This window comes from Papio anubis, chromosome 17 (genome assembly GCF_008728515.1).
Source record: "Papio anubis isolate 15944 chromosome 17, Panubis1.0, whole genome shotgun sequence".
In the NCBI taxonomy this organism is placed as follows: Eukaryota; Metazoa; Chordata; class Mammalia; order Primates; family Cercopithecidae; genus Papio; species Papio anubis.
In genome coordinates this window covers 52733287-52803462 of record NC_044992.1, presented here as the reverse complement: position 1 = coordinate 52803462, position 70176 = coordinate 52733287, and the positions used below count along the sequence as shown (strand labels likewise).

At 51.9% G+C, this 70176-nt stretch overlaps 2 protein-coding genes across 10 annotated transcripts in view; one reads left to right on the top strand and one right to left on the bottom strand.

Annotated features, from left to right (window-relative positions):
• NSF (N-ethylmaleimide sensitive factor, vesicle fusing ATPase) overlaps positions 1 to 6584 on the top strand; it is a 160206-nt gene extending 153622 nt beyond the window's left edge. For 3 of the 8 annotated variants that reach the window (XM_021928361.2, XM_021928363.2, XM_021928365.2), the window contains 4 exons: positions 712 to 825; positions 4440 to 4495; positions 4625 to 4723; positions 4918 to 6584. In XM_021928361.2, the coding sequence (XP_021784053.1) occupies positions 712 to 825; positions 4440 to 4495; positions 4625 to 4721 (267 nt within the window). In that variant the 3' untranslated portion in view covers positions 4722 to 4723; positions 4918 to 6584. The remainder of the gene's footprint in view (positions 1 to 711; positions 826 to 4439; positions 4496 to 4624; positions 4724 to 4917) is intronic. The other 5 variants (XR_002517891.2, XM_021928364.2, XR_002517890.2 and 2 more) reach the window with 3 other exon arrangements.
• A 6199-nt stretch (positions 6585 to 12783) lies between these two features.
• WNT3 (Wnt family member 3) lies at positions 12784 to 67499 on the bottom strand. Of its 2 annotated transcripts, XM_021928378.2 has the most exons (6): positions 67262 to 67499; positions 23978 to 24219; positions 20081 to 20346; positions 19322 to 19483; positions 18647 to 19134; positions 12784 to 14896 (listed from the first exon to the last, which is right to left on the bottom strand). In XM_021928378.2, the coding sequence occupies exons 1-5, from the start codon at positions 67339 to 67341 to the stop codon at positions 18655 to 18657; spliced, it is 1230 nt and encodes a 409-aa protein (XP_021784070.1). In that variant the 5' UTR covers positions 67342 to 67499; the 3' UTR covers positions 12784 to 14896; positions 18647 to 18654. The 2 variants fall into 2 exon arrangements, with proteins under 2 accessions (XP_021784070.1, XP_003913271.1); XM_003913222.4 differs by lacking the exon at positions 19322 to 19483.
• Positions 67500 to 70176: the final 2677 nt, after the last annotated feature.

The following is a 70176-nucleotide window of genomic DNA, read 5'->3' as shown; positions in this document are numbered from 1 at the left end:
ATAATGGCTTTTAGCACATTTCCTTGCATTTAATAAATTGGAACGATGATTAAAGCCTTAGAAGTGTCAAAAACTACAGAAGTAAAAGGAACTTTATTAACAAGTTTAGAAATAGAAATGTTTTCTTAATTTTTTGAAAATGACAAAGTCATTTTTAAAGAATGTTCTTCATTTAACTTTTAATATCAATATTCACAAGTGACTTGGTGAGCTCTATTGGAAAATGTTACCTACTGAGTTGTTCAGCAGTGGTAGAGTCAGTAAAGCTTCTTAAAGTCCTCAAGGCCCCCAACAAAATAGAAAAGTATCTATATGATAAATGTTTCAGGTTACCCATGTAGGCAGGTTTTGTGCAGGAACTGGGTAAGAGAATTAAAGGTAGTTTGCTTTGACACATACAGATTGTTCCTAGAAAAGAATGTTAAAATTTTTAATTTATATTTATTATGGATTGGAGCTATTTTTTTCCCCAGCAAATACAAGTTATATGGAGGTCCATAAGAAAATGGGGTTTAGGATACCAGTTTTCACTTTCATGATTGCACCTAATGGGTTTAGGAAGGTCAGACTGGATTTTAAAGTAGAAGACAATTCTATCAACCTGAACAGTTAGGTAGTTCTTATCACTCTTCTTTTAAAGGTAAATAGAATTAACCAATGTTGATGTGTTCACTGTAAAAGTGCTTTGATTATTGTTTATTGTTTTTGTAGCTTTTGGGCAACTTCAAGGATAAGGAACGCACCACAATTTCTCAGCAAGTCAAAGGGAAGAAGGTCTGGATAGGAATCAAGAAGTTACTCATGTTGATCGAGATGTCCCTACAGGTAAGGGACTTCCTTCTCCATATGACTCAGACAGAACAAAGCTTCAGGACACACCAAGAGGGTTCAGTATTTCCTTTGCCAAGGGTTTTAATTAAAGTTTTGATTTTCTTATATTATTTCCAAACTTAATTTGGTAGCCTGCTTCTGAGATTGACCACTTACCAATACTTTTCAACTTCTTAAAATTCAAAAATGGAAGGAAAGATTATAAAGTTAGTTTTAATTTAGGGAGCCACTCGATCTTAGAACTAGAAAAGACTTCAAAGAGCAATTGTTCTGCTGCCCCCTCATTTTGGAGAGGAGGATACTGTGTGTGCCACAGGCTGTCAGTGAATTATCCAAGATCACTTCGCCAGGTTATTGATGGAGAAGGGATGGTGTTGCACCTCAAGTCAGTAGGTGACCACACATATACCAAATGGTGTCTGGGAGACTGTTTTAAGGGACAAGTTAATTAAGTTGTGCAGTCTAGACCTGGGATCTGTATATTTGTCCCTGGCTGGGCTCCTAGAAATTTCATGCAAACTACTGTAGAGTTGAAGCATCCAGAATCATGAAGAAAACTAAGCCCCAGGCTGCTGCCTGCGCAAAGACAGATGAAACTTCTTTGGGACTTTCTCATATCTCCTGGCAACTTACCTTTCCTCTTTTTAGAACTCCACCCTTCCATATTCCCATCCTGTGTCTTCTTGTCCTTATCTGACATACTAGTTAGCTGATAAATATCTCCCTATCAAGCCCTATGAATTCAGAGACCTTGGCTCTTACTGTTGAGTCCAAAGTCCCTGGAACAGAGCTAACACATATGAGGGTGCTTAGTAAACTTTTATTACTATTATTATTATTATTATTATTATTATTATTCTAAGACAGTGTCTCGCTCTGTCTCCCAGGCTGGAATGCAGTGCCATGATCATGGCTTACTGCAGTTTTGACCTCCCAGGCTCAAGCGATCCTCCTATCTCAGCCTCCCCAGCTGGGACTACCAGCATGTGCTACCGTACTCAACTAATTTTTGTATTTTTTGTAGAGACATGGTTCACTATGTTGCCCATGCTGGTCTTGAACTCCTGAGCTCAAGTGATCTATCTGCCTCAGCCTCCCAGAGTGCTGGGATTACAGGCATGCACCACCATGCCTGGCCCTCAGTAACTTCTTTTTTTTTTTTTTCTTTTGAGACAGTCTCATTCTGTTGCCCAGGCTTGAGTGCAGTGGCATGATCTCGGCTCACTGCAACTTCCACCTCCCAGGTTCAAGGGATTCTCCTGCCTCAGCCTCCTGAGTAGCAGGGATTACAGGCGCCCATCCATCACGCCCGGCTAATTTTTTTTATTTTTAGTAGAGATGGGGTTTCACCATGTTGGCCAAGCTGGTCTTGATCTCCTGACCTCAGGTGATCCGCCCACCTCGGCTTCCCAAAGTGCTGGGATCACAGGCGTGAGCCACTGCACCCGGCCAGTAAACTTTTGTTGGATGAATAACTATAAATTCATTCTGGTCCTAGGTGGACAGAGTGATTGTATTCTAGGCATCATGTGTTACTTACTGATGGTCCTGCCATTCTGCTAGTATGGGCAGTGAGTGGCAGAGGTGAAGTTTCTGTTTCAGTTACATCTGAAATAGGCTCTTGGACCAATAACACATTGGAAACATGAAGTGAATGCTTTTTAATCTTTTCTGGTAAATTTATCTGAAAATAAAATTTTTGTGGCTTTCAGAAATCTAATTTAATCTACTAAGCTTTCAGATGGACTATTTTTAAGTCAATTAATTTATTTTCCATTATGAGCCATAAATTAAAGTTACAGACTAACCACTTTGTTTAGACTTATTCTTGGTAAAGGTGCAAATACAGGTGTATTGGCTCTTTCCTTGAAAAAAAGATAAATCTGTCAGATTGTCAGCTCTTTTTTTTTTTTTTAAGTTTCAGTTTAATTTTTTTTTTCAATAATTGCATAGAAGAAACTATGTGGATTTTTTTCCCCAACCCTCATCCCTTTCCCTTCCTTTGATGCCTGCAGGTCAGTGATCAAGTTAATGCTTCTTATGCATGTGGGGTAGAGAGTGAGAGTGGGGCACTCAGGCCTAATCTGCAGCGACTGACATTTCATAGGCCTCTGAGTTTGAACCCCTTCATGTCAAATGGATTTCGTGCAGCTGAGTGAATTCTCTTTAGATCTGCCTTAGAGAGGCTGAGCCTAAGTGAAGAGGCATGTAGTTTTGCAGAATATAAGTCATGTTACCTCTCTGTTCACTACACGCGATTCTGTTAAAACTTGCACAGAGCTGAGGATCTGCTCTGACTGGATGTCACCTGAGGGAATAAAGTCATTTATCTAGATTACTTTTTTCCTCCCTTTCTCCTGACTTTTAATTCCATAGCTACAGGCAAGTCAGTAAGTTGTTGCTCACATATATTAAATATATTTAATGGGCAAAGAACTACAAGTACCAACTACAACTATGCTTCAGCCAGTTCCTTTTTTTTTTTTTTTTTAAGAACTTGACAATTGATTCATATGTAATTCTATTCCCAAAGAGGAAAAATGTTTCTTTTGTTAGCTGTTCACACTTTTTCTTAGTCCTTTGTAGTCTGACCTCTTACCTTTGATACATTTGAAACTTCTGTTCAGTGTTTTTCTGAGATAGAAGAAATCTTAAAAAAAAAAAAAAAAAGGAAAAAAACTCCGTGGTTGGAGGGGAGTCCGATTGCACATCTACCCACAGCTGCACTGAGCATTTGAAAGTTACTCCTGGAGGGCAGGGAGTTCCCTCTTGGGAAACAGACTCCTGCTCTGAAACATATTTTAAAAGTTAGGTGTGTTTCTTACAATAAAAATTCATCTTCAGGAATTAAAGATGTTTTTAATGATTGTTTTCTAGATAACTTCGTATCTCCTGTGGGCCTACGAGAATAAAGTATATTTAGCAAGTTAGTATAAATATGAATAGAAAATGAAAACCAGTCTAGATAGTTAGTAATAACCACCTGAACCAAGCACCTGAAACAAAAGTTGTACCATTTTTTCTTAGACTCATGACAGGAGACCCAGATTCATCTAGAGATTATTTCAGGAATCAGCAGTACTCTTCATTTTTTTAGTTTTAGCACAACTTTGTTACTACAAAGAAGAAACTATATGACGGATGCTGAAGCTAAGAAAAGCTATATTGTTGATTATGTAGAATTAAGCTATTTTTTAGTTGTTGAATTAACCTCAACTTGGTATCTTCTACTTTGCTGGGACTTTAGTAGACTTTTATACCTTCAACAGATGAATTGGGTGTCATTTGAACCCTGATGAATGGCCCTGTCCAGTCTCACAGCGATGCTTCACAGGTACCAGCACAGGGCACGCCTGGCCCAAGTGCCTATGATGGCCAGTGGGCTTGGGTCTTTTGGAACCCAGTGTACATGGTTCTGGAAAACCCCATTCACTTCCTCCAAATGATGTGATCTGCTTTGTGTGAGAATGCTGGTCAAGGAGCAGGTAATTCAGTGACCTAGCGGAGCATTGATGAAGTGTGAAACCGAACATTGCCTTGGCATGAAGCAAGTGCAGAGTTGTTATAAGGTACCATTAACCCATCTTCATTTCTTCTGATGTATTTAGATGGATCCTGAATACCGTGTGAGAAAATTCTTAGCCCTCTTAAGAGAAGAAGGAGCGTAAGTACACACAACATTTAATGACCATCAACCAAACTTACCACCCTGTTAAATCCCTGTGCCTATTCTAAGAGTTGCTTTCCTAGATAAGTTTGTTTCCATTTATTTGAATTCTTCGCTGTGTTGTAGGTCCGAGAGACCAAGCAAGGAAGTTGGTTGTACTGTTGGTTTGCTCTCCCTGTCCTGCTTCGCAAAACTTCCTTGTCACAATGCAGGAAAAACTTAATGGTACATATTTATCGGAACCTGCTTTTACATGCATGGAGATGTGACCATTTTCTTTTGTGAAGTGCTCATCTAATAGCAAATGCATAGTGGGAAATGTAGGATAACCATTAAGAAGCTTTTAGTGACTTTTTTTTTTTTAATAGTTTTTTACAGACCCTCATCTGGTTTTTTGTGTTTTGGTATTTCTTTTGCAGTAGCCCCCTTGATTTTGATTGAAAATGAACTATTTGAAACCCACAGTGACCAAGGGAAGTGACCAAGGTGAAGATGGCCTGGGATCTTCACTGTCTTACTCAAGATACCGGACTAAGTGGAACGTTCTCTACCTTCAACACGTGCTCACTCTGCATGATTAGTGCAATAAAACCCCCTTCCTTATGCGTACTGAGATAGCTTAGTGTCTTGTGGAAGGTGTAAATTTGGTTTAGAATGCTGCGCTTACCTTCCCATGCAGGCTAAAGTGATTCCTTCTTGCTCAGTCCCTCTGTGTGGGAACCATCCAGTACTTGTGGACACTACACGTTTCAGGCTCTCTACTAGCACATCACCCCTGAAAACTCTCAGTCAGTGTAATGAATGTTGCATGACAACAGTTAGCCAATTAGAAGGCAGACTTTCTACATCCAAACCTGGCTTAGTAAATCGAGGCGTGGGCCAGAGATCCTCTGACAGCTGTCCTGAGCTAACACTAAAGGTCACTGGGTATTTGGTTAAAGGTCTCCCACAAGACTGGTTATTCTCTTTGCCTGAAGAAACAAGGCATTGAATGTCTAAAATGCTGTTCTCAATCATTGTCAGAGATGTTTTCAAGTTGCAGTCAGAAGATCTTTCTTAATAGAAAGTCAGATGACTACCGTGTTGGTTGTGACTTCCCCTTAGTATAACTAATTTGCTCTGTGGTAAGAGATACGCTAATTATTACCACTTAGTAGATGTTGTTAAAAACATGTGAAAGATAGGTATGGAAAAAGCATACACCCCCAAACAGAAAGGAGTTATTAAAGTAATTTACAAACCTCTCGGCACTAATTAGTGTCCAACTCCAAGTGGGTCAATTCCTTAGTATAATATTAAGGCTTATTAGTATCACTGCTTTTTCCTTAGCTTAATGACTTACTTAGAATTTATCCTTTATTTTAATTCATCTGTACTATCTAGTGTCTAAATAAAACACTATTCTCCAGAAAAATCGTTTTCTAGCCCTCTCTCTCAGTGCTTTATTGTCCATTCCAATACATTGAACACATTTCCTTTACCCTCCACACACTTCTTCCAAAAGGAAGCACCCATTGAGTCCTTTTGAGGGCAATCTGTCTTATAACTGACTGACTTAGCAGGAATTTAATTAGGTCATATTTGGTGATGAGACTTATGGAGCGTGCCTCTCTCTCCCCATTGCTGCTTAAAATGCAAGGACAAGCAATTAGAAGCCATCCTAAGGTGCTTACACCACACGCCACCCATGAGGCTTGTGGCCACAGTGGCACTTGGGTGTGGCTCTTCTGTCATTTGTCCCCATGTGAGAAAGCAAATCATCTCCAAATCTTGCTATTTGTATACTTTTCTTGGAGACTTGTATGTTATATCTTCTTTGTTTTGGGTTTTCTTCCCTAGCTTATTTTGTGGCTTTTAAAGAAGTAGATTGTATTGTGAGCTCCTGTGATTCCTGGTGGCCAGTATCCTGGATTCCTCTAAGAGCTTGCCTCTTGCCTCCTCATGAAAGCAGCACACATTGTGTTAACTTATGTCTCTTGTTAAATGAGCTTAATGTCTTTGTGTTTTGTCCAAAACTATATTGAAAAATATAAATATTGTTTAATGCAAATGAAGGAATGCAATAAAGAGTAAATATACTTGAAAATGTTCTGTAGACCAGTGTTTTCATATAGAACCACATGGACAGCTGACAGGAATGGAGGAAGAAGGAGGGGGCTCAGGAAAGAGACCTCTCCTTGTTTTGTTACAAGTAGCATAATGTGAGGGATGATTTTTATGTTAAAAATCTCTTAATTATTTAGAAAGTATAGTTATTTAAAAACAGATCATTACAGTATCAGAAAAAGTTAATATATGACAATCTTTATACTTTATACTTATTTTAACTTACTAAAAAAAAAATGTGGGAGGCTGAGGCAGGAGAATGGCGTAAACCCGGGAGGCCGAGCTTGCAGTGAGCCAAGGTGGCGCCACTGCACTCCAGGCTGGGTGACAGAGCGAGACTCCGTCTCAAAAAAAAAAAAAAAAAAAAAAAATGTCTGGCACGGTGGCTCATACCTGTAATCCAAGAACTTTGGGAGGCTGAGGCGGGCGGATCACTTGAGGTCGGGAGTTCAAGACCAGCCTGGCCAACATGGTGAAACCCCATCTCTACTAAAAATGCAAAAAATAGTCGGGTGTGGTGGCACATGCCTGTAATCCCAGCTACTCAGGAGGCTGAGGCAGGAGAATCACTTGAACCTGGAGGCAGAACCAGAGTAGCTGGGATTACAGGCATGTGCCACCACACTCGGCTGTTTTTTGCATTTTTAGTAGAGACGGGTTTTCACCATGTTGGCCAGACTGGTCTTGAACTCCTGACCTCAAGTGATCCGCCCACCTCAGCCTCCCTGTTCTTGGATTACAGGCATGAGCCACCGTGCCAGGCATTTTTTTTTTTTTTTTAAGTAAGATAAAATAAGTATAAAGCATAAAGATGGTTATATATTAACTTTTTCTGATACTGTAGGTTGCAGTGAGCCGAGATCACGCCACTTGCACTCAGCCTGGGCAACAGAGCAATACTTTGTCTCAGAAAAAAGAAAAAACTCAGGTACCTAAGCCACAAACAAGGTTAGTAATAAGAGTTGTCGCTCAATTAGAACTACTCCTTTCTATGAAATGTACAAACCAAGGAACTTAAAGGCTCTCAGTAAGATTGCTTCACATGGTTCATTTTTGTATCCTCCATAGTTTTTTACATTTTTCTGAGCTATCAGATCTCTTAGCCTCCTAAACCTTGATCCTTAGCATTGGCTCAGGTTAGGACAGGAGGCAGCTCAGAAAATCCACAAGGCCCTGTGGGGAAGAGGCCAGCTTCAAGAACTTCCACAATGGGAGTTCCTGGGAGGAGGACCCTGAGGCCGACCTGGTCCCTGCATAGCCTTGAGAAGGCGGGTTCTTGAAGCTGCCCAAATATTCTTCAAAGCCAATGCTGTACAGCAGAGTGTATGAAATTACAGAATGGCCTGTGAAGAAGCAAAGGAGACTCCAGCTAGCTGCTGCCTTAGGTTTCTTCATCTATGGGCGAATTGTTAACTGGCTTTTTTTTTTTGTCAGAAGATGTTTTTGAGATCAAAACCTCAAAAGAGGAGGTTATTTTATCCTTTCTAAATTTGTACATCTTCACTGGGACATTTTTTTTTTCATGTCACACAGAAAAATTGCATAATTGTGGTTAAAGTCGGAAATGTGTTTTTACTTTCAGGCTGTCTTTTTATATCCTAAAAATTGCAGCCTCCCCTTTAAAAGTTTCAGCAACAAGTCATAAAATCATGGAGTAGAGTGAAGTGTGTACAATAATCAAATCCTGATCAACAGACTTGTTAAAACAGTGAGTCAGCCGGGCGCGGTGGCTCAAGCCTGTAATCCCAGCACTTTGGGAGGCCGAGACGGGCGGATCACAAGGTCAGGAGATCGAGACCATCCTGGCTAACATGGTGAAACCCCGTCTCTACTAAAAATACAAAAAACTAGCCGGGCGAGGTGGCGGGCGCCTGTAGTCCCAGCTACTCGGGAGGCTGAGGCAGGAGAATGGCGTAAACCCGGGAGGCGGAGCTTGCAGTGAGCTGAGATCCGGCCACTGCACTCTAGCCTGGGCAACAGAGCGAGACTCCGTCTCAAAAAAAAAAAAAAAAAACAAAACAGTGAGTCAGCTGTAAACAACCACCCCAGCCCAAACACAGAAGGTGAAAGCAGGATTTCATTTTCCTTGCCTGACAACTTGGTCCATAGCCTCTTTAAAGAAGTGACTGGGGGCAGCCGGGCGCGGTGTCTCACACCTGTAATCCCAGCGCTTTGGGAGGCCGAGGCAGGCAGATGACCTGAGGTCAGGAGTTCAATGCCAGCCTGACCAACATGGTGAAACTCCATCTCTATTAAAAATACACAATTAGCCAGGCGTGGTGGCTCATGCCTGTAATCTCAGCTACTTTGGAGGCTGAGGCAGGAGAACTGCTTGAACCTGGGAGGTAGAGGTTGCAGTGAGCCAAGCTCACACCACTGCACTCCAGCCTGGGCAACAAGAGCAAAACTGTCTAAGTGACTGGGGAAGGGTGTGTATGAGAGTTCAAGAAAGCATGTAAATTGCAGAATTTATTACAAAACGATCTAGAGTTTCTCATCAGCTGGCAAGCCGTACTGAGACTGGGTCCTGGAGATGAGCCCACAAGGGTGTGTGCTGGACGGGCACCATGGCATTAAGATGCAGCAGATAACGCCTGTGATGGGCAAGCATCCCAAGTGGGTGAAGACAAAATATCCAAGGAAGGATCATGTTTGAAATTTTCCCAGCATATACTCCACACAACTTCTGTCTTACTATTTTGGGAGTAATAGTGGCAGTGTAGCAGCAATGCTTAGCTGCACTGACTTCACTTGAGTGTGCAGACCAGCCACACACACGAGAACATGTCCCTATGTCCAGAGCCACCACAGGAGACAGCATTAGGTAACACCGAGAATCATCTCGCCATCATGTTTCCTTCTCTGCTTTTTCCCTACCTTCTTTCCTTCGACCTTTCTTTGTACTTCATTCCCTCATCCTTGAACTGTCTCACATGCTTTCCTTCTCTTCTTTCTTCATAAAGTAATATTGCTTTGAAAGATATCTTCTCATTATGTTGTCTCAGATTTTTAAGCAACGTCCTCTTGTGTTTAGATGTTTATAAGTATTTATACGTAGGGGAAAACTACAGGTTCAAGCACAGCTATAAACTGTATTCTCCTTAACCATCAAATAAGATTGGGCGGGGCGTGGTGGCTCACCCAGTAATCCCAACACTTTGGGAGGCTGAGGTGGGAGGACCCCCTGAACCCAGGAGTTTGAGACCAGTGGGCAACACAGCAAGACCCCATCTCTACAAAAGATTTGAATTACCGTGGTGGAGTGCGCCTGAGTCCTAGTTACTTGGGAGGCCGAGGAGGATCATTTGAGCCCAGGGGTCAAGGCTGTTAAGCCATGATCATGCCACTGTACTCCTGAGTGACATAGACACTTGTCTCTTAAAAATGAAAAACTATGGCCGGGCGCGGTGGCTCAAGCCTGTAATCCCAGCACTTTGGGAGGCCGAGACAGGCGGATCATGAGGTCAGGAGATCGAGACCATCCTGGCTAACACAGTGAAACCCCGTCTCTACTAAAAAATACAAAAATACTAGCCGGGCGAGGTGGCGGGCGCCTGTAGTCCCAGCTACTCGGGAGGCTGAGGCAGGACAATGGCGTAAACCCAGGAGGCGGAGCTTGCAGTGAGCTGAGATCGCGCCACTGCACTCCAGCCTGGGCGGCAGAGTGAGACTCCGTCTCAAAAATTAAAAAAAAAAATTTAAAAACATAAAATAAAATAAAAACTATGATTAATTATAGGATTACAAATGGTCTTCATTAGTATGAATACGGGCCATTTAAATATTTGGCAATCTTCATTGATTGAAAAAGGACTGGCCAGACGGGGTGGCTCATGCCTGTAATCCCAACAGTTTGAGAGGCCGAGGTAGGAGGATCACTTGAGGCTAGGAGTTCAAGACCAGCCTGAGCAACATAGCAAGACCTCGTCTCTAAAAAAAAAATTTAAAAATTAGCTGGGCATGGTGACACATGGCCTATGGTCCCAGCTACATGGGAGCCTGAGGTAGGAGGTCACTTGAGCCCAGGAGGTTGAGGCTGCAGTGAGCCATGATCACACCACTGCACTCCAGTCTGGGCAACAGAGCAAGATCCTATCTCAAAAAAAAAAAAAAAAAAAAGGAAAAAGTACCCAGAATGCTGGGATAGATAAGTTCAGGTTGAGCATCCCTAATCTAAAAATCCAAAATCTGAAGTGCTGTAAAATCTAAAACTTTTCAGCACCGACAGGATGCCACAAGTGAAAAATTCCACACCTGACCTTGTGTGACAGGTAGCAATCAAAATTCAAAATGCAGTCAAAACTGATTCATGCACAACATTATTAAAAATATTTTATAAAATTACCTTCAGGCTAGGTGTGTAAGGTGCATATGAAACAAACGAATTTCGTGTTTAGACTTGGGTCCCATCCTCAAGATATCTCATTGTATATATGCAAATCTTCCAAAGTCTGAAACATTTCTGGTCCCAAGCATTTCAGAAAAGGTGTAGTCAACCTTCATTAGCTTTATGCAAAAGTAAAATAAAAAGTCAAAATGAAATAAAAATGACCAGACTGTAAGATGTAGAGGGGATCTGTATCCTGTACGTGTCCAATTCGTTGTACAGCTGAAGCGTAACAGTTTTTGTGGTTTCAGCTTTTCAGGGGCTAAAGACACATCATGGGCAAAACAGAGTGCATGAACAGAGTGCATGAGCAGAGTGCGTGAACAAGTGCGTGGGTAGAGTGCGTGAACAGAGTGCGTGAACAGGTGCGTGAACAGGGAATGCGTGAACGGGAGTGCGTGAACAGAGTGCGTGAACGGAGTGTGAACAGAGTGCGTGAGCAGAGTGCGTGAACAGAGTGCGTGAACAGGTGCGTGAACGGGAGTGCGTGAACAGGTCGTGTGAACAGAGTCGTGTGAACAGGTCGCGTGAACAGGTGCATGGTGGCTCTTCCCTAACCTTGGGTTGGGAGTCAGATGCAGCACAGAGCAGCCCGCCTCCACCACAGGTGGCTCATGGCTTGATTTTCCTGGTTTTTTTTGAGATGGAGTCTCGCCTTGTTGCCCAGGCTGGAGTAGAGTGGTGCGATCTCAGCTCATTGCAACCTCCGCCTCCCAGGTTCAAGTGATTCTCCTGCTTCAGCCTCCCGAGTAGCTGGGATATAGGCATGGACCACCACGCCCAGCTGCTAGTTTTTGTATTTTTAGTAAAAACGGGCTTTCACCATGTTGGCCAGGCTGGTCTCGAACTCCTGACCTCAAGTGATTCCCCCCCCACACACACAACCTCGGCCTCCCAAAGTGCTGGGATTACAGGCATGAGCCACCCCACCCAGCCTGTTCTCATTATTTCTCTTTGTAGTGAGGTAAGATTTGTTCCTAATTGAGGTAGATCAGGAGAAAGAGAAAGAAAAAATATTTTTGTCATTCTCTGAAATAATGTGCCAAATAAACCAAAGGTGACATTTTATGGGTAGGTCTGAAAACTAAAGGAGTGTCTGTTGTCATAAAACCAACTTGTGGTATCTCATTGTTGAGAAGGCATAACCTGTGAGCTTCCACTGGGTCCTGTGAAGCGGCGGTCTGAGAGGGTGCCCGTCCCCAGAGCATGCCTACTGGCAGGCCCTTTCTACCTAAACCCAAACCAACTTCAAATGACACTTGCTCCAGACAGCCCACAGCCCAGGGCACACCCTTTCTTCTTATCGACCAACCTACCTCTTCTACGGCTTAGCTCTCACAGTGGAGCTAGCAGGGGACAGACCATTTTCAGTCAAGTTTCATTTTCAATAGAGAAAATCCTATTTTCCCATTAAATGGAGTTGAAAACATGGTGAGGAGGGGATTAAGGCAGTGGCCACCCCTGCGGTCTGCTGGCCTTGGGCCACATCTTTTAGGAGTGCCTGTGACATTAATTTGTACATGGAATATACTTGAGTCTGTGAAATGAATTAGTACCCACATTGTTGTTTTCTAAAACTGGAAATTCATTGTTAGAAGTTAACTTAGAACAAAAGAAGCCTTTAAGAATGTCCTATGGTATATCAGACCCACTGTCCAGGACATGTCTGACGATCTTGCTTAGAGAAAAGAGGAAATGACCTTCACTTGGTCATTTAATTAGCTGAGGCCACTATGTTCAGAATCTCATATCCTTGACCTCCTGAGCATTAATCTGGAAACTCCACACAGTGTACAATGTATCCATTTTAGGTTTGTTTACCTTCTCTTTAATGACTTAACAGAAAAAAACTGCATGATGAAATATATTTTCTCCAAATATATATATATTTATATAATATATAATCTTAGTTAACTCAAAGGTATATACATTGTATAATAAATAATATTTATAAAAAGAGACTTTTTGAATATAAAATCAAAAAGATCAACAACTTCTACAACTTTTTACAAAACTTTGGATACAGCAGGTTGGTAGGAAATTTCGGTTGGATACTATTACCTGACTACGGCGAGAATCATTACAATGCACTCATGTACTATTATTAAATAATTACTTGTCAGCTACTTGAATACGCCCCAGAAACATGACTTTATCACTTTTAATATAGAATACATAGATATGAAAAGATTGTTTTGAAAATTCGTATCCATTCTGCTGAAGTATTCTCACATAAAGCAAGCATTATCCAGTTGACATGATTTAAAACTTTTCAGTCTAAGGTGAGATGGGGAGGGGCATTTCAGACTCGGCGGAGGGGGGAGATGTGTATCTTTAGCAGGGCTTGTGGCCAGCAGATTTAGGAGTGAAGGCGGGCTCCTGGACGGCCGCCTTGGCAAGCCCGCCTGCACCAGCTGGGAGATCGCTGACCTGGTATTTTAGGTCAGGCTCAGGTAGACCCCAGAGGGAAGCGGGAGAAAGAAAAACCTTTGTTCTGCTCATTCCCCTGCTGCATCTGTTCTTTCTGATTCTCCCTAAGACAGTTGTTGAACTGATTCGTACTGTGAAATCCATGTGCCTCCCTTTTGCTAGCTTTCTCTAGGACCCTCGGCTGGACCAATATGCCTCAGGGAGAACTCAGCCGTGAAATGCTTCACCAGAGGGAGTACGTGACTGCTGGTTCCCCTTTGAACTTCTAATCCAGATCCTTGGGAACTGCATGGGTGGAAGCTATCTCAGCATGCAGGTGAGGGAGGAGGAGCTGGGGGAAAGAACTCTGTCCGTGTTTACTCACATTGGCCCCAGAGAGGAAAGCACACAGTAAGATGGGTCCGTACTGGAGAGGAAGCAAAGGGATGGTTTTCATCCTTCCCATCTGCTAGTCACGAAGTTGGAATTTCAGGAATCCATTGCTACTCCCTCATGGATTCTTTGTCTAACTTACACTAAGGTGACCTGGAGTCCAGCTGCTCTACCTGGAGTATCTGTACACAGAATCTGCAGGTGAGCACGGCTGGGAAGGACTGAATGGCCCCTTCCGAAGATACTGCTTCTTTATTTAGGAAGCCATTTGAGCTGGAGAAGACTTGCCCCCTTACATAACCTATTTACAATGTCCACTACCACAAAAAAAAAAAAAAAAAAAAAAACCTGCATTGACGGTGGAAACTGCAGAATGGTAGAAAAAGATTTTGAGATCTGACTGCCTCTCGTGCAGAACAGGGTTATAGAGAAAATGAGACAGAAGAACACACAGCTGCTTTTCAAATGGCTGACCAGGCCACCCTGAGCTGCCAGTTCTTCCAAACTCCAAATCCTACTCTAATAACTGACGCGGACCTCCCTACCACTTCATCCTAGCTAAACCTATGGCTTTTATCAGAATGAGAAATTAGCTCAAATTTGAATGGGAGTAGACCAAGAAAAGGAGACTGCAGGGGTGCACCCTACTTCCTGACTCCCACCTCACAGGCGTCTTGGAATGTCACCAGAAGCAGCAGTTTGGAAACAGAACCTTGCCCATGCTGATATCTTGACTGCCAGGCCGAGAGCTCACATTAGCCCAGCCTGTTCTGTTGGAGTCGAATTTTTTTTTCATTTTTATTTTCTTTAACATGTGCAAAGATAAGCCTCAGGTCTGTTCCTATCAGACCCTAGAGAACTAAAAAGAAAGCCCCCTTCTTTAAAAACCACACACCATCCAGAGTAGGGTGAGAAATGTAAGATGAGAGAGAGGGAGAGCCTCCCCGTCCACAGGCGAGTTGGGTCTGGGTCATTTACCACGCGTGCGGCTGGTGACAGTTCCTTGCTGTCTGACGCTGAGGGCTGCGCCCGGCTCTAGGTCCTGCTTCCCATGAGACTTCGCTGAATCTGCCCAGCCACACACTTCACCCCTTCCCAGCGCCCTTGGGGAAAATAAAGAGGAAGAATTAGAAACATAATTCTGTTCCCAGAGACCACCCATTGGGGTTCAAAGATCAAAGGCTGCTGATGAAGCTGAACATGTCCCTGGTGCTCAGAGGCGATGAGGAGTTGGGTGGCTTCTCCAAGCTGTCCTCTGTGCTTTGGGCCTACTGTTGAGGGAGGTTGTACGATTCACAGGAGAAGCAGGGCTTTTGAGTTCACAGAATGGGATCGAAATTCTACCTCCCCCACCTCTAGCTGAGGGCCTTGGACAACAGGAAGCCCAGGAGCAGGTCACTCAGGACGGGAGAAACAGTGCCCGGCCGAGGGCCCAGTCCCCAACTCCGAGTCAGCTGCTGTGCTGGGCTCCCGCCAGGCATGCACTGTGTTTTTGTACCGCACCAAATAGCTTGATAATGAGCTGTCCAAATGGGAGAAAGCCTACTTAATTACGAACAATTCCTTCCCATTGGAGCAGCAGTGTGCTCATTTTATTCATTTGCATAGTCATATCTCACAAAGGGTTTGAAACATTCCCAGTCAACACCCAGCTCCTCTGGGGGCTGACGAGGCCAAGGTAAGACTACTTTACAGAGGCAGAAACAGGCTCAGCCAGATTGAAGGGACACATCCAAGGTCTCTCAGCAAGGCAGTAACAGATCCAGGACTGGGCGCAGCCAGGCCACTTGACTCTTGCCGGAACCTTTCCAGCTCACCATGCTCACAACAGCAGAGTGATGAGGAATAAATCTGGCACTTGTAAGGCACCAAATCAATGGTTAGCCAGAGACACTGGGTAAAAGCTACAAAAAGCTACAGAAAAGGTGTTTTCCCCACAAAGGAAGGATACAAGCCATTTGACAGGGGCTCTCTCCTCGCCGTGTGGAGGGGCCGGGGCCTGCTCTGGGACTCGCTTCTCTCTCCTGCCTGCACTGCCAAGACTGTCCGGGAAGCCAAGAGAACAGCTAAAGACTCTGTTCCCTGCCATCCCTGCCAGTGCATCCCGCAGGCTCCCATCTTGCCTACAGCGTCGGCAGGGAGTAGCAGAGTCTCGGCCGGCCTGGGCCCATTGCTCTAGAGCAGGCAGCTCGCCTGCAGAGGTGGCTCTGGGAGGTCAGCTCTGCTTGGCCCAGGAGCCTCTGTGGTTATCCTCTGAGCACCTGGGCCCCGGGCCAGGCCCTTCATGTGCCAGGTCTCCAGTCTACAGGACAACCCTACACAGAATACAGTTCTCATCCCCAGTTCACAAATGAAGAAGCCAGGGTTCAGTGAGGCGGAAGAGCTGGCCTGGGAGTGTTCATCAGAAGGGCACCATGTCGGAAGAGTGTCCTCCACTGGTCACAGAGTGAGGCCTCCAGAGCTTCCACAGAGAAGGCATTCAGGGTAGGAACCACTTGGACCACAGCATCTTGAAACCATATCTATGTAGCATTTTACATAAGATTGAGGGAAAAAAAACCATTCATTGTCCATTTCAGAAATGAGGAGAAAGAGGGCTGATGAAGAGTACTGATTCTGGCTGGGCGCGGTGGCTCACGCCTGTAATCCCAGCACTTTGGGCGGCCAAGACGGGTGGATCACGTGAGGTCAGGAGTTCAAGACCAGCCTGGCCAGCATGGCGAAACCCGTCTCTACTAAAAATACAAAAATTAGCCAATCATGGTGGCGGGCGCCTATAATAATCCCAGCTACTTGGGAGGCTGAGGCAGGAGAATCGCTTGAACCCAGGTGGCGGAGGTCACAGTGAGCCGAGATCGCACACTTCACTCCAGCCTGGGTGACAAAGCGAGACTCAGTCTCAAAAAAAAAAAAAAAAAAAAAAAAATTCTGCTGGGCTGCCATTGTCACCACCACTGAACTGAGGAGGAAACTGGCACTGGCACTCGCAGGCCAGACAGCTGAGCAGACGAGGGGAGCCACTGGACTCACCTTCGTCCTCTCCCACTCCCCACACTGCTTTTGTTCAGACACCAAGAAAGGCAGTGCCACCTGCGGCCTTTCCGAACTGTCCCCACCAGGACAGAATTTGAGCTGCACCGAGGGGCTTCCTAGAGGGGCTGAGTGAGTCGCCCCTCAGCCAGAGCTCTTCTCCATGATGTCAGGTACCTCCCATATCTCAAGAGAGGCCCGTCCACTTCCTTCCCCTACTCCCTATGGCACAGACATGTGCCAGTAGCTCAGAGGCGCCCTGCAGAACTGCATCACCAAGGGGGGACTCTACCTTTTCACAGTCTGCTGTCCCCCAGCACCACCCCAGCCAACAATGACCCAGCAGGGAAGTGCTTCCCAATTAACTAAGCCCTGTCCCCAGGGTCCTTTCATTTGTCCCTCACAGCACCTCTGGGGAGCACGACAGATGAGGAACCAGGTCTATGAAGAATTTCTTGCTTGGGTCACACGGTTGGCAAGTGGTAGGAGCTGGAGCAGGGCAGGGCCTAATTCCAACACCCATGCTCATGCCTCGACATAGTAGGCTCCTCAGGGGAGAGAAAAGGAGGAAAGGGCACCCCAGCCTTAAAAACCTTCCACCCCTGGGGTCCAGGACCAATCCTCATCCATGCTGACCTATCCCGGGGTGCTGTGAAACCCAGGGCCACTGCATAGCGCCTCCCAGGCGGACCAGTGCATAGCGCCTCCCAGGCAGGCCACCTCTGGGAAGCTTGGGAACAAAATCCACCAGCCTTTGATCCTTTGATTACTCATCCCAGCCACTCTGAACTTGAATCCCTCCTGCTCCCCGTCATCATCCATAAACTTGGTGAGAGTGCTCCCCACTCCACCCAAGCTTCAGATCTGTCAGGATATGGGTTTATATGCCGCTTCCCCCCACCCACCTCCCTGAGGTCAGTAAGATTGATGCTTGTGCAAGAACTTGCCCTCTAAGTTCAAGGTGGACGCACACTGACTCTGCCTCAGGGGTAGAGGAGACATTTCGGCTCTCCGCTTGAGGTATTTAAACTGCCCCCACCCCCCAACACCATCACCACTTTATAGTAAGAAAGCTGAGGCCCAGAAAAGTGAAAGAACAGGAAGTTACTGACAAAGTTAGGACCAGACGTCAGGTCTCCCAGCTTCCAACCCCACAGCTCCACAGAATGCTCAAGAATGACAGCTAGTGGCTATGCAAAAATTTGATCTGGCTCATAACTTACTAACTTGTGTCAAAATGTTAATCAATTGCTGGTAGCTAATGTGCACACACTGGATTTTGTTTTGTTGTTGTTGTTGTTTTGTTTTTTTGTTTTTTGAGATAGAGTCTCATTCTGTCGCCCAGGCTGGAGTCCGGTGGTGCAATCTCAGTTCATTGCAACCTCCGTCGCCCAGGTTCAAGCACTCCTCCTGCCTCAGCCTCCCGAGTAGCTGGGATTACAGGCACCTGCCACGACACCTGGCTAATTTTTGTATTTTTAGTAGAGACAGGGTTGCATCATATTGGCCAGGCTGGTCTCAAACTCCTGACCTCAGGTGATCCATCCACCTCAGCCTCCCAAAGTGCTGGGATGACAGGCGTGAGTCACTGCACCCAGCCAACACTGGGTTTTTATCTGTGCTTTGTGCAATCCACCAAGTCTCTGCCCAAGGACCATTCTCATGGAAGCTTGAAAAATCCTGGCTTCCTATTTTGACTGTGGGAACTTGTGTGTCTTGGATAGCTCAGAAACAGAAGGGGGTCGTCAAGAAGAAGAGATGGGCAAACAACCCCATTCCCTGCACCCAGGCTCCCAGCCTCCCCCACCTTCCCAGAGCCCTACCTGGTGCCCTACTTGCAGGTGTGCACATCGTAGATGCGAATACACTCCTGGCAGCTGACGTAGCAGCACCAGTGGAAGATGCAGTGGCATTTTTCCTTCCGCTTCTCCGTCCTCGTGTTGTGGCCACGGCCACAGCAGAGCAGATCGCAGCCATCAATGCCATGGGAGGTGACATTGCAAGTCCGGTCCCTTGTGCCAAAAGAACCCGTCTCTGGGTTGGGCTCACAAAAGTTGGGGGAGTTCTCGTAGTAGACCAGGTCCCTCTCAGTGGGCGGCTTGAAGAGCGAGTACTTGGCCCGGAGGGTCTCCACCCAGCCTCGGGACTCACGGTGCTTCTCTACTACCATCTCCGAGGCGCTGTCATACTTGTCCTTGAGGAAGTCGCCAATGGCACGGAAGTCAGGCTGCGCCCACCAGCAGGTCTTCACCTCACAGCTGCCCGACAGCCCGTGACACTTGCATTTGAGGTGCATGTGGTCCAGGATAGTCTGGGGGAGAGGAGTGGCAGCTGGCCCCCAGACTGACCTCATGAGGGGGCACATCCGGGCCTTCCCTCTCTGCCCCTGCCCACCCCCTTCCCTCCAGCCTTCTCTACTCCTCTGTGCCAGGAAGAGAACTGATGGGGACGGAGGCAAGACCTAAAGAATAGGACCATGTTTCCCTCCCCCTTCACACCCCAAGCATGGGCAGACAGCACGTCCACTTCTCACAGCATATGAAATAGGAGTTGTTGCCTGGGCGCGGTGGTAATCCCAGCACTTTGGGAGGCTGAGGCGGGAGGATCACCTGAGGTCGGGAGTTCAAGACCAGCCTGGCCAACATGGCGAAACCCCGTCTCTATCAAAAATACAAAAATTAGCTGGTGTGATGGCGGAGAATCGTTTGAACTCGGGAGGTGGAGGTCGCAGGGAGCTAAGATCGAGCCACTGCACTCCAGCCTGAGCGACAGAGCGAGACTCCGTCTCAAAAAATAAAAATAAAAAAGAAATAGGAGTTATCTCCATTTAACACATGGGGAAACTGGGGCTGGGAACTTAATGTGACTCACCCTAGATCATACAAGCACAGTAAGGGAGTGGAGGCTGAATTCAGAGCCAGGTTCCCAGGACTTGACAGCCCTACACCGCGTGACAAGGTGCACAGGATGGGTGGGTGGTACCTGATCCCACGGGGTGGCCATGCTCCCAGGCCGACTCACCCGGGTGGGGTGGAGTCCAGGAACTGCCCGAGGAGGAAGGAGGGTGGACAGACGAAGTGGCTGTGGGGTGGGGAGGGGGCCAAGCCTGGCCAAGGGGAAAAGGAGTCCACAACCCACAGGGCTGCCAGAAGGGGTGGGGTGGGGGGGGCCAGGCCAGCTCCAGAGGGGAAGGGCGGGGGGGGGGGTGGAGGAGAGGGGGGCTCCCTGCAGGGCTGGGGGAGGGCAGCCTGGCTCACCGTGCGGCCCGCCTCGTTGTTGTGCTTGTTCATGGCCGAGCGTGCGTCCGGCCTGTTCTCACGCGCGTCCGCGAACTCCCTGGACACTAACACCCCGAAGTCAGCGTCTTCGCTGCAGCCGCCCCACTTCCAGCCTTCGCCAGGCGGCCCTTTATGATGCGAGTCACAGCCGCAAATGGTGGAGGTGCCCTCGGCGCAGGAGCGGGTGACGGCGAAGGCCACGCCGGCCGAGGCGATGGCGTGCACGAAGGCCGACTCGCGGGTGGCTGCAGGGAGGCCGTGGGGAGGCAGCACTCAGGACCCGGCCTGGGAGCACCTGCCCTGCCTCCACCTCCCAGGCCAGGACGTTAGGAGAACGAGACCAGGAAGAGTTGAAGAGCTCACCAGCCCTGAGGCAAGACGGAGGCAGCTTCGCCACCCTCTTTGGCTGGTTTAGACCCAGTTGGGTATCCCCACTTCACAGATGAGCAAACTGAGGCCCCAGGCTGCTAACTGATTAGCCCAGGGCCTCAAATGCCACAGGGCAGAGCAGTGCCTGTTAGAAACAGGGGCCAACACCAAAGCTCTGGCAGGCTGCTGCCGAGATAAGGCAGCAATCTTAACAGAAGCCACTTCTGAGCTGGGCACACACCCCCTGCCCTCCACCTTCCCAAAGTCCAGAGACCACCCAGCACAGGCCTGAGCCCTCCCACGCCTGAGTGAGCTCCAGGTCTGTGAGGAGGGAGGCCTGGGAATCTACAGCCTAAACCTGCCCAGGCCCACCCCTTCCGCACCCGGATGCATAGGGGCGACCCCTCTCATTTTCTCGGTCTCTGTCGCCCTTTTTGTAAAATGGACATAGCTTCCCTCCGCCCCTAGAGCCTCTCACCAGGAGGGTAATGGCCCGTGCCTCAGTCTCCCCATCCCCATTCTCCTGCCCTCACGCCCAGACACGGCCAAGCCCCGCCCAGAAGGGTAGAGACACGGGGCAATTCCTCTGGTTCTATCCCAGGGTCCAGCGCAGGGCAAGGGGAGACTGTCAGGGGTGTGCTCCACCCTCCTCACAACGGTCATCATCTCTGCATGTGCTTCATTCACATAGAAAGTTTTACTCATCTTATAGATCTGGACATTGACGATCAGGGAGGCCAAGGCCTGCAAGACCTGCAGCCCAACCATCCCTCTCCTCACGGCAGGACCCCGGAGCCGGAGGTGACCCGCCACCTGGCACAGGCTGCGAAACACCGGGCCGGCCTAGTTGGCAAAATTGGTCATAAATGTGACCAAATTTATTTAGAAGCCAGGCGCCCTCCTCCTCTCCTGGGCTGTGGGCCGAGTGCTGCAAGAAGGAAACCCGGGACCCCTCGTGGCTCCCGCGGCCGCTCTCCGCGGCCCCCACGCCCTCCTGCGCCACCTACAGAGGTGCCCGTCCCAGTTCCACCGACGGGAGGGCGGAGAGTGCGGAGCCGGTGCCGCCCGGGCCCCGCGCCTGCGCTGCCAAGGCCGACCTAGGGCTGCAGCAACGGGGCCCGAGGTCCCGAGTCCAGTTGTGCTGCCGGCCCCGGGGTCCCCGCCGCGCCGCTCACTCGCCCCAATCAGCCGCCCCAGCCCTCGGGGCGCCCCGGGGAAGAGGGGCCGAGGGCATGCGCCCCTCGTTTCCGGTCGGCCCGCGGCGGCAGCGGCGCCCGGGCCCCGGGCCGCGCTGGGTTCCCAGCCCCGGGAACGCGGGGGCAGCGGGGGCGGGGCGGGGATTAGCCTGGGAGCGGCGCTGACAGCCCCGCTGTGCCTTCCCCGTCCGGCGGGGCCCGCTGGGCCGCTCAATCCGCCTTTGTTCGCGCGGTGTCACACCGCATTACCCGCATAATGCGGCCGCCGGGCCCGGGCCGCCGGGCCGGCCGCCACCGCGTAGCAACGGGCGGCTCCCGCGGCCGGGCCGCGCCCCCGGCCCCGGCGCCGGGCCGCGAAATCCCCATTGAAGCGGCGCCCCCCGCCCCCGCGCCGCGCCGAATGGCCAGAGGGCGTGTGAATGGCGCGGCGACCGCAGCGGGCGCGGGGCCCGGGCCGCGCGGTGGGGGGCGGCGCTCGGGCGCTTTTCAGGCCGCCCCGGCCCCTCCGGCGCCCGCCCCCGCCCCTGCCCCGCCCCCCCCCGCCCCGCCCCGCCCGGGGAAGCGCCTAGGGCCAGCCGCGCCGCCGCCGCGCCTCGCCTCTTCCGGCCGCCGACCCCGCCGCCCCCAGACTCGCGGAAGACGCGCGCCCCGGGCTGCCAGAGCACCTGCTCCCCGGGTCTCAAAGCGGGGGGCAGAGATTAACCCTTGGCCGTCCACGCGGCTGGGGTGTACGGACTCGCTGGGGGCGGGGTGCAAACATGGAGCCGGAGCTGGGCGCGAACCTGGGTTCAAGGCCCGGGCTCTGGGCACCGACTGGGGCGCGTATGCGCTTGCGGCGTCTTCCGGGATGCTCTCCTCGCCGCCGCCAGCCAATTCCCAAACTCTCGGGCACACATCGCCCCTCCCGCCGCAACGCAAACCTGTCCTCGGGCCCTCTAGGGACCGGGGCATGTGCCAGAACCTACGGCGGTGACTTAAAACGTTCAACGCGGAGTGAATGGGCAGCGCACCCACACCCGCTTCCCCCTGGCTTTTGGCCGGAGACTGGAAGAGCGATCAGAGGTGACTCGCTTTTGGGGAGCGCGTCTAGACGCAAGGCTGTTTGATTCAGCGCTACCTGAACCGAGGAGGGGCACCGGAAAGCGCTGAGACCAACACACCGACAAGATCGAGTTTGAAATGCAAACCGCCGCCACTTGGCCCCAATTAAGAGGCCAAATCTTTTATGTCAACACGGAATAATTAGTTTTGGTAATAGAAGCGTAAACAGAATCATCATCCATTGATTTGCTAATTACCCTCCTGTCCCATGACAATAGCCCGGACTTTGCCTGTAGGTGGGACAGACCCTGTGCACCTGAGGCACCGGTAAAAGGGAACTGCACTCTAAAATGGGGGTGGTCAGTTTCCCACCACCCCACCCAGCACCCTACCCCTTCACCCGAACGTCAGATCCCTTTTCTTTCTGGCTGTACAGGCAGCTCCCATTCATTCCCTAGCTTCTAATAGGAGGGAGGGCTAGGCTCAGCAGTTTGGGTGGCAGAGCAACTCTGGCGGTGGCCAGCCCAGCCGGGATCGTTAAATTCCTGGACACTGCCGTTCCACAAAGAGCTGCCCATCTTCCACCCAGTCCGTGAGCCCCCAAGTCCCCTTCTTGGGAGCAGTTGTCCCACTTAGCCTCCCTCCCAGGGCCTCCAGGTTCAAAGTCAAATCACGTGGTTCCCCGTCCACTTGAGGTACAGCCAGTTAGGCTCCCAGGCGGCAAGATGGCTGGAAAGTTACCCAGAGGCCAGTGCACCCTCTAGCCCCACCATGATTCCTGGCCTATCCAGCTGACAGTGCATGAGGATGAACAGAAAGAGGGGCTCTTGGGGGCAACGCAATGCTATGACAGCACCAGGCAGCTTCCTCGGCTCCTGAGGACTTTCTAGATGGGAGGGACCTGGGGGTGGCAATGCTCTCAGTCCCACCCCAAAGCGGTATTTGCATAGCACTTAACACAGCACTGGGAAAATGTCACAAATGTCCACAGCAGGAGCCTGAGGCTCCCACTGTGCAAAAGCCAGCAAGGAAGTCTGTGGCCTTCTTGGTGTCAGCCCTCAAACCTCAGGATCCTGGAGCATCTCAAGGCGGCCCAGCCCCCAGCAGCGCCTGGGAAGGTGTGGCAGTTATGCAACCAAATTTATCACCCTCCCAGAGGGACCCTGGCTTCAGAGAAGAGGCACCCTTACTGGGGTGGAAGGGCATACAGTCCTGATCCCTCCCCCAACCCACCCCCTTACCCCCCTGTCCCTCAGCCCTGAGGCAGTACCTTTGTCGAGGACGGGCCCAAAGATGGCCAGGCTGTCATCTATGGTGGTGCAGTTCCAGCGGCGGCCCCGGAACTGGTGCTGGCACTCCTGGATGCCCAGCTTCACGCCCTCGGCCACGCTGGGCATGATCTCGATGTAATTGCGGCAGAAGCGCAGTTGCTTGGGGACCAGGCCTGGGATGGAGCCGCAGAGCAGGGGCTGTGAGCCCAGAGATGTGTACTGCTGGCCCAGGGCCAGGGACCTGCAGGCAGACAGAGGGTAGTGACACTGCGGGCACAAAGCACAGAGCCCATCCTGGGCTCCATGGGCGCTTTGTGAACCCCCCGGCGTAGGTGGAGAGGCAGAGGGCCTGTGCCCTGGCACCTGAATGTGCTACCTTTGACCTCAGGAGCGTGCCACCCCTCAAAGTGCAGAGCTCTGACCCAGGCAAGTCAGCCCTCTGGCTGTATCCAGCTTGCAGGGGATGGGACCAGCAGAAACCGCTTGTGGGGGCCCTTGGGGGCAATGCAAAGCCATGAAAAGAGGTTTGGACTAGAAAGATGGTATTTGGGGCCCAGATCCAGTCCTTTCCAGGTTCTGGGTCCAGCTTTGCTTATGGGCATTGAAGAGATCAGGCTGGGCAATTTCCAAGGTAGTCCAGGATACTGGGGCCACATGGACACTTCCAGTGACTCATGGGACACGCACGTGTGCGTGAGCGCGCACACACACACACACACACACACCCCACCCTTGGCAATACCCTCAGCCTCTTTCCCACGATGCTGCCAGCCCAGCCCAGAGCCTCCCAGTGTCTGCCCAAGGAATCGCTGGCTTGCACCAAGCCCTTTGTCTACCAGGGCCTCCATGACCATCTTTCCAGTTCCCTAAAAGTTTCTAGAGCTCCACCTCTTTTCTCATGAGAGACTGGAGCTTGGCTTTGTTTCAAAACAAGTTTAGCACCGAGTCAGAAGGGAGATCTCAGATCTCACTGCCCACACCCAACACCAGGTGACTGGTCAATTCACTCCATTCCTCTGCCCCTCAATTTTCAATCAATATTCCATCAACTCTCTCAGGTTTTATAAAGAGTCAGCGACAGAAAGAATGACCTTATGGGGTGGGGTAGAAGAGTTTAAAATACTAGAAAACCAAGGTTGGAATTGATACTTTTCTGTTCCCTCCCTTCAGCACAGGAACAGCAGAAATGACATTTTGTGGGAGAACCTGAGAAAATGACCCGTGAGTGTCAGTGGCCTTTAAGGACAATTGCAATCTGCTGTATGACCAGGGGCAGTGTGAGCTGGAAGAAGGAGCCCATCTCCTCTCCCAGTGTGTCCAGCACTGACCAAGGCTTTGGTCCAGCATTGGCCTAAGTCAAGTTTCCCACAAAAAGTGATGAGCAAAAGCCTCGGAAAGAGGGGCCGGGAGAAGACCCCATGGAGCAGGGTCCAGCTTTTCTGTGTACTTTTAAGTACACAAAAGCTTGTGGTCTAGAGGCAGGGCCGAGTCAAACATCTGCCATTTAGCAACTGTTACTGGTTGCCAGGCACTTTATATGCAACATTTCTGATCAATTCCCGAACGTGAAGAGCATCACTATCTCCTGGATGAGGAAACTGAGGTTTAGAGAGTACATTTGCTTGCTTAAGACTTTTTGGTACCCTGCCCTGTCTGCAGGGCTGCACATGTCCCCGTTGAGCCTCCCTCCGGGCTCAGGCTGCCCCTCCTGTCCTCTTGAGCAGCACGTCCAGCCCAGCCCTGCTGTGCCAGCTGCCCCCACAGCCCTGCAATCACTGGAGGGGAAACTGAGGGAGGGTTCAGTGCAGGCAACTCAGCCTTGCACCATCCTAGATGGGCGGCTCAGGAGCAAGATACAGGGAAGAAGCCCGGACTGTCCCCGCTCCTTCCTCTGGTGTTTGGGACCCAAAGCCCTGTGCAGGACCGCTGCAGCGAGGAGCTGAGGCAGGAGTGAGAGGCACTCAGAGACCCTTCCTCTGCCCTCCTCCTCCCCTTCCCGTTGCCTTTCTGCCTCCTCCTTCCTCCCCCTCTCCCAGCCCTTGCTTTATACCTTCTGCAGGCCTGGGCACCCTCAAGCTAAACTGGAAGCTGAGCCCTGGTCCAAAAGCGGAACCCACAGGAGGAGCCCTAAGGGAGCACTAAGCCCATCATACAGATGAAAAACAGAGGCCGACCAGGCCAGGTGGCTCACGCCTGTAATCCCAGCTACCCAGGAGGCTGAGGCAGGAGAATCACTTGAACCTGGGAGGTGGAGGTTTCCGTGAGCCAAGATCACGCCACTGCACTCCAGCTTGGGTGACAGAGGAGACTTCATCTCAAAAAAAAAAAAAAGAAATAAAGAAAAAGAAAGCCGGGCGCGGTGGCTCACGCCTGTAATCCCAGCACTTTGGGAGGCGGAGGCGGGTGGATCACCTGAGGTCGGGAGTTCGAGACCAGCCTGACCAACATGGAGAAACCCCGTCTCTACTAAAAATACAAAATTGGCCGGGCGTGGTGGTACATGCCTATAATCCCAGCTACTAGGGAGGCTGAGGCAGGAGAATTGCTTGAACCTGGGAGAAGTGGAGGCTGCGGTGAGCTGTGATCGTGCCATTGCACTCCAGCCTGGGCAAACAAGAGTGAAACTCCATCTAAAAAAAAAAAAAAAGAAAAAAGAAAAAGCACAGAACACAGACCGTCAAAGAGGAGCAACTTGTGCAAGGCCACACAGCCATATCCACAGAGCCAGGCTGGCTGGCTCAGGGGACTGAGGAGTCGGGGGGCCCACGCTGGCAAGGCGGCTCCTCACCCACCTCTCCAAGGGCCTCCCTGCTTCCTCCCAGGTGGGTCTTCACAGCCCAGCAGAGCACCTGAGCTCTGGCACACTGCCTGGCATGGCTTGATTGGCCGCAAAGGCCAGAGTGCTCCCCAGACATCTCCAGGAAGGAGACGCCACTGAGCCCTTCCTGCTGTGCAGACGCAGTCTCTCCTCTGCCCCACGGGGATTTCCTTCTGTCCCCGCAGTTACATGGACACTGGCAATACTAGTGACAACTATTTATGTAGTACCTGCTCTGTGCCAACCCTTCAAATACATGATCTCACTGAATCCTCACAGCAACTCTGAGAGGTCAGCATTGTCATCCCCGTTTTACAGATGAGGAAACAGGCATGGAGAAGTTGGGTGACTTATGCAAGGAAGTGGCTGAGCCAGAATTCAAGCCCTGGGTTTGTCTGACTCCCAGTGTGATGTCCTCTGAGAACAATTCCTGAGCCTCAGACATGATGAGCTGTTTTCCCTCTTTCCACCAAACCCTGTCTCCTTCCTGTTGCCCAGGTCCCACCAACTGTGGACCTGGGAGCCATGGTGCCAGGGTCCCATCCAGTTCTACCACTTCCTAGCTGCTGATCTCAGCAATTTTCTTAACTTCTCTATACCTCAGTTTCTTTATCAGTAAAATAGACACGACAGGAGGAATAAGTGACACAATCCAGTGTGTGGCAAGTGGGGAGCCCTTGCTAGATGGTGGTTGCTATGGTTACAGTGTGTTTGGAGCTGTCCCCAGCACTTTGTTCCCTGCCTTGTCACCAACCTCATTTCTTCCATCTTTGCATCCCTGACTTGGTAGAACACATGAGAAATCTCAGCCCCTTCCCATCCAACACTGAGAAGGATGCCTGGATCAGACCTCAGTCCTCACAGGGGTGGCAGAACAAAGACAGTTGTGATCTGGCTGAGGGTTCAAGGTCACTCAAAGAGTGCAGGCAAAAGGACATTTTCAGGATGCTCCATTCAAAGGCTTCAGTTCAGATGGGGACATCCTGCGAGTAATTAGCAAGGCCTCTGGCAATGGGGCTTAGCTCCTGGGCCGGTGTGGGAGACTAATGAGGCAGTGGCCATGGGATTGATTTCTGCAGGATGGCTGCCCTCCCCCGAACATGCCCGGCCACCCCCACCCTGAGCCGCCTGCCCCCACACTGCTGAAATTCCACCATTGCAAACACATTACTTTAACTCGCCACTCCTATTCCCCATTATTGAAGTACACGTTCCACTGAGGGAGGCGGCACAGTGAGTCTCATGCTCCTGGATTCTTTGTGCCAAAGTGCGCGTGGCTTTGACGGATTTGCCTAGCCAGCTGAACAACTCCAGCGGGGCTGTTTCACACTTCCACACCTTTGCACACGCTGAGCCCTCGGCTCAGAGCACCTCTCTGCTGCCAGGCCCCCAGGAAATATCCTGCCCTTCCTTCGAAACCTGATTCCTAGGTCGCCACCATTCTAAAGGCTTCTGTGAGCTCCCAGACAGAAGTCACCTCTCCTCCGCCTGAGTCTTTCCTATACCTAATTCAAACCGTCTTATCCCAAAGTGCTGAACTGATTTGTTTCCAATTCCATCTGGCTGTGCTGGTCTCCATGTTCAAGAAGAGAGGTAGTATGTTCTCCAGTTATTCCCCAATCCCTCCCCCATCACACACACACACACACACACACACACACACACACACACACCCCAGCCCACTCCGCCTTCCAAAGGGCCGGGCACATGCTAGGTATTCGCTGATTCTGGAGGAAAGGAATGAAGAACTCTTCCAAAGGACCAGCCTGATGCCCCTCACTCGCCAGACCTCCCGGCATCCGGAGCTTCCGCCTACACACAGGACAAGACTCCTTGGTTCCGCTGAGGAAGTTCCTACGTTTAGGATCTGAGATGATGGCCAGGCTCCCAAGGGGGATAGAGACCTGCCTGGCACTGGCAGCTGGTGAGGGGGAGGGCGGAGGACCCTGCCAGGCCTTCGCAGCTGGGTCAGGGGCTATTTATACCCAACTGCTGGCCTGGTCCTTCCCTTCCCTAGGGCCCTGCCACCCTCCTCCTGAAGCTGGCTCATCCTCCACCCTGACCACCCACTGCCCAGCTGGGCTGAGGACAGACACAGGCAGCCAGGCGGATGGGCTGGGGTGCACTGCACAACAGGCTGCTTGTGGAAACTTTGGTACTGACCCCTTGGAGTGAAATATTCCTCTCCAAATAAGCCATACCTAAACCTCGTGCGTGGCCTCATCTAACTCCCACCCCCTACCCCAGTTCTGTGCCTCTACCCTGATGATGCCTGCTGTGGCCAGAGGGCTGCAGGGGGCCTGCATGGTGAGCACAAGGCAGAGAGGACATTTTTTTTTCTATTTTTGAGACAGAGTCTTGCTCTGTTGCCCAGGCTGGAGTGCAAAAGCATGATCTAGGCTCACTGCAACCTCCACCTCCTGAGTTCAAGTGATTCTCCTGCCTCAGCCTCTCAAGTAGCTGGGATAAGAGGCATGTGCCACCACGCCTGGCTAATTTTTGTAGTTTCAATAGATTTTTGCAATATTGGCCAGGCTGGTCTCAAACTCCTGACCAAGTGATCCACCTGCCTCTGCCTCCCAAAGTGCTGGGATTACAGGTGTGAGCCACTGTGCCCAGCCATAGAGAGCATTTCTAATCAGTGAATTCAGGTCAGCCTGGATTCTGCATCGACTTACGCACCTAACATGTGGTGAGACACCTAAAGGCACCCTGTGCAGGGCATCCCACCTGGTCTGACACTGGGATTGCTGGCCTCAGATGCTGCCATCCACCCAGTGACGGCCAATCCCCTGCTGATGGGGGTCCGGCTGCTGCCAGGGACCCCCACTCTGCTGCCAGCGCCCACTCCCCTGAGTGATCCATTAGGGTATGCAGCCCTGCACCCACCCAGGTGGCCTCCCAGATGGAATCACACACAATCTCCCTCCTTTACCATACATACAGAACATATGAAAAGAGAGCCCTGTCCTTCAAAAAGTGAAACAGAGAATCACCCTATCATCCGGCAATGCCATACCTGGTATATGCCAGAAAAGAGTTGAAAATGAGGACTCCAACAGACACCTGTACACCAGTGTTCATGGCAGTGCTACTCACAGCAGCCAAAAGGTAGAAACAATCCAAGAGTCCTCAGCAGACGAATGGATAAACAACAGGTGGGCCATCCATACAACGGGACCTTATTCAGCCAGAAAAAGGAAGGAAGCGGGTGTGGTAGTGGTAATCCCAGCACTCTGGGAGGTCGAGGTGGGTGGATCACCTGAGGTCAGGAGTTCAAGACCAGCCTGGACAACATGATGAAACCCCATCTCTACTAAAAATACAAAAATTAGCTGGGCCTGGTGGCACATGCCTGTAATCCCAGCTACTCAGGAGGCTGAGACAGAATTGCTAGAACCTGGGAGGCAGAGGTTACAGTGAGCCAATTGCGCCACTGCTCTCTAGCCTGGGCAACAGAGCAAGACTCTGTCCCCCCGCCCCAAAAAAAAGGAATGAAATTCTGATGCTTCTGATGCAAGCTGCAATGTAGAGGAAACTTGAAAACAAGCTAAGTGACAGCAGCCACACACAGAAGGACAAATGCTGTATGATTTCACTTACATGAGGTTCTAGGTAAAGACACTCCAGCTTGGGCAACAGAGTAAGACTCTGTCTCAAAAAAAAAAAAAAAAAAAAAGGAATGAAATTCTGATGCAAGCTACAACGTAGAAGAATCTTGAAAACAAGCTAAGCGACAGCAGCCAGACACAGATGGACAAACACTGTATTATTCCACTTACATGAGGTGTCTAGGTAAATTCATAGGGACAGAAAGTAAAACAGAGGTTGCCAGGGGCTCTGGAAGGGAGAGAGTGGGAAGTTACTGCTTAATAAGTACAGTGTTAGGGGTGATGAAAACAGACGGTGATGGCCGCACAGCATTGGAATGTACTTAATGCCACTGAATAGTACACTTTAAAATAGTTAAATAGCAAAATGTAAAAAAATAAAAGGAGGGGAGGTGTTTGCATCCCCAACCTCCAACTCCCCACCTAGAGCCCCTCTGCCGGACGAAATTCCAGAGCCCCAGGTCTAGTCTAATTCCCTCTTCCTCTGTATGGGAAGATTGAGACCCAGAGAGGGTTTGTCATTTTCCGGGGTCACACAGCTGGCTGCCCGGGAGATGGGAGGAGAATCCAGGGCTCACGATTCTTTTACCCACCAGGCTCCTAACCTGGGGGTGATGAATGCACATTCTCAGAGGCTTCTCTGGGGCTGGGCACAAAAGGGACCCACCTGGCTCCACATGGGTGGGGCTGTAGAAGGTGGACCCAGGGGCTGCGGCCCAGGGAAAGGCTCCCCTCCTCCCTCTGGTCTCAGGATGCCCTCCAGGGCCAAGCCTCCCCTAGTCATGCCTTCTTTGCAGAAGTGGGCCCTTTGCCCTCACCTTTCTCCATGCGGAAACCTAACCATCTCTGCCGGCCTCAAAGGGGAGGCATCTGAAGACTCTGGTCTGAAGATCTAGTGTCTCTTAAAACGACTGACATGGCTGCTGAGAGGGAGAGGAGGAGGGAAGGTGAGGAGAGGGAGTCAGAAACCACCTCTCCTGTGGTCATTTTTCTCTCCCTGCAGTGGGGGCCACAGTGCTCCTGTCAACCCCACAACAGCCCAGGGCCAGGTGCTCCACCTGCTGGCTCCTGGGCAGTACTGGAAAAAGGCCCAACCTGTTCCTGGGCCCAGAGGGGCTCCACCCTCCACAGAAACTTCTAGAAGGGAAAGGAAAGGTTTGAGGAAAGAGCAGGAAGTAAGGAACCAAGCGCTGGCTTTGGAACTCAGGCCACTACCTTTCCACTTAGGTCAAGAAGCCGTTCAGGATTGGCAGATGTCAGGACAGGGAGCCCAGCCAGTTCAGGGGCACATGTGCATGCCATGGGGCTGGGCCTGGTGGGCTCTGACACACCCACCTCCTGGAGCTTCCAAGAAGCTTACACCCATAGTGACGAGGCAATCACTGCTGAGGAGGAGGCAGGCCACAGGCCTGGACTGGAGGTGCTCACCTGGCTGCTTGGCAGGGGGCTTGTGACAAAGCCAGAGAAACCTAGCTCAGGATTCCAGCTGCCACTGTTCCTTGCCCTCCTGGAACACAAGTGCACCCTGCGGGTACTGAGCACAGGTCTGGACCTTGTCAACATTTCAGTACAGGGCCAAGGGTAGGGGGTTTCCTCTGAGCCCAAAGGGGCTCAGGTGGGGCTGTGTCCTGTGGCTCTGGGAGAGTGCCGAGGTGCCTCAGGGGGTGCCTTTCATTGAAGAAGTGGGAGATGTCTCTGGGCCTTGCCATTAGGGGCTAGTTCATTCTCTCAACAGGGGGCAGGGGCCCTCTGGCTCGCCTGCATCTCCAGCAGGGGTGGGAGCACCCTTGCCTATGTCTAGGACAGGAAGGGAAGGGTGAGGGTGGAGTGGGTGCAGGCCCTGAGCTGGGACCCATGATCTTGAAATGAAACCTTGAAGGAGCAGCTGCCCGGGCTCTAAGCCCAGTGGGCTCCTGTCTTGATTTAGCCCCAGCTGTCAAGACTGGGGCCTGGTGATTTGTGGAGTCAGAGGAAGTGCCTGTCCTTCAGAGAGCAGCTTAAAGCCTGGCTTTGGTAAACAAAGTCATTCACCGCCTATTCACTCAACACACACAAACTGAGTGATGACTCTCAGCCTGGCAGGGTTCCAGGTCTGGGAACATGGAGATGAATGAATCCACACCCGAGGAGCACCCAGCCCAGGAGGCTGCTGTCAGTAACAGACCAACAAGCATTTCTTGAGCACCTACTAGGTCTGGGCACTTAACTGAGTGAGACATGGTCCCAAGGCACTTGTAACTTTCAGCTCCAGTAACCTCTGGGCCAGAGGGTGCATGGTCAGGGCGAGCGATCTCCAGGAACGGGGGCAAGTGGGTCCTCACTACCTCTGGAGGGCTCCGTGTGGAGCAGTGACTGAGCTGGAGAAGGATGGCTAGGGGCGCTCAGGTGGTGCCAGGTGGCAAGGGGACAGCTCCAGACAAGGGGGCATGTCCCCCCACGCCAGGGTCTAGGAGCCACACAGAGGAGCAGAGGAAGGGGAGCAGCTAAAGAGGGGCTCTGAGTGCCAGGCATTATCGGACAAACTAGCACCTTCCTTAGCTGGGCTTTGGAATATTGTCCTGTCAGTCATGTGCAAAACGAGACAAGAGGTGGGTGCTGGGAAAGCGGCTGGGAAGCGGGGTTGCGTGGATGCTAAGGAGACTCTGGGGCCTGGGGATCCAATGCAACCTCCCAGGGCCCAGCTCTCATTGTGCAACTGGGCCAAGACCCATGCGCCTAGGTCACCGGGGTCTGTGGCAGGGGATGGGCCCCCTGGCCAGCTCAGGACAGTGGCTTCAGGGACAGACAGGAAGCTGTGAATAAGGACTAGTAGCCATTTGATCCCATGAGAAACAGGAGGAAGGAGGAAAGTATGGCCAAGGTTTTGAGCCAGGATGACCAGGAAGATGGAGATGGTGTCCACCAAGATGGGAAGGTAAGAAGCAAAGCAGCTTTGGGAACAAGACGAGGAAGTGTGTGGGGCCAGACAGACCTCCAGGCACCACATAGAGACAGAGCTGGGCCCAAGAGGGAAACAGAAGCTAGAAACCCATCTGGGGATGCTTGTCTAGGAGCTAAAAGTTGAATTATACTTTAGGCCCGATCTTGGCTGTGGGCACACGGGTGGGGGGACACTGAGCCTCACGGTGGGGGCAGTGATGCCATATGCCAAGGGGTGGGGTCACCAGGGAGGGGCTAGGGGCCGAGGGCCAGCCAGCCCAGCTTCAGGGCCTGAACCTCACACTAGGAGGCTGGAAAGGTGGGTTCTCTCGACACCTCAGCCCCTGCCCAGCCAACACTGGCAGCAGGCGGCCAGGTCTGGCTTGTGTTTTCCGTATTCCGGACGAGGTCCCCACGAGATGCACAGCCAACATACCTACGCAGAGGGCCCCTCCCTCCTCCGCGCTTTCGCCCTTTTGCTTTTCTTATGATGCATCCTAAGCCTTCAGTGCACAGCTGCCTTCCCTTGGGGACCCCTCTCTGACCACACAGTGGGACCTCCCAGCCCTAACCCTGCTCCTATTACAAGCTACAAAGCCAGCTCGTCCCTGTTGTCCTGGGACCCAGGTTCTGGGTCTGTCCCTCAGGTTGGCTCGGCTAAACTCTGAGCCTTTGGGCTTTGGCCAGCCCTTCCTGGACCTGTCACCCTGCATTGTGTCACTAATGTCACCGTGAGTGCCGCAGGAACAGAAAGGTGAGGTCTGGGGGTGACTCTGAGTGGAAAGGGATATCCCAGGCAGTGATCCACACCACAGGAGAAAAACTCACGCACGCGGAGAAAAGATAACCAAGTAAAAAGCTATTCCTTCCCCTCAGGCAGGAGCCCCTGAGGACAGGCCCCAGGAGCCTGGGAAACACACTAGCCCTGCTGGCCAAATGACCACTTCTACATTCTGTGAGCGACTTTAGCAACTCGCTTCTAAAGGTTCCCTTTCAGGACCATGAGGGGCCATCCGAGGAGGTGGCACAGCTCCGCTGCCAGGGACCACCTGAGAGTCCAAGAGGACCACGGTTCTGGGCAGCCATGGGGAGAAGGAAAAGGTGCAGGCAGAAGCTCAAAGCCAAGGGTTTGGCCACAGACTATACCCCAGTCAGAGGGAAGAGGCTGTGGGCCCTGCGCTCCATCCCAGGGAGCCCTGTGGGATGTTTCTTTGGGGAGAAAAGGGAAGGGAGGGAAGGGGTGTGGAGGGCGGGGCAGTGCCTGGGCTGGAATGTTGCAGCTTCTGTTCTCCAAAGCAGCTCCCGGAGCGCCTGCCTGCGGCTCTGGCTGATCTGATAAGATGTGACAAGACGGCCTGAAAAATGTTGAAACCTGTAAAATGTTTAAACCTGTTTCTTGTTGTGTTGTGAGCATGAAGTGCTTTTTCTTTCTTTCTTACCTCCACCCCCCCACCCCTACCCCACCCCTTCATTTCACAGGAAAGTGAAGTTGATAAGACTGGAAAAAGGGAGGAGGGTGCAAGAGAGGGACTGTTGCCTTCAGCCAAATTGTGGGCTGGGGCATGGAGCAGTCTGGTGGGACCTAGGGAGGAGGAAAGAGAGTGGGAACAGGAGGGAAGAGGCGGCAAGAGTCTAGGGTGGAAAAAGGAGGAGGACAGGAGAAGAGGGGGAGGGAAGGGTCCTGCACCCCTGGCCTGCTCAGGAGCCGCAGCCCATCCTCCCCAGGACCAAACACAGTCCCCCACTTGGCACCCCAGAGGAACCCAGGGCTGTGGGTCTCTTCCTTCAAGCAGGGGATTCACAGGGAAGGGCCTAGGCCCAGAGGGGTATCCAGAGACGGGTAAAAGGCAGGGAGCTCACTCTTCAGACCCCAGAGAGTCTCCCTGAGAGGCACCAAGCCCACAGGTTGGCACATGCTGCCTGGTGACCACAGAGGGAAGTAGCTCCCAAGGACACATGCCGAGAGCTGGGTCAGTTTCTCCACTTTGCTGCACAGTTCAGGACTCACAGGTGAGCCCAGACGCCCTGTGCTTGCTCAGGCAGAGTCCCAGCCCTCTGCGTTCAGACACGCAAAGGGGTGCCATGCTGTCTGTGTTACTGAGGATGCCATCAAGGCCCAGAGGCCTATTTGGGGTCACAGCATTTCTGCCCATCAGTTTTGGGTGATTGTCATACAGCTCCCCCTAAATGTCTAGTCTTGCCAACTCACGGGATCCTGAATATTCTAGAACATTCTAGAAACCTTGGTGGGCCCAGGTGTCTCTGGGGTGCTCATCAGTACAAAGATAGATGTTCAATAAAGACCATTTTTCTTTTCTTTTTTCTTTCTTTTTTTTTTTTTGAGACAGGGTCTCTGTCACACAGGCTGCAGTGCAGTGGCACAATCACAGCTCACTGCAGCCTCAAACTACTTGGCTCAGCTGATCCTCCCACCTCAGCCTCCTGAGTAGCTGAGACTACAGGCACATGCCACTATGCTCTGCTAAGTTTTTAAAATTTTTTGTGGAGATGGAGTCTTGCTATATTGCCCAGGCTGGGTTTCAAACTCCTGGGCCCAAGCACTCCTCCCACCTCAGCCTCCCCAAGTGCTGGGATTGCAGGCTTGAGCCACCGTGCCCAGCCAATAAAGGCCTGTTGAAGAAAAGTCTCCACCTGTGAATGTTTTCTTGCTATTGGAGTAGGGTGGAGGCGGTGGGTGGGGGCGAGGTAGGGGGAACAATAGGAGTTTCCTGGAAAGTCCTTAGGAGCATTCTGTAAATGGCCATGCATGTTAGTGATTCCATTACAGTGTTAGGTCATAAAATGTCAAAGCTAAGCGGGGCCTTTGACATCACCTAGTTCAGCTCCTTGGGGGAATTAAGGCCCAGGGAAGCGATGTGCCTTCCCCCCTGTTCCTCCACTGGTTGAAAGCAGTGCAGAGTGCACAGCCCAGGCATGCTGACTTCCAGCCAGAGCTTGTGTCCCTTATAGCACGCAGATCCTTCTTGAAGCCTCCCAGACCTGACCATCTGAGGGCTGGGCCTCATTCAGTACCTGCATACTATGTGCCCAAGATGTATATATAAGCTGTAGCCTCGGCTGGGCGCGGTGGCTCATGCCTGTATTCCCAGCACTTTGGGAGGCTTAGGCGGGCGGATCAGTTGAAGTCAGGAGTTTGAGACCAGCCTGGCCAACATGGCGAAACGCCCGCCTCTAAAAAATTAACCAGATGTGGTGGCAGGCACCTGTCATCACAGCTACCCTGGAGGCTGAGATAGGAGAATCGCTTGAACCCGGGAGGTGGAGGTTGCAGTGAGCCGAGATTGTGCCACTGCACTCCAGCCTGGGCAACAGAGTGAGACTCTGCCTCGAAAGAAAAAAAAAAGATGTAGCCTCCACCCTCCTCAGTGACCCCACCTCAATGCAGGTGACCAGTCAGTTGCAGAGTGTGAGAAGTCCCACTTGGAACTTCAAGGAATAGGGTGCTGAGGGGAAGGAAGTGGCAGAAGGCAAAGAAGACCATTTCAAAGAGGTGACATTCAAGCTGGGCCTTGAAGTTGAGCTCAGCTTGGCCAACTTTTCCTCCTGGAGCTTGGCCATCTGTTTCTTTGCCTCCCACTCCACTAAGCGGAATTCGAATTCAAACTTTTCCTAAGCCATGTTTGCATCTTTAGTTCATTTTCGCCTTGTAACATTTCTCCCCCTTCCTGAGCCCTCCACACCCGAAGTCAGTTTCCCATTTTACAGATTGGGAAATGAGAACCTTACAGAGTTAGGCTGCTGTTCTGAGAAGCCAAGTCTGCTAATTCCTACACCAGGATTTTCCCGGGTCCCCGCATTGCTATACCCTTCAAGCCAGTTCTGGTAAAAGATAAGACATAGCCTGCCCAGCCCTCTTGTTCACGTCTGACTCCAGACTCCTATTCATCCCTCAAGGTCCCATGTTTAAATCCCCTTTTAATGTCTCCAATTTGAATTGTTCCCTCTGGCCATTTCCCCAGCTCTTATACATCCCTCAGGAGTAACCTTCCACACACTCAAGTGAATTGTCCACCGACTCCATTGATGGTGAGTTTTTTGAGAGGAGGGATTCTTTCACTCGTTTACACATGGAATCTAGCCCCTGCTTCAGCAGGCACAGCGGCCCTGTGAGGACCTCCCTGCCTCCTTTCGCTGCACTCAGCAGCCCCACTGAGTGCCCAGTCCTTTCCTTCATCTCCCCCAGATCCCACAGGCTGTCTCCACGGTGAGCTGAGGGCAGGTGATGGCCATGGCCCCGCTGACTCTGGGCCTTTTAACACAGCTGCTAGCTCCACAGTTTTGGAGTCCTTTGTTTGAATCTTAGAAGCAGCCCAGTGGGGAACACACAAAGCTGTCCTGCTTGGCTGGGAGCTCACTCTTAGAGCAGCTCCCCAGGGCTCCTCAGAGAGCCACCAGCCTGGTGTGTGTCTTTATTCAATAAACATTCACGCTGGGTCAGGCCTTATGCTGGACGCTGGGAGCACAGTGTGTGGGGCACTCCTGGTCTTGCAAGGACTCCCAGCTGAACCTGGAGCTGCCCCGAGGGAGCCCATCCTCCTCTTTATGGTAGCCCAGAGGCCACCCACCCTACCTCACACCTGACAGCACTGGCCACCAGGGCTGGCACCTATCTGGACTGTCCCACCCACTCCCTTATTCTATGCCCTTCAGAAAACCAAGGACAGTCCCTGACCAGCTGGCTACTGGGGTCAGGGATGCAGGTGATGCACTACGGCAGATCACTTGGGGTGGTTTTGAAAAATACAGACACCTGGGCTCCAACATCAGCATGGCAGGATCAGAGCCTCTAGGGGAGGAGACCAGGAAACTGGATCATTAAAAACTTCCGCCAGAAGTGTGACAGTAGAATGGTATGAGATGACGCAGCAGGAAGACCCCAACCTTCCCTGTGACGTTCTTTGGCCAAAGACGTTTCATCTGATCTAACCAAGCTTTGAGAGGTAACTTCTGGTTATTAGGGAACACAAGGGACAGAGGAACAAACCAAATGACACCATGGGGAAGCAACAGGACAAATTCAGAACAGGGTTTGAACCCAGGGCCTTGCCAGCTGGAGTACTAAACCATGGCTCAGCACTTTGAGGCCACAGTGCACTGGACCCTGCCCAGGGTTCCAGCTTGGACCTCCAGCTGGGCCTGGCCCTGGCCCTGGAGCCAGCAGTGGCAGGTGCACACGCAGGAGCCAGCTGCAGGTCGGGAGGCCTCACAGGAGGTGCTGCGACCACACCCGGGTGCTCAGGGCAACGATCCCACTCTGCCTTTCAAGGTGGGTATTTCCACCACATTCCCAGGAGGGCTTCTTTGCACCGCATCCCCCCACGGCGCTGAGGACGGGCAGGTGAAGACAGCCCTGCCCAGCACCTGGACTTCCCCCGCTCTATTTAGGGAGGCCCCACCCAAGTTCAAAGCGTTGGCTCCCCCTCCCTCGCAGCCCTGTTCCCCATCCCCAGGCGAGGCAGTCCAGAGCGAGCCTCAACATTTTCCTCTGCACCTCCTTCCCCCAACGTCATCAGTCCCTGCCGCCCATTCCTCCACAGGGTCCTTGCTTTAGCTCCGTCCTCTCCTTATGACAGGCGCCTGGGTTTGCAAACATGCACTCAGCACCTGTTAGGAGCCGAATCTGAGTTCATTACAGACCCATGCAGGACTTCATTACATATTCCAGCACCCAGCAGGGTGGGCCATTGGTTCTCATCCCTGGCTGCATAGTAAGTGGCCCTGCTGAGCTTAGAAACAAGGCTGCCTGGGCCCCCTGCAGAGAAAGGGATTTAAGTGGTCTAGATGCCCCCTCCCCTCTGTGGTATCCTCCCTCCCTCCCTCAAGGTTGAGAAGCACTGCCCTAGGTTGCAGACAGAGCTGGGGACCTGCCCATGGCCACACCCTGGGTCCACAGCTGAGGCTCCTGGGTCCTCTGCCCTCCCCTTGGGCCCTACCTCCTACTCCCAGTACCCGTCCCTCCTTTCCAAGTTGTTAGGATCAACCCATCCCCTGTTTTCCAACCTCTGGTCTTGTCCACTTCCTCTCCCGAAGTAGCCCTCCCCCATCATCTCTCCTGGCCTCTCAGCAAATCTCCATCTTCACGGCCACAGAAGCAAAACTTTCCTGATCCAGCAGCCATGAAGAAGAAGTGTTTGGGCATGCCCCTCCGTTTCTGTGCACCTTGGCAGAAATCAGACGCCAGCTACTGTGCTCACATTTTACGTGCGTTCCAAAACACACGCTCACCTACGTCGGAAAAGGACAAGATAAAAGATGCGTTTCAAAAGAAACCTTTCCTCCTGCAGCCTCATGTGTCATCTGGAGACCCCTGCCCAGGCCTGACTCCTCGTCTCCTCTGGGGTTTTCCTCTTTTCTTTTCCCTCTTCCTGATTTCCCCTCTTAGTTTTCTTAGCCGTGCAGTGGGTTGTATCTGTTTGTGAGTAGGTAGAAGTTCTCTCTGCGAAGGTACAGGATGCTGACACTCTTGGGGTTCAAGGTAGCAAGCCTTTCCCCTACTGGGTTAGGGGCCCCACACCTTCCTTGGTTCTTGCCTGCAGCTACATTTCCCCCCACCCCAGGACTTCGCTTACCTTACTCTTTTTTTTTTTTTTTTTTTCTTTTCTGAGACAGAGTCTCGCCCTGTCACCCAGACTGGAGCGCAGTGGTGCGATCTCAGCTCACTGCAACCTCCGTCTTCCAGGTTCAAGCGATTCTCCTCCTGAGTAGCTGGGATTACAGAGGACCACCACGCCTGGCTAATTTTTTTGTATTTTTCATAGAGACAGGGTTTCAACATGTTGGCCAGGCTGGTCTCAAACTCCTGACCCCAAGTGATCCGCCTGACTCAGCCTCCTAAAGTTCTGGGATTACAGACGTGAGCCACTGTGCCTGGCCTCCTCACTGTTTTCTGACCAGGAATGGCCCACTCTGCTCTGCAGAGCCTCACCTCCTCTCTTACTCCCTTCCCTCCTCTCACTGTGTACAACACCCTGTCACCCCACCAGGCCAGGCATGTCCTGGTCAGGTGCTGGGGCACAGGGAATTTCTGTAATTTCTGTCTGCATTCTATTCACATTCATCACAAAAGTAGGAAGGCATTTCTTCTGGGGGAAACACACTTTGTGTAGAAAAGATAAGATCTCTCTCTGGCTGGCATGGTGGCTCACGCCTGTAATTTCAGCACTTCAGAATTTTGAGGCAGGGGGATCACCTGAGGCCAGGAGTTTGAGACCAGCCTGGGCAACACAGCGAGACCCTGTCTCTACAAAATACAGAAAAACTAGCTGGGCGTGGTGGTGCACACTTGTAGTTCCAGCTACTGGGGAGACTGATGCAGGAGGATCACTTGAGCCGAGGAGTTCGAGGCTGTAGTAAGCCATGCTTGCACCACTGCACTCCAGCCTGGGCAACAGAGTGAGATCCTGTCTCTTCACAAAACAAAACAACTCTCTCTTACACATACACACACAGAAACAGCAAACATTTAAAGTCAAAAAATTCTAATTCTCTACAAATGGGATGTGTGTTCAACACAAAAGGCAAAATGCCAATGCACATTAGCTCCAGCTAAGGTTCCCCCAGGAATCACCCTGGCTAAGAGAAGGCCCAAATCACCATGGGTGGGAGGAGCTGTCCTCCACACAGAGGGGCTGATGACATCATGGAGCACCTTTATGGGGACACTCAGGCTGTGAATGAAATAAAGAACACTTTTATAGGTGCGTACCCACGATGAATAAGATAAGGTGGCGTACATTTATTTGGGTAGAGAGTGGCTAATCAGGTAGTGAAGAACTCCACTCATTTCCTCAACTCTGCTCTAAGTAAGGTAGTAAGGGACCCTATTTACTGGGGCACTCAGAGTGGCCATTATTATTACTTTTTGAGACAGAGTCTTGCTCTGCCACCCAGGCTGGAGTGCAATGGTGCCGTCTCGGCTCACCGCAACCTCTGCCTCCCGGGTTCAAGCGATTCTCCTGCCTCAGCCTCCCGAGTAGCTGGGACTATAGGTGCATGCCACCACACCTGGCTAATTTTTGTATTTTTAGTAGAGACAGAGTTTCACTATGTTGGCCAGGCTAGTCGCGAATTCCTGACCACGTGATTTGCCCACCTCTACCTCCCAAAGTGCTGAGATTACAGGTGGGAGCCACTGCGCCCGGCCAGTGGCCATTATTAATAATAATAATTAACATTTATTGAGCCCTGACTATGTGCCAGTTGCCATGTAAAACACTTTACATAGAATACATCCTTTAATTTGCCAAAGAACCCAATTTGACGGATGATGACATGGGCTCAGAGAGGCTAAGTGACTTGTCTAAAGTCACACAGCTAGGAAATGGTGGCACTGAGATGGCAAATAAAGCAGTGAGGGCTGAGGGAGGTGGCTCACACCTGCAAATCCAGCATTTTGAGAGGCCGAGGCAGGAGGATCACTTGAGCTCAGATGTTCAAAACCAGCCTGACCAAGAGAGCAAGACCTTGTTTCTACTAAAATTTAAAAAAAAAAAAAAAAAAAATTAGCTGGGCATGGTGGTGCCCACCTGTAGTCCCAGTTACTTGAGAGGCTGAGTTGGGAGGATTGCTTGAGCCCAGGAGGTCGAGGCTGCAGTGAGCCAAGATCGAGCCATTTTACTCCAGCCTGGGCAACAGAGCGAGACCCTGTCTAAAATAAAAACAAAAATAAATGAGGGGAGACATTTACCAGGACAGGGTTTGTAGGGAGCATGTTCACGGAGCGCTAAGGAGGAAGGGAAGGAAGCACTCAGGTCCTGCTCTGCTGCTCTGGTTGCTGTCGGGGTTAACAACCCCGCAAATTCAAATGCTGGGCTCCCGCCTATCATTCTTTTTACTTTTGAATGTTGGTGCAGATATTCCTCACTGACGGTCCATTTCTTGGGCCAGACAAGGCTGGACCCATGCCCAAGGTATTGTGGGAGGAGAGGAGACCCCTGATCTGAGGGCTGGAGGCATTTGTATGTGAGACAGGACACAGAATTTCTGGGGACCAGAGAATTCAAGGTGGCAGAGGGTTAACGAGACCTCTCCCAAGACAACACGCCTAGCAGATGTTGACAAATGTGGGCAAGAGTTCCCGAGCGAGAGGCCAGGGTAGATGACACACATTCCCAGCACCTTCCAGTCTGCAAAGCATTTCCCCACACAGCTTCGCTACAAATCCTCTCAACAGCCCTCAGAGTAGAGATGCCGGCTCCACTTTACCAATGACAGACTGCCATCAGCATCCCATGCTATCGCTACTTTGCCGCTCCGTCCAGACCCCACCCTCTGGAGATAACCAGTTTATTCCAGCAGAGTGCATTTATGCGGCACCTGCTGTGTGTTCTTCACTGAACTAGGCACGACGGGGAGATAACCAAGGCAGTGTCACGCGGTGAAATCTAACAGACAGGCCATGTTCGTAGGGAACAGCAGGAGGTTAGCAAGGGGACAGCCAGCTTATAAACTCTCTGGTGGGAGGGGCGCAGGGGAGAGCAAGTGAAGGAGGACATAGAACAGGAGTGGGGGTGGATAAACCACAAGACCTCAGGGAACTGTGCCCTGAGAGAAAAGGAAGAAGATGGGCATTTCTGGGACACTGATGTCACATAAAACTCTAAAACCCAAGGGACCAAGAAGGAAGGAGGCCAGGGCCTGAGGTCCTGCTGATGAGCTTCGATCTTACCAGCGGTGAAAAGGGGTCACCATCTGTGGGGCTGAAAGAAGCCCAGTCCCTATGTGCAGGCTGGACCCCCCGACAGGACCTGTCAGAGCTGGAAGGAGCCTTGGGGGTCTTCTGACCCAGCCTGCATATTGTACAGGGCTCAGAACTAAGGCCGTCTCACTGGGCTAAGGAGCCAAAGAATGTAGCGAGCTCTGAGAAGGGCTCTTCAAGGCTCAGGCTCTCCTTTGTTTGCAGAACACACTGTACCACCGTGGAGAGGATAAAAATCTAAAATTCAGCACCTTAACCCATTCTCACACCACACTTTCAACAGTCCTATTGGTCTGTAGATGCCTGGGAATTCCCTCCTTTTCCCAGGTCAGGAAGATCTCAACCTCCTTCTACCAGCTTCCCAGGACTTTTTTCTTTTCTCTTTCTTTCCTTTCCTTTTTTTTTTTTTCTTTTTTGACAGATTCTTGCTCTGTCACCCAGGCTGGAGTGCAGAGGTGTGATTTCAGCTCACTGCAACCTCCACCTCCCAGGTTCAAGTGATTCTTGTGCCTCAGCCTCCCAAGTAGCTGGAATTATAAGCACCCACAACCATGCCTGGCTAATTTTTGTATTTTTAGTAGAGACAGGGTTTCACCATGTTGCCCAGGCTGGTCTTGAACTCCTGACCTTAGGTGATCCGCCTGCCTCAGCCTCCCAAAGTGCTGGGATTACAGGTGTGAGCCACCATGCCAGGCCATTCCCAGGACACTTCTGAGACACCTGGTGGGAATTCTTCCCTGCTTACCTCACCTGTGTCCCTCCGAGCCACCATTTTGGCCCTCATTTCCTGCCCTCGGGGGCTGGAGCTGTTCCCTGCCAGGAATGAAGCTCCAGCCTTGTCTGTTCCCCCATAAACACCCTCTGGAATGTGTATCCTAAAACCCCTACCCCACACCAGCGCGTTTGGCCCCTCTACCAACACCCGATGTCTCACTTCCCTGGTGTGGCCAGCAGTGTGGAAAGCAGACAGCTGACTCTGTGACTTCTGGGGCTCCCGTCCGAGGTGGGGAAGAACAGAAGAGCCGGCCTCTGAGGTCTGAGAAGACCTGCCGGCACGTGGGCAAAGGGATGACAGCAAATTCTTCTCCAGTGACCCTCAGTCCCTGATGCCCTGTCTAACCCTCTCAGATGTGAAGCTATGAGCCCTCAGGAACATGTGGCTACCTCTAACCCAGCTCACTTGCCTGGTTAAAAGCAACCGCGGGTGTCCAGCCTGCAAACATTTCCCAGTGCACAGGGCCCTGTGCAAGGGGCAGTGGGTGACGACACCAAGCCCAGTTCCAGGAGTGCCCTGCTGTTCTGCGGCACTGTTGACTCACAAGCAATTCTGTGGCTGTGCAGCCTCAAAGCCAGCCCCACCCGGGGATCTTTGTCTTCCTGGGTCTATCATGAAGGTGGTGGTAACCCCCAGGCCTCTCAGATAACTCCTTCTCCTTCACTTGTGCACTCTTGCTCTCTGTCTCTGTCTCTCTCTCTCTCACACACACTTGCGCGCGCACACACACACACGTGCGCATACATGTTAAATCCAACCCTGCAGTCCCATGGATTTCCATTTTGTTGAGATGAATAGAGGATTAAAAAAAAGGAACTGATCAGGTTGTCAGCAGGGTAATTATCAGTAAAAAGAAACAGAGGAGCTGTCCCATCCGCAGGTGGTAGGTGGCAGGGGGTAGGTCGCACCCTCCACGCCTGCAGGCCAGGGCTTTGTGATCTGGCTGACCTGAATCCTCATCTTATTGCTACCACCCATTACCACATCTCCTTAGGAGGACTAACAACTTCCTAATGAGGAAAATTCACCCACTTCAAAGAGGCTGTGGGGAGGAATAATGGAAATGATGTAGCTAAAGCTCTTATCACAGTCCCTGGCACGTAGTAGGTGCACAATAAATAGTGGTTGCCATTGTCATAGTGTTAATAAAGACCAATGACACCCTCTGTGCCAGGCACTGTTTGTGTGCTTGCCGCATATTAACTCTGTAATAATTCCTTTAGGAAGGTATGTTATCATCACCCCTCTCTCGGTGGGGAAACTGAGGCAGAGATTGGCCCACATTACCCAGCTAGTTAGGGGCACATCTGGTCTGGCTCCAGAGGCTGAAGACTTAACCACAGTGTTCTCCTGCCCCTCTCAGAAGGAATCTGATGAGAGATCCCATCTGTATGTCTCACTCGGGGCACACAGAGAGGCAAGTGCAACTTGGTTCCTGCCCCGCAGGGGCTCCCAGCCCAATGGGTGACAGATCCTAAAAAATGCAACTACAGGAGGCCTAAGACGGGAGAGTGATTCACCGGCCAGACAGCCCAGTGTCCCCTGGTGCAAGATGAGCGGTGCCTGATCAGTCCCTGGTTCCTGACTGCTGCATAGGAGAGGGGGCTCAGCTGGATGGCTGACTGAGTGGCTGACTGCTTCATTCATTCATTCCTGAGTGCATTGGTTCATTCCTTCAACGCAAGCCCCTCCAGAAAGGATGGTCTGGACTGAACGGGTTCACACAGGATGATTACAACAGAAGTCAGAGGACTCTCAGCTCGGTTACCGAGGAAAGTAAGACCACAAAACCAAACTGACTGAAATAGGCAGAAGACTGTTCTCGATCCCATCTTCCAAGTGGGTAATCGTTGTTACTTGTTGGGGGAAAAGGCCTCCGAGGTTAAATACTTTTGGAAAACAAGTTAAACAAATAAAAACGGGTCACACTGGCAGGGCCTCTCAGTGCTGCGACTATGCTAATGAGCTGCTAATATTCAAATGAGCACGGTAAACACCAAGAGGCTCCAAGTTGCCTGTGGCGATTCCTAAGTTTATTTGACTCCAGAAGCCTTTCTCAACAGGATTATGTGGGGCTGATGTTATAAGAAACATACTATCTGATGTCCTGCTCTGGCCCAAAAGCTGTCTGGAAAAGCTGTTCCAAAAAGCTGGGAGAGAGTGGAAGTGAGGCTGGGAGGACTCCCAGGAAGATGGCAGCTCCAGGCTGGGTTTTGAAAAATCCTGGGAAGTTCAGGGCCAGGTGGAGGAGGGAAAGGAAAGAGTTTTCCAGTAGGGAACAGGGTCCTGAGAGAAAGATGGAAAAGGCCCAAGGCAGTGGAGTCCTCAGGAGTGGGCTTGCCCCAGGTGGGAAGGAGGGCCTTGGGCTATGGGAAGAGCAATCGCAAAGATGAGAGCACAGATGGGCACAAGCTCTTTGGAAAACAGTTTGGCATCATCTTGTGAAGTCGAACATTCACGCATCCTGCAACCTAAAGTTCCACGCCTAGGCAGGTACCTCCATGAACACCTTTCCCTGCTGTGCACAGCGAGACGCACATCCATGGCCAGGAGACAAAATAGATAAACTGCATATTCTAATGATGGACTATTATGCCGCTGTGAGCATGTGAGAACTACAGCAAGATCCAGGAACAGTCTGAAACTTAGAAACACAAGGCAGAGAGAGAAGAGCTCAACATAGAGGACCACATACAGTATAACACCATTTTTATAATGCTAAAAATATGCAAAATAAAACATTTCATTTAGGCATTATTACCTGGGAAAATCAGTTTTTTTGCTTTTTTTGTTGTTGTTGTTGTTTTGAGACAGGGTCTTGCTCTGTCGCCCAGGCTGGAGTGCAGTGGCGTGATCCCGGCTCTCGGCAACCTCTGCCTCCTGGATTCAAGCGATTCTCCTGACTCAGCCTCCCAAGTAGCTGGGGCCACAGCCGTGTGCCACCATGCCCAGCTAATTTTTGTATTTTTTAGTAGAGATAGGGTTTCACCATGTTGGCCAGGCTGGTCTCAAACTCCTGACCTCAGGTGATCCTCCCGCCTTGGCCTCCCAAAGTGCTGGGATCACAGGCATGAGCCACCATGCCCAGCCAAAAACCAGTATTTTTAAGTAATGGAATAAATATGTAAAATTCGCCAGGCGCGGTGGCTCAAGCCTGTAATCCCAGCACTTTGGGAGGCTGAGACGGGCGGATCACAAGGTCAGGAGATCGAGACCATCCTGGCTAACACGGTGAAACCCTGTCTCTACTAAAAAATACAAAAAAAAAAAAAACTAGCCAGGCGAGGTGGCGGGCGCCTGTGGTCCCAGCTACTCCGGAGGCTGAGGCAGGAGAATGGCGTAAACCCGAGGAGGACCTAGAGCTTGACACAGTGAGCCTGAGATCACGGCCACTGGTCACTCCAGGCCTAGGGTGACAGAGCTCAGGTTTTCATTCTGTTATCATATCTAATACATATGATTGCTCTCTTGTATATGTCAAGTATTATGTAATAAAAATATTTTTTATCAGCTTGCAGGAGAACGGCTGGTATCTGCTTAGGCTTGTGCCAGCCGTACCATTGGCACATCAGCCGTTCTTCACCATGAATTCCTTCTCAGAGTTTAGCAGCCCTCTCTCACCTAAAGGTTGGATGCACATAGTGACTGCCAACCCTGGATCAGCCTGCATCCCACCCAGGCCTCCAGCACTTCCAGCCACACTTACTCACTGTGCTTAGCAGGGCTTACACAGTCAGTGCCTCAACCATTAACTAGGGTGATACTAAACCTACACAGACCACTCCTTGGAACCCCCATAAAAACCCCTGATAGGCCGGGCTCAGTGGCTCACGCCTGTAATCCCAGCACTTTGGGAGGCCGAGGCAGGTGGATCACAAGGTCAGGAGATCGACACCATCCTGGCTAACATGGTGAAACCCCGTCTCTACTAAAAATACAAAAAGTTAGCCAGGCATGGTGGTGCGCGCCTACAGTCCCAGCTACTCAGGAGGCTGAGACAGGAGAATAGCTTGAACCCGGGAGGCGGAGGTTGCAGTGAGTCAAGATCACACCACTGCACTCCAGCCTGGCAACAGAGAGAGACTCCAAAAAAAAAAAAAAAAATCCCTGATAACTAACCACATTTAATTCACCCTTCCCCTTCCTGAGAACTGGAGGCCTTTGTGAGTATTCTGGCCAAACAGGATACCAGAACACAAGGTCATGCCAGAGTCTGTGTTGCCTTTTGTCCACCGAGTCACAGACTTCTGCCACATGCCTCCTCACCTGCTTCTTTCTTCAGACAGGCTTACTGGTTGGGACAAACCAGCGTAAAGTGTGTGGGATTCCCTGAAGCCAGCCTTTTCCGTTTTGGAAGGAATTCAGATCTTTCTGCCCTAAAGAAGCCTGGCCTGGGATAGAATATTTTTATAACCCTGCTACATTAAATGACCTGTAGAACATCCTTAATTGCTCACCTTCATCTCAGTTTCTATTATTTCTACTTTATTATTTCTACTTTTTTTTTTTTTTTTTTTTTTTTGAGATGGAGTCTCACTCTGCTGCCCAGGCTGGAGTGCGGTGGTGTGATCTTGGCTCACTGCAACCTCCGCCTCCCAGGTTCAAGCAATTCTCCCACCTCAGCCTCCTGAGTAGCTGGGATTACAGGTGCCCGCCACCATGCCTGGCTAATTTTTGCATTTTTAGTAGAGACAGCGTTTCACCATGTTGGCCAGGCTGGTCTCGAACTCCTGACCTCAAATTATCTGTCTGCCTTGGCCTCCCAAAAGGTAGGGATTACAGGCATGAACCACTGCGCCTGGCCAGTTTCTGTCTATTATTTCATTTCAACCTCACAACCACCTTGAGATCATATTTTTTATCCCCATTATACAGAGGAAGAGACCGAGACTCAGATTTTTAAAAAACCACCCAAAGCAAGGTTCTAGAGCTATGAGGTGGACATCTGGGATTTACACCACAGGTGCTTCTGTCACAGAGCCTACCCTCTTTCTGGAGTGCTATGTTGCCTCCCCTTACCAAGGTGAGATGCCCAGAGCTGGACTTCCTGGGAGACCACAGAGCGAGGGGAGTGCCCTCCCAGAGGGTGGGGACCAGCTGAGCCTGGACTACAACCTGCTTGGGAAGGAGTCTGATTCCTGGGCCAAGTGCTAACAGAATTCCTATTTATTTATTTATTTATTGGAGATGGAGTCTCACTCTGTCACCCAGGCTGGAGTGCAGTGGCACAATCTCGGCTCACTGCAACCTCTGCCTTCCAGGTTCAAGCGATTCTCCTGCCTTAGTCTCCCGAGTAGCTGGGATTACAGGCACATGCCACCACACCCAGCTCATTTTTGTATTTTTAGTAGAGATGGGATTTTGCCGTGTTGGCCAGGCTGGTCTCGAACTCCTGACCTCAGGTGATCTGCCCACCTCGGCCTCCCAAAGTGCTGGGATTACAAGTGTGAGCCACCATGTCTGGTCTGATAACAGAATTCCTAACCGTGCTCCTGCAACAATCAGGATGATGTGTGAGGCTCGCTAGTGATGCAGAGGCCTACAGAGCAGAATCCCTGCCCTCAGGGGCTGACTCTTGCACTGGGAAGACAAGACAGATGCACATGAAGAGGTATCTGAGAATACAGGAAAATACACAACAAGTATCAGCTGGTCTTCCTGGCAGAGCATCACAGAGGCAATGAGAATCCAGCTGGAGCAGGGAGACAAGAGTCTGGGACCAGCAGGTGACTCTCAACAGTGTCCTTTCATCCCACAACCTGTCTTTGAGGATCCACTGTGTGCCCTGTGCTATGTTTGGTGGTGTGGGTTGAAAGATGATGGAGACCTGGTCCTGCCCACAGGTGACTTACAGTCTAGTCCATGAAATAGATGTGCTCAGAAGGGGCTTTGCTGGGGCCGCGGTGCTGAGGGAAGGCTGCACAGAGGAAGTGATGCCTGAACTATGATTTCAAGACTGAACAGGGGTTTGTAGTCATCCCAAGAGAAGGCAGGGGGTAGCGCAGAGGCACGGAGAAGTGAGATGCACACAAGAACAACACAGACTGTAACACAAAATTAATGTCAGCAAAATGTGTGGCTAACTCACTGAGTACACACCTGACCCTGTGCTAGTCTCACATGTGTTATATCCTTTCATCCTCACACTAGCCCTCATTATCCCCATTTTACAGAGAGAAAACCGAGGCTCGGAGAGGTTAAGTCCATCCAGATAAAAAGGCAGAACCATCTAGAGTCCAGGACTGCTGTACGCAGGCCCACGTGCTTACCCATGTTGGGGCTGGGAGAGGAGCGGGTGCAGGGCGGCAGGGGCCAGGCTGAGGAGTGTACAACGATACAGTCATATCTGCTGCTGCTGCACTCCTAATTAGACTGTTTAAAAATGACCAAAGTGGCCGGGCGCGGTGGTTCACGCCTGTAATGCCAGCACTTTGGGAGGTTGAGGTAGGCATATCACCTAAGGTCAGGAGCTGGAGACCAGCCTGGCCAACATGGTGAAAGCCCGTCTCTACTAAAAATACAAAAATTAGTCGGGCATGGTGGCGGGTGCCTGTAATTCCAGCCACTTGGGAGGCTGAGGCAGGAGAATTGTTTGAACCTGGGACGTGGAGGCTGCAGTGAGCCATGATTGAGCCATTGCACTCCAGCCTGGGCAACAGAGCGAGACTCCATCTTGAAAACAAGTGTTTGGTGTGATTGGCTCAGCCTGTAATCCCAGCACTTTGGGAGGGCTGGCGGAGTGGATCTGAGGTCAGGAGATCCGGGTATCTAGCTAACATAGGTGAAACCCGTCTCTACTAAAATACAAAAACTAGCTGGCGTGGTGGTGGCCTATAGTCCCAACTATGAGCTGAGGCAGGAGAATGCGTGAACAGTGAGCTTGCAGTGAGCGAGGTCGCTACTGCACTCCAAGCCTGAAATGACAGAAGGCGAGACTCTGTCTCAAAAAACAAATTAGAATTAAAATTAAATTAAATTAAAATAAGACTGACTAAACTGATCAGAAAAGATCGCTGGGGGCTAGAAAGGAGGCTAAAACATGGTCAAGGATTTAACAAAAGGACTTGGAAGTAAGAAGTGACCACAACTGAGGAGGCAGTGCCTGTGGGTCTGCCGAGGGAGGGATGGAGACGATGCAGCCACGTTAGAGGAGGCAAGCCTTCTTCCCGATGCTGTGCCGGTTGGACCCTGGTGGAACCATTTCCCCGCCACGCCCTAGGGACTCACTGCAGCAGGGATCCTGCCTGGAGTGAGACCACGCAATGAAGCCTCATTCACCATGTGCCCAGTACTGAAAAGTTTCATGCCAGGTTCACAAACTGTTAAACGTAAGATATTCTATCCAGCTCATTAAGCTGTACACTGACAAGTTGTGTGCTCGCCTGTACGCATGTTTGTGATATTGTAAAATATATATTTGGTCTTCGACCTAGTTTCCCAGCGTACAACTCCTAAAATCCTTAGAATCTCCAAAGTGATGTCTTTTTGTATGCTAATGAGCTGATGGAGAACTGGCAGCCCCTAGGGAGCTTCAGGATGGGGGCTGGTTACCCCAAAATACCCAGGCAGGATTAAAGGGTTGGACTTTCTTTTCTTTTCTTTTTTTTTTTTTTTTAACGGAGTTTGACTCTGTCTCCCTGGCTGGAGTGCAGTGGTGTGATCTCAGCTCACTGCAACCTCCGCCTCCTGGGTTCAAGTGATTCTCCTGCCTCAGCCTCCCCAGTAACTGGGATTACAGGCGCCTGCCACCACGCCCAGCTAATTTTTTTGTATTTTTAGTAGAGATGGGGTTTCACCATGTTGGTCAGGCTGGTCTCGAACTCCTGACCTCAGGTGATCCACCTGCCTCGGCCTCCCAAAGTGCTGCGATTACAGGTGTGAGCCACCACGCCCGGCCAAGATTAGAGGGTTGGACTTTCAACCCCAACCCCAACCCCATCCTTCGGGAAGGGGAGAGGGGCTGAAGGTTAAGTTGATCACTAGTGGCCAATAGTTTAATCAATGATACCTATGGAATGAAGCCCCCATACAAACCCAAAAGGACAGGGTTCAAGTGCTTCCGCATAGTTGAACACGTGGAGGTTCCTGGAAGGTGGCGTGCCTGGGGAAGGCATGGAAGCTCAGTGCAGCTTCTCCCAGACCTCGCCCTCTGCACCTCTTCATCTGTATCCTTTATAATAAACCAGTAAACCAGTAATATCCTTTATAATAAACCAGTAAATGTGTGTTCCTGTGTTCTGCGAGCCACTCTAGCACATTAATGGAACCCAAGGAGGGAGTCATGGGAACTCTGATTTATAGCAAGTCAGTCAGGACCACACGTAAAGCAGCCTGGGGCGTGGGATTGACACTGGAAGTGGGGGGCTGTCCTGGGGACTAAGACCTCAACCTGTGGGATTAGATACTATGTCCAGGTGGAGAGCGTCAGAATTGAATTAGATTGGAGGACGCTGACTGACGTCGGCCACAGAATGGACGGCTTGCTTGGTGTGTGCACGCATTTGGTCACAGAAGTCTTCTGTACTGATTATTGCAGGGTGAAAGCAGAGAAAAGACAGTTTTCATCTTTTCCTATACTTTCATTAAAAAGTTAATCATTCGGCCAGGCGCAGCGGCTCACACCTGTAATCCCAGCACTTTGGGAGGCCCAGGCAGGCGGATCATCTGAGCTCAGGAGTTTGAGACCAGCCTTGCCAACATGGCAAAACCTTGTCTCTACTAAAAATACAAAACTTAGCCAGGTGTGGCAGCACACGCCTGTGATTCCAGCTACTTAGGAGGCTGAGGCAGGAGAATTGCTTGAACCTGGGAGGCGAGGTTATAGTGAGCCGAGATCAGGTCACTGCAATCCAGCCTGGGCAACAGTGCAAGACTATGTCTTAAAAAAAAAAAAAAAAGTTAAACAATCATTCTATCCTCCTATCTTGGCAAAAACCGTATTTGCTACCTAGAGGACTAGATTGTCCCATAAAGTTCACGCTAGACAGTGGTGACCTGGGAGATCCAGCCCTGAGCCTGCAGCCTGCCCATCCCTTCTGCATCCCACACTGGATGCCCCAGCCACACCCTCAAACTCCAGCCACAGTCCTTGCAAATGAATCTCCCTGGACCAGCCCTTCGCCACCAGCAGTGTGGCCTGCCCTGGCAGGATGAGCCCCAGGCAGAGGCCTGCAGGGCCCGGAAGCAGGCTCACAGCTGTCTGGGCCAGAAACCCCAGGAGCCTAAATTCTCATGATGCGGCTGAAGAGGGTGGGCATGGGCTGTAGGTGGGCATTTCTCCCTGAGGACCCAGCATGCCTTCTCCTTTCAGGTAAAGCGTGTTTTCCCTTATGTCCTGGCTGTGAGGAAACGCAGGGGAAGCTCCATTCTTAAAGCTCCATCCTTGCACCCGCATTGACCTTGACTTGCATATTTGTCTTCTCCTTGACCTTGATCCTGCTCTTCTGTTTTTGTTATTTATTTTTATTTTTTGAGATGGAGTCTCACTCTGTTGCCCAGGCTGGAGTGCAGTGGTGTGATCTCGGCTCACTGCAACTTCCACCTCCTGAGTTCAAGCAATTCTTCTGCCTCAGCCTCCTGAGTAGCTGGGATTACAGGCATGCATCACTATGCCCAGCTAATTTTTGTTTTTTTAGTAGAGACGGGGTTTCACCATGTTGGCCAGGCTGGTCTCGAACTCCTGACCTCAAGTGATCTGCCTGCCTCGGCCTCCCAAAGTGCTGGGATTACAGGTGCAAGCCACCACAACTAGCCTGTTTTTATTTTGTTATTTAATTTGATGTATTTTCCGTCATAAGCCTCTTGAGGGCAGGCATGCTGGATTCCAGACTCCCTGCCCTATGGGGAAGGGAAACGCTGTAAGACACCAGAGGGAAGCTTCTAAATCAGAGAACTGGGGGCAGGCCTCCTCTTTCCCTGATTTAAAGGCAATTATGTGGCTATAGGACTTGCAGGAAGTTGTAGAAAAGCAGGTGAGAGATCAGAAGAGGGAGAACAAGTAGTTAAAGGTGAGTAGAGGATGGGTTGCCTGGGAGAAATTGTTCTAGGGAAGGAATGAGAGTTGAAGCCAGCTGGACTTCCTGGGTTAACTGCGGACTTAGAGAACTTTTCTTACAAGAGGTTTGCAAAATGCACCAATCAGTGCTCTGTAAGAACGCACGAATCAGTGCTCTGTAGCTAGCTAGAGGTTTGTAAAATGGACCAATCAGCACTTTGTAAAGTGGACCAATCAGCACTCTGTAAAATGGACCAATCAGCAGGACGGGGTGGGGGGACAAACAGGGAATAAAAGCTGCACCCCACCCCACCCCCCAGCAGTAGCAACCTGCTTGTGTCTCCTTCCATGCTGTGGAAGTTTTGTTCTTCCGCTCTTCACAATAACTCTTGCTGTTGCTCACCCTTGGGGTCCTTAAGAGCTGTAACACTCACTGCGAGACCACAAACCCACCGGAAGGAACCAACTCCAGACAGGAAAATTCAGAGATGAGACAAACCCTGGTCCTCAAGTGCAAACTGGAACCATAACCCTGGAATCCCAGCACTTTGGGTGGTTGAGGCAGGAGGATTGTTTGAGCCCAGGAGTTCAAGCAAGAGTAATGTAAGGAGATGCCATCTCTACAAAAAAAAAAAAAAGCCAGGCACCGTGGCTCACGCCTGTAATCCCAGCACTTTGGGAGGTCGAGGTGGGCGGGTCACCTGAGGTCAGGAGTTCAGGACCAGCCTGGCCAACATGGTGAAACTCCATCTCTATTAAAAATACAAAAATTAGCCAGGCGTGGTGGCAGGTGGCTATAATCCCAGCTATGTGGGAGGCTGAGGCAGGAGAATCGTTTGAACCCGGGAGGTGGAGGTTGCAGTGAGCCAAGATCTTGCCATTGCACTCCAGACTGGGCGATAAGAGTGAAAACTCTGTCTCAAAAATAAATAAAAATTAAAATTAAAAAAATTAGCCACATACAGTGCTTGCCTGTAGTCTTAGCGATTTGGCAAGCTAAGGCAGGAGGATCACTTGACCCCAGGAGGTTGAGGCTACAGTGGGCTGTGATTGTACCACTGTACTCCAGCCTGGGCAACAGAACAAGATCCTGTCTCAAACCAAACAAAACTGAAACTTGACAGTGATATTCACATCCTCAGGAAGAAAACCTGGGTCTGGATTAAGGAAAGACTGAAGCCAGATCTAAGGAAGAACTTCCTGGTTGTGGTGTGGTGTCACTGAAGGGCCTGGCTTTAGGCAGTTTGTCTCTTGTTTAGTGCTCTGGGGTTTACCACTCATGGAGCCTTGGGCAACGGAATGGTGCCTCAGGGCCTTAGTTTCTCATCTGTAGAATGGGGATAACTAGAGTCTCTGCCTCCTGGGGTTGTCGGGAGGATGAGCTAATGTGTGTGCTTTGTTTCCTCAATATATGTGATACCTGGGACATCATAAGTGAGGAATTACTAGCTGCCACTGGAGCCTGCCCACTTGCTTCTGAGCTCCTTACAGCTCCCGGTTGGGTCCCGTGAGTCTCAGTTTTCTTTTTTTCTTTTTTGTTTTTTGAGACGGAGTTTCACTTTTATTGCCCAGGCTGGAGTGCAATGGCCAGATCTCAGCTCACCGCAACTTCCGCCTCTCAGTTGAAGCGATTCTCCTGTCTCAGCCTCTGCAGTAGCTGGGATTGCAGGCACATGCCACCACGTCCAGCTAATTTTGTATTTTTAGTAGAGATGGTGTTTCTCCATGTTGGCCAGGCTGGTCTCGAACTCCTGACCTCAGGTGATCCGCCTGCCTTGACTTCCCAAAGTGCTGGGATTACAGGCATGAGCTACCGAGCCCAGCTGAGCCTCAGTTTTCTCACAGGTAACTTGGGGATGAAGAGACTGCTTTCCTGAGGCTGCTTTAGCTTCCAGGACAGTGCAGAGGTCACAGACTCCATCCTTACTGGTAGCAGAGAAAGGCTCCGGAATCCCCTAGAGAAGCTGCAGTTAAGATGGAGGACCACCCAGCCTGAGGCTAGACATTCTCTCCCCTGAAGTCAGGGGCTGGGTGGGGTGACGTGCAGATGTGCTGCCCAAGGGCAGAAGTGGAGGGGAGGGGGGAGCCAGTCTGAGTTGTGAGGACACCTCGCTGGATGAATGGGGAGATCCCTGGCCAGTCACTCCCCTCTGCTTCTCCTTGGGGTTCCATCTGCAGAGTGGGGCTTGGCCCTCACGAAGGCTGCTGGGGAAGGGAGCAGCTCCATTGGAGAGAGGGCAGGTGCCACCTGGGCACTCCATCACCTGTGGAAAGGTGGCAATAGCATTGTGGGCTTTCAAGGCAAGGGAGGGTGGGAGGAACCAGACGTGAAGGGAGCCAGGAGAAGGGGTGGACACAGTCATTGGCCAGGAACAAGAGACAGTCCCTAGAGGAAGATTAGGAACCAACCTCAGCTTTAGAATGGAGAAGAACATGAAGGAAAGAAAAGAGGTGACTTCTCTGAAGACAAGCTTTTTGTAGACTTGGGGAAAAGCTGACAGTAAAGAAACAGCAAGAAGGCCGGGCATGGTGGCTTACGCCTGTCATCCCAGCACTTTGGGAGGCCGAGGCAGGTGGATCATTTGAGGTCAGGAGTTTGATACCAGCCTGACCAACATGGTGAAACCCTATCTCTACTGAAAATACAAAATTAGCTGGGAGTGGTGGTGCGTGCCTGTAATCCCAGCTACTTGGGAGGCTGAGGCAGGAGAATTGCTTGAACCTGGGAGGCGGAGTTTGCAGTGAACCGAGGTCACACTACTGCACTCCAGCCTGGGCAACAAGAGCGAAACTCTGTCTCTACATAAATAAATAAATGGAAAAAAAAAGAAACAGAAGTGGACTGGAATTCTCACAACTCAAAACCATCCAGTCAGGACCAACTCCCTCCCAGAGCAATGTTTATTTTGCTTTTTAATTCGCATGTGCCTTGCTTCCTTCCAGAAAGGATTTGAAGAGGTTGACAGCAAATGTGTATCCTAAAGACAAGTCTTTATTGAGGATCCACTATGCCCAGGCCAGGTACAAAGACTCCAACATGCCTGCCCTCAAGAGGCTGATGACGGAAAACACATCAGATTCAATAACAAAATGAAAACGGAAGAGCAGGATCAGGGTCAAGGTCCACCCGGGTGCAAGGATGGGGCTTCAGGTGGACCTCTAAGTTTTCTCACAGCCAGGACATAAAGGGAAGCGTGCTTTATCGGAAAGGAGAAAGCATGCTGGCTCCTCGGGGAGAAATAAAGCTGAAGGTCGAATTGTAAAAGTGAAATGAACAATTGGCTGTGTCAGAGATACCAACACAAGAATTGCACTAGGGCAAGAAAGAAGATTCTGCCCGACTGCTTTCTGGCACTTATATGATGGAGACCAGATGCAAAGCAGCAAAAAGGACTAAGTAGAAGGAAAGAGCTTAGTGCTGGAAGGAATCTGAGAGGTCATTTACGCTATCCTTTCGGTTTCGCAGATGAGGAAACTGAGGCCCAGGAGGCAGTGATTTGATCAAGGTCGCCCCTTACCCATCCCAGGGGCAAGAAAATGCTCACATGGCCACTGCTGTCAGCAACTGTGCAGTCCCAGCTTAAAGACAGTCTGATGACTTGTGGAAAGGTGGCCAGTGAGGAGGGCACATCCCCAAATAAGAGACTTCCCAGACGTTCACAGATAATATCTATAAGCCCAAAGTATCAGCCTTTGAGTGGAAGGTCAAGTGTAAACTTGCCTCAAAACCATCCTTTGGCGAACAAAGTAGAATATGAACAAGCACATTTTTATGCCAGTAACAAGTCCACAACCGAGCTTGAATGGTGGTAGAAGGAAAAAGGGCTTTAGGTCCACCAGGATGTGGGCTCGGCTTCCCACGCCATACCCAGGCTGCACTATGGGACTCCCTATCGATAAACTGGCAAGAATTAGACTCAGATAGATCATGGCGTCTGTATGGGGACCAGCACGTAGCACACGGTCAACAAACATATTAACCTGTTCCTGGATAGAGAAACAACTTCCGCCAATTGCAATCTTAAAATTAACGACTTAGACACTTAAGCATCGTGTGAGCTGGTGAGCGTGGAGGGGGAAATAGTACACGAATAGGAAACGTTTGCAAATGGAACTGGGATTTAAAAAAAAAGAAAAGAAACCCAGGGGAATTGACACTGGGAGAAAAGGCTCATCTCCGCTTCTGGGACAGCAGCCTGCTCTGGTCGAGGGGCCCGTCCATCTTGGGAGACCCTCTAAGGACCCTTCATAGTTCAGGGCTACATGACCTAAGCCAAGTGGGGTCCAAGCTAAGCAGCGCAGAGCAGACTGACCCCTGCTCAACAGGCCCCGGGTTGGGCTGCCTTTTAAAGTCAGAGAGAGGAGGTGGAAGTATTTCAATGAACAAGCAAAAACGTGAGTACTCCAGTTGAAGAGGGATGTTGGGGGGAGGTTTGTGAAAGGTACAACTGCGCAGGTGGACAGAAGCAAAATCATAGGGAGCCTCAGTGCCAGATAGGAAGAGGGGAGCCATGGGAGGTTTTAGAGCAGGGGAGTGGCACCCTCAGCAGTCCGCCTTGTGAAGATGATTGGTGGGAGCTGGAGAGGAGGCGGGATGCCTGCTCACTCACGGCACAAGCCCCTATTTGCATTACTAATGAGATTGGTTTTCCTTGCTGGCCCAGCTGGCTCTGGCAGATAAGTGGGACTCTGTGCCCAGGGGCAGGTTTTCCAGAAAGGTCTTCCAGACAGACCTGGGTGCTTGGTCCTTTTGCTCCCATCCCCCTCCCCAACACACATGTACACACACTCAGTCCTCCCAGTTTTTCCAGCCGAGCTGGAGGGAAAGGCTTGTGCCCATCTCCTAGTTTGCTAGGCCTTACCCAGGCCATTAGGATTCCCTGATGACTACAGACCTCAGCAGAGCCCCTTCCAGCTGGCGGCCCTTTGCCCTTGCCCCCCTCACCTCCACCTACATCTTCCCATGTGTCCCTGGTTGGAAATCTCACTCTGGGTCTGGCCGGTGGTTTTTGCATTAGGCCAGGAGGATAACCAAGCCCCATGTCCTGAGCTGTTTTTTTTTTTTTTTTTTTTTTTTTTTTTTTTTTTTTTTTTTTTTTTGGGCTCTCCATTGAGCATCAGGACCCCTACAGGAAGGAGCTGAGGACTCCCCTGTGCAGCCCCGCTTCTTCCTCTGCTAGAAATATCAACTCCTCAAGCTCAGAGGCTCAGGGTTCATTCTTAGCACTGTCTGAGCAGTGTGTTGCCTCAGCCTCCCGAGTAGCTGGGATTACAGGCACCCACCACCATGCCCAGCTAATCTTTTGTATTTTTAGTAGAGACAGGGTTTCACTATGTTGGCCAGGCTGGTCTGGAACTCCTGACCTCAGGTGATCCACCCCCCTCAGCCTCCCAAAGTGCTGGGATTACGGCCACCACACCCAGCCTTCTTATTCCTCTTTTCTAGGACTCACAATGATAGTTAACTTCTCTGGAAAGAACCTGACACTTCCCAAAGTGCTTTCACAAAGAGTATTCCACCTGAAGTTCTTCACGGCCCTGCAAGCAGGCAGGGCAGGTGGTTGTGTTATTATCATCATCCAATTTGCAGATGAGAAAACTGAAGGAGGGAGGAGACTCATCGACGGTATCACAGCTCTTTGTGTGTAGAGTTTAGGGCTCTGCACGCCCGACCCTTCCCTGAGATCAGCTTTCAGTGACCACCCTCTCCACCAGGCACAGATGGAATAGCTGGGCCACCTGAACGTGGAACACAGCCTGCAGGACTGCAATCTCGGAGCTGGAAGTCCTTGGCCGGCAGCTTACCCAACTCTCCTATTTACTGAGACTCAGAACAGTTAAGGGAGTTGCCTAATATCAAGATGGTGGCAGAGCCAGGTCTCAGGTGCCCTAACTCCCTGCCTGGAAGCCGACCACCTCCTCACACTGGCCCCTCTCACCCCAGAGCCCGCTCCGGCGTCTCCTTCATTCCCTAGATGTATGGGTGTGCCTGACATTTCTGGAATTCACTCCACACACATAATGAGGCCATTTTGAGAAGGCCCGCCTCGGGGGGAACCAGAGAGCTGTCTAGTGTCCCCATCCTGACCCCTGCCAACTCCTCCCGGCTGTACAAGCCAGGCTGCAAACAGATAAATCGACACTACTGGCTTCGGCAAGCCTACCCCTGCTCGCCCTACACCTTTCCAGCCTGAAGAACTAGCAGTGAGGGATTTGGGATTCACCACTGCCATGCAGGGAACGAAGCGGCCTCAGGTGTCATCAGGCGGGTTGCTGCATGGGTCAGTATTAATGTGGCAAATGCTGATGTCAACTTAGCAGGTATGGAAACAGAATGGGGGCTCCTATCAATGGCGTGGAAGTGATTGTAGCTGCACCCAGTGGCATTGGTGTGACTCTCTGAGATATTAGTTTGACATGAGGGTATGGGGCTGTGCCTGCTGGCAGAACTGTTGTGCACCTGGGGTAGCCGCTGTGCTCACGAGAGATAGGCTGCCTAACGCTGAAGAACCGGGTTTCAGCCTCTGAGCGCAGGACCTTCTCTCCAGCCGCCGTGGCCCACTGAGACCCGAGTGACAGAAAAGGAGCAAACGGGCAGGCAGGCCCTCCCAGGCAGCAGCAGGACAGGGTGCCCGAAGGAGAGTGTGGAGTTGCCACTCAAAAGATTCTAGAAACTCTGGTCGGGTGCGGTGGCTCACGCCTGTAATCCCAGCAGTTTGGAAAGCCGAGGCAGGTGGATTACCTGAGGTCAGGAGTTTGAGACCAGCCTGGCCAACATGGTGAAACCCCATCTCTGCTAAAAAATACAAAAATTAGCCAGGCATCGTAGCGCGCACCTGTAATCCCAGCTACTTGGGAGGCTGAGGCAGGAGAATCGCTTGAACTCGGGAGGCAGAGGTTGCAGTGAGCCAAGGTTGTGCCACTGCACTCCAGCCTGGGCAACAGAGCAAGACTCTGTCTCAAACAAAAAGAAACTCAATAAACTCAACTCTGCCCAGGTGCCTTAGCTATTTCCCTGCCCAGAAGCAGGCAGGAGACCGAGTGCTCCTTCCCAGAAGGCCCGTTTTCCAGCATGTCACCGTCCAGTCTCCCTTGCAGAAGTCCTGGGAGATGGGATCCGGCCTCCTCCCTCTCTTCCCACCTTCTCCACTCCCAGAAGCTATTCCTGCACTCCTGGCGTAGCCTCTCATTGAGAGCAGGGAATTCCCTCCCTGGCAGCAGGATAAAGAAGGACCCTGCTTGGAGCTGGGACAGCCAAAGGGACAGGGCCTGGACGGGGAGGAGGTAGAAGTCTGGCCCCTGCTGCCCCCCGCCCACATACCTCCACCCCCTTACCCCCGCCCCAAGAATGTAATTAAGCAGCAGCTTCTGCCAGGAGCCAAGCTTTCTGCCTTCCGACTATAAATCACCTTCTGAATCATCTCTCAGCTCCTAGAGAAGGAACTTCTGCTCAGGCTGCTCCAGGCGGCCCTGGTGCCACTCCCCCTGGGAAGCCTGCCTCCCCCACCCCTCCTGTGCCCAGCCCCCTGGCTCTAGGTCCTAGCAAGAGTCTGGCAGACTCTGGGGGTCGGGGAAGGATGAGGGGACACTCCAGTAACCTTCTCTACCCTGCCCGCCCCTTCCTGGGCAGGCAAAGAGCTGCAGTGAGGTTAGCCTAGCCCAGCGCCCTCAACTTAAGAATAAAGCTACAGCACTGTGGGGCAAACAGGCAAAAAGAAGAAAAGGGGAAAACAGAGCCAGGTGTGGCAAATCTGGGAGGGCTTCTTGGAAAAGGCAAGTTTGGCTCCAGGGCTTCAGTGAGCCAATAGCTTGCAGATAGGAGGTGAAAATGGCTAACATCGATATATTTCCTGTACGCAAGGTATCATTCTAAGAAGTATTCACTGAATCATTTTTGAAACCCTATGAAATAGAGGCAATCATTACACTCATTTTACAGATGAGGAAACTGAGGCTTGTAGAGGTTAACTTGCTCTAGGTTACCCAGGTAGTACATGAAAAAGCCAGATGTGAATGCAGACGGCCTGGCTCCAGAAGAGTGGGAGGGTTTGGGGCGAGGTTTGGAAGTGCAAGCAGGTTGGCTTGACGGGAGTAGGGCAGCCAGCTCTTTGGGATTTAGGTCAGATGGAGTCACAGAAAGAAAGGGGTGGACTGTCTAATACAGGCCCGGAATGTGTGCCGTGGAGTGTCATGCTTCACAGCAATGAAGCCAGAACCTGTCATAGCCCTGTGACTCTGAGAGGCAGAAGAGACCCCTCCATATGGTTGACGAAAATGAAGCCCAGAAGGAGGCAGGGACTTGAATGAAGCCCAGAGAAGGGAAGGGACTCATCCTAGGCCAAGGGTCCATTGGTATTGAACTTGGAATTCAGACCTAGGTCTCTCCAACACCCCACTCTCACCATTTTCCAGCATACAGGATAACATGGATGTACAGATGTCACCTCAGGATGGCTCTTTGCAGGGGGTGTGGGTGGGGCTAGGCATGCCTCGTCCCTGCGTTAGGAATGAGGGGTGGAGGATGTCTTGCCCTCCTTGGCAGCTGGAGAAGGTTTCTGTGGCTCACATCAGGGTGGGTGGAAAAGGTTCTGCTCAACTCCTGGCTCATCACATTCTGAGACCAAAAAAATTTCCTTTTTCCCACTTCTTTTTCCCTTGAAGGGTCTGTTAGCTGCATCCTCCTGTGAGATAAGTCACCTTTCCTGTGCCATCCCCTGGTTTCTTGTCTCCTGCCCAGACTGAGGAGAGACTTCTTCCAATTCTACATCTGCCCAAGTACCATTCATGTTTATTAGCATTAAGTTCTGTAGTGAATAGAATGAGAGATGCTTGCTGGGCTGAGTCCATTCTTTGGAGATTGCTAACCAGAGCCCTCTCTGCCTCAGTTTCTCCACCTTTGTCAGTGACTGAGCATGTACCCAGATGCCAGAGTGTGGGCTCTGGTAGGGCTTGGCTGGGTTTGCCACTGGTGAAGCTGCAGCAAGTACCTCCTAAAGAACTTGGCACCAAAGTCCAGCTCCTGCCTCTTTTGACCTCCTCGCCAAAGGTCTTCCCACCAGGCCAGGATTAATTGCAGGGCAGACATCATAGACCCCAGCCCTCAGATTCCCTGGGGTGGAGGTGGGGGTGATACTCAGACTCCACCCATCACTCACCTCCTGGCCCCGGAGCTGTGGATAAAATGCTCTGAGAGTCTAGAACTTTCCCTGAGAGTGTCCCCTTCCCCCATGCCGTCCCCACACATATTAAAGCAGGTTCTTCTAAGGACATAACTCAGCTCAGGCTCTTGGTATTATTATAACGTTTGACCTGTTTTTTTCTTTTTAAGCCAAATGTGATCCTATCAGAAGAATACCAACAGATCAGCCACCAATTTTGCTCCCTCTGGACTCCGAAGCCCCACCCATGATGGGGGCGGGGTGAGCAGGGGGGCTGTTAACTCACTTCCAAGAGACCTGGACTAATTTCCCCGCCATATCCCCCCAGGGAAAGGTCTGCCCTGGAAGGGAGACCACCCGGTTAAAGCCTGGCCATCCGATCTGGTATCTGCCCATCTGTCTGTCTGTCTGTCTGTGGGATCAACAGCCTCCAGCTAGCTCAGCTCCTCACCAGCCCCAGCCAGCCCAGCCCCAGTGAGCTGTAATTCCTGCCTGTTACAAGTGTTAACACCTGGCCTGGGGCCTTCCTCCCCCGCAGTCTCCAGGTGCCTCCCTGAGCCCAGCCCACTGACCCCCACGGGGTTTGACTGAACATGTTCACAGGCCTCTGAAAGGCGGGTGGAGGTGGGAGTGGGTGGGAGAGGCAGCAGGACATGTGACAGATGGGGAAACTAAGGTAGGTCCTAGGCAGGTGCTCGAGTGGAAGGATGGGTCCCAGGACGACGAGAACTCAGGTGTCCTATTTCCCAGGTCACTGCCCTTGTCCTCTGCAAAACACTTTCACCCAAGCTGTGAGGCAGGGCAGTCTGGGGACCCCTGGGTGAAGTGTAAGGAAGCAGACCCAGATGGGTGGCCACTGGTCCTCAGTCACACAGCGGCAGGGTGAGTTCCTGATCTCCAGCAGGCCCCCTCCATCTGCGTGTCCACCGCTGGAATGTAGCAGGTGCTGGGCTAGGCCCTAATAATATAGGTTCATCCCCCCACCCCACGCCCCCAAGAAGGAGAAGACAGACAAGTTTCTCCAGCAGGAGCTAACTGGGACTGACAAGGGGAATTCGAGAAATCAGTGCTGCTGTTTCCTGTCCCGGCTCTGTCACTACCTGGAGAACATCTCTTCCTCCCAGGGACGTCAGTTTGAGGCCCCTTAGAGCTGTCCCTTCTGGTCAACCTTCTCTCAGGACTGGGGTCTGGGCGGTGCGGGCTCAGGGTGTCGTGCCTGAGGGTCCGCATGGACGGAAATCCCAGCTACATGACTTCCCCTGTAAATCCTTCCTGGGGAATGAGTGAGCTGGGTGGTCCAAAGAGGGCAGGCCAGGATGGGCTTAGATGCTCAAAGTGCTGGAATCTGACTGCCTGGCGGGGGCTAGGTTGGGGAGTGGGGGCAGAAATGGAATCAGGAAGCAGAGGCCCTGATCTACCTACAGCCCCAGCCCTAGCCCTGAGAAGGTGACTCACCCTCCACCCCAGCTCCAAGACCAAAGGAAAACAACCTCAGAGAGAAGGGCCAGTGACTCTAGCGCCTGGACAGACAGGACAAGCTGGTGTCAAGGAATCCTGTGCCCCTGCCTCTCTAGCGTGCCATCCCTGGCCAGCTGTGCCCCCTGAAGCCACCTTGTGAGACTTTTGCTTCCTGTTGGACCTTCCCTCCGGGCCCATGGCTGCCCACCAGACACCCAAGCTCAGGTGTCATTCATACCCACAGGTAGATGTCTGCAAACATATTCACAGCCATTCAGCCCCAGGCCCAGCACCTGGGGACAGGATCACAGGCAGACTCAGACACAGCCCTCACACAGCTATGGACTTGAGTATCGCTCTCCTCCTTACAAGCACAATCAGGTCATGGCCATGAGCACTGATATTCACGCACAAAGACATCTGTGGGGCTTTCCCCACACTGTCATGAAGGCATGCGCGCGCACGTATACACACACACACACACACACACACTCACTCACATGCCCAGTCATGAACACAGTCAAGCCCAGCGTCACAAGCAGACACAGGCTCTGACCTTTACATGGGCAAAGATACTTCTAGACTTCTCTGTCTCTTACACATGTACATACACACATCACAGCATCAGCCACTTGCTAACACTTGTGTGCAGAGACACAGCACAACCTGTCATGGGCCATGGATTCCCCAACACACCCACACGATTTCATATCCACAGTAGCCCAGTTGCGGGCACAAACACTTTTGCACATAGAGACACACTAGTGTATAGAAAACACCTCTCGGGGTCATAGACCCAGAACACATACACACACACAACACACACCCATACATCTCTCTCCTCGGCCTAGACAAAGCAGCATTCCTGTCCCCCACCAAATTCCCAAACAAGCCATGTGTCTAGCACTATGTTAGGGCCAATGTCTTGACCTTCCAGGTTTCCCCAGCATTTCCTCCTATTGGGTAACCCCTATCTAGATGGTCCCCAAGACACCATCTAACACCAGAATCTCCACCGACTGGAAGAGTGCCCTCTTCTAGCTCATAGGGCTGGAGAGCCTGGGCTCTCTTCCTCAGTCCCTGCCACCTATGGGCTGCCAAGCCTTTCCTTCCTACCCTCCCCCAACCCGCCAGAGTCCCTGCGAAGGCAAGGCAAAAAACGGCATGGCCTTGGCCGGAGAATGGGAAGAGGGGCAGGAATGGCCGGGTGAGGCTAGACTGGTGTTGGCAGCAGTCTTTCCCCAGACTGGCCAAACCTCCTTCCTGAGGTCCCTGGCTGCCCTGGCCACCCCATGGACTTCTTTATGTGCTGGAAGCCTCAGGTGAGCCCAGCCCCACGGAAAAGTGTGGGTTGGGCAGAAGAAAGACTTCCCCTTGGCTGGCTGTCCTGGGAGCAACTCCTAGTACCCTCTAAACAGAGACCGTTGGCCATGTCCCCACCCTCTCTCCCAGGGGCCCCAAACACCCAGACACAAATGCTACCACCCCCAAACAACTGGAAGACTCGGGGTGTGGCCCCCAAATCTCGCTGTCTCTGCTCCTCCTACCCTAGGCTCTGGGTTGGTGAAAGGCAGGGAGTCTGGGGACCTGCAGGCAGTACCGCACCATGGTGGCACTTCTCTCTGACTTTCACCCCGGGGGCCACAGCCCATTTCTCACTCACAGATCCCAAATTCTTCCTCCTCACCTCCCACCCCCAGGCCGAGGCTCTCCTGCATCCAGGAGGGGAAGATTCTTTAATTAAAGTTTTCCGGAATGCAGGGGGCTGGAGACTGGGGAGAGGCGGGGTGTAATTTAGAGAACTGGTTTCAGTGTCTTCCCCTCTGGCCCCTGGGACCTGCAGAGGGTGGGAGAGCGGCGATGGGGCCGCTCTGAAAACAAGGGGACTCCTGGAGCTGGGGCTCCCAAAGGGATGTTTATTCCTCACCCCGGCCCCCCAGACACGCACAGCCCCCCAAGCACTGCGCCCGGCTTCCCAGCCTTATTTACTAAAATGTCTTTTGTATCCGCATTTCTCAGGGACGGAATTCTCCTTTCCCTCTCCCTTTCTCCTCGGTCCTCGGTTTTCCAAAAGGAACAAATGTGACATGGAGAATTGGATTTTTGGTCAAAGAATAACAAGCCTACCCCTCCCAGACAACCCATTTTCAAGGAACCCCCCTTTTGCCAGGGTGGACAAGCAAGAAATGAATAAAATCCGAATTCAATGGCATCCCGGATCAGCAAATACCATATTCACTTCAGAGGCTCAAGATGAATCTAGAGCAGTGGGGAGAATCTGATGAAATACCCCCACCCACTCCCCTGCCCCGGGAGGAGCCCTGAAGCCTTTGGGGTCTGAAATAGGAAGGCAAAGGGGGGTTATTGTGGGGGAATCTCTTGATGGAGGCGCCGGCAGAGGTGGGGTGGCAGTGAAGGAACAGGATGGTTTTGCCCATGAAGACCCCAAAATGGAGAAGAGGAGTGGCTGGGCCCCAGGGACAGTGCTGGATTTCCAGAAACCCAACTGCAAGCAAATGGGGGGTCTTCGGGGGCCTCTAGATTGGGACGGGCAGAGGGTTAGGATCTAAGAATAAGAAACCTTCTGAGATGGGAAAGTCCTCCAGCCCCTGCAGCGGGGAGCAGGGAAAATGGTGATTATCAGAGGAGCCAGGAGTTGGATTCTGAAGGCGACACCAGCAGAAAATCCAGGAGGGGTAGGTGGGTGGGGGGCTGGAGGGAGGCGAGGAGAGGAGCCCCAGCCCTGCCGCGGCCCACCCCCGGCCGGCGCCCCCACCTTCCCCGGACGCGGCGGAGAAACCGGGCCGCGGGCAGACAAGAGGCGAGTCTTACCACCAAATTGGGTAGCCAGCGAGGACCCTGGTGCCACCGAGCAGGAGGCCGAGGAGCAGCCCGAGCAGGTGGGGCTCCATTAGAAGCGGCGCCGAGGAGGAAGTTTGCCCGCGACCATGAAGAGGGGGAGCGACGCCCCCAATAGTTGGAACAAAGTCCACTTGAGATTGGAAATGACTTTCGGGCTTGTCAGAAGCGCACCTCCACCCGCAGCCGCCCCCCTCCCGAGCCCAGCGCGGAGCAGCCGGGTTTGAGGATGTCAGCGAGCAGCCAATCAGCGCCCGCGGCCTAAGGTAAGAGATGAGTCTGTAGTTCAGCCTGTCAATCACGCGCCCCTCCCGCCCGGCCCACAACTCGGGCTCCGGGAAGGGCATCGCCCAGCAAACTTGGGCAAAGCCCGCGCCCCGGACGCCGCGGGGCTTCGGGAGGATGCGGTGGGCCGGACCCTCTGCTACCGCCGCGGCCCCCCGCTGGCCAGGGTTAGGGCGCGGGGGTTCTGACCCGGGCGTTCACATGGCGAGGGCTTGGCGTGGGCATGAACGGGTGGCTCCTCTGCTGGCGGGGACTGTGACCCGTTGGGACGTGGGCCCGCGAGGAATCGAGGGTAGAAAGCACAGGGATGTTTCCAGAAGCCCCTCTCGGGCAGGCCAGGATCAGGGGGTGGGGGAACGCACCCCCTCCCAGCTTCCAGCCTCCCGAGTCCGCCTGCCCGCCGGCCTCTAGTCGTGGCCGCGGGAGGTCGCTTCCCGGGTGTCCGAGGAACGTGCGGAAAAGTCCGCTGAGGCTCGAAGGTCTGGCTGCGGGCGGCGCCGGGGGACGGAGCCGAGTGTCATTTGAGTCTTTTGTCAGGGATCAGATCGGTATCGGGACCTCCTGCTGCCTTTGCATTTCCTGCAACTGACACCAGCGGCCAGTCGCATTTCCTGCTCTCGGAGTCGGGTCACTTTCTCCTCCTTGAGGGGTTCAGGCCCGACCTCTGGCCAGGGTCGGAGGCACGACCCACAGCCTCACTGGGATTCTTGGTTGGACCATCAGGGACCGGTGAAACGCGCAGCTCTGGCCGAGGGCAGCCCAGGTCCTTGGAGGACCTTGCTGCCCTCCGGAGCGCCCCTCACTGCCTGACTGTCCCGCCTGAGGCCCCGGTTCTGCTGATAGGGAGCTCCAGACTGGGGTTTGACGATAGAGGCTCTAGCCCTGTGCGGACACCAAATGCTTCCAGATACCCACCCCTCCCCACAGGAAAGGAGTCCTTCCAGGCTCCCTCCGGGCTAGCTTCCTCTCCTCTCCCTCTCCAGAGCGAGGAATTAGGTCTCAGCCCTGGGTGGTATTGACATCGTGGTCAGGCTTTGGGGACTCACGCCCAGTCACCTGGGTGCCTTCCCCTAGGCCCCCTCCCAGACCACCTGAGGCACCAGGGCTCTGCGCAGCCCGCGTCTGGGGTGAAGGAAGCACTGCCGGTGGGGAGCAGGGACCCCTGTGTAGGGAACTGTGGCATAAAGAGCAGAGAATGAGCCGACCCGAGTCCCACAGAGGCCTGGAACGGCGGGCGTTCCACGAGGTGGGGGCCACGGCTGGAGGAAGTCTCACGCCAGGAGGCCAGACATTCTTGGCCTTTGATCTGAGCCCCCGTACCCACAGCTAGAACCTGCTGCCTCTTCTGGTCGCCGAGCCCTCTCCGCACGCGGCTGCTGCCGGCACAGGGAGCGCGGGGAAATGGCCCCGGGGGCACCAAGGGTCGGGAGAGCCGCCTGGGCTTGTCACGGCTTCTGCTGCGTTCCTAGCCCAGTGCTGGACTGGAGGGAGTGGGAGGGGTGGTTGAAAGAGAGGAGGGAAGGGGAGGAAAAGGAGAGACCGAGAGGAGGAGGAGAGAGAGAGGCGCTCAGAGATGAGAGAGATGCTGAGACAGAAACCAAGAAAAGGGTGGCGGGGGAGGCTGAGCCACCGGCCTGGGGAAGAAAGGGGCAGGGGTGAGGCGGAGAGGACCAAGGAGCTGCAAGGCGAAGAAAAATCGTGAACCTGCCCAGGAGTGGTGAACCTGGTGGGGGCTGAAGAGATGGGGATCCCTAGAGATGCTCCTCATGGCGGGGCTGATTCTGGGGCACCCTGTTTCTGATTCACCTGGAAAGGGGATTGCCATTGTCATGAATGCAGAGCCTCAGGAACAAGGCTCTGGGAGTGGAGAGCTTTCCACATACATCCCTCTTGGATGGAGGCCTGCTAGGTCCTACCTGGAGTCCTGTCCCACCCACAGGGCTCCCAGGTGGCTTTCTAATCAGAGGTGCCTGCTGGAGTCCTGCCCAAGTGCTCGGGAGTTCCAGAGCCCCATGACAGTCATGCTGAGAGCTGGAGAGGGCTACCTTCCCTGGCCAGTCAGACACCACTGTGGATGCAGTGTGGTGGGGCGACAGGGCCTGGACTTGATGGCCTCTTGGGGTCATTGCTGGGCCGCAAGACTCCACAGGTGCCAATGCCGTGAGGTGGGGGCAAAAGATCCGGGGCTGTCGGTGGGGGTGTGTGTTGGCTGAGATATGCCCAGCCAGCATCCTGGGTGCTGTGAGCAAGACAGTCATTCCCTGAGGGGCCCTGTGTATCTGAATGCCTCCTCCAGGCAGCCTGGAGCACTCAGAGACCCAGGTCATGTGCATCAGGTGGGAAACAAGTGGGTTGTAGGGTGGAATCCAGGAGCTGGCCATGTGCACCTGGGAAGTGACAGAGGAGAGGACTGGAGCCTATCAGTGGCCCTGCGAGGTGCCCTAGAGAATGGAGGTGTGTGTGGGGATTTCCCCCACCTGAAAGCTCATCAGAGGAGAGGAGTCTGAGCCCGTTCCTTTTCGCCAGGTGTCCTTCCTTCAACACAGGTTTAATTTCCTTCCTCCTGCAAGCCTTGCGCTGCCGCCGGTGGAAATGCAGGAATG

Excerpts from the sequence above, each read along its gene's own strand:
- WNT3 (XM_021928378.2), bottom strand. The coding sequence starts at position 67,341 with ATGGAGCCCCACCTGCTCGGGCTGCTCCTCGGCCTCCTGCTCGGTGGC. Across the intron at positions 19,484-20,080 it reads ACAACGAGGCGGGCCGCACG|AGACGGGGTTTCGCCATGTT; the intron begins GTGAGCCAGGCT and ends TATTTTTGATAG. Across the intron at positions 19,135-19,321 it reads GCTGTCTGCCCATGCTTGGG|ACTATCCTGGACCACATGCA; the intron begins GTGTGAAGGGGG and ends CCTCTCCCCCAG.